The sequence below is a fragment of the Adiantum capillus-veneris genome, chromosome 26 (genome assembly GCF_014529385.1).
Source record: "Adiantum capillus-veneris isolate H3 chromosome 26, ASM1452938v2, whole genome shotgun sequence".
Taxonomy (NCBI): Eukaryota; Viridiplantae; Streptophyta; class Polypodiopsida; order Polypodiales; family Pteridaceae; genus Adiantum; species Adiantum capillus-veneris.
In genome coordinates this window covers 21,801,700-21,873,788 of record NC_140956.1, presented here as the reverse complement: position 1 = coordinate 21,873,788, position 72,089 = coordinate 21,801,700, and the positions used below count along the sequence as shown (strand labels likewise).

The 72,089-nt window shown below is 40.6% G+C and overlaps 3 protein-coding genes across 10 annotated transcripts; 2 read left to right on the top strand and 1 right to left on the bottom strand.

Moving 5' to 3' along the window:
• The first annotated feature begins 1,981 nt into the window (after positions 1–1,981).
• On the top strand, positions 1,982–15,932 carry LOC147423115 (ENTH/VHS family protein). 2 transcript variants are annotated; one of them, XM_086500998.1, is made up of 6 exons: positions 1,982–2,257; positions 2,339–2,784; positions 3,006–3,779; positions 3,887–4,042; positions 4,201–5,187; positions 15,696–15,932. In XM_086500998.1, exons 2-6 carry the CDS (start codon positions 2,578–2,580, stop codon positions 15,732–15,734), a joined length of 2,163 nt encoding a protein of 720 aa, XP_086357124.1. In that variant the 5' UTR covers positions 1,982–2,257; positions 2,339–2,577; the 3' UTR covers positions 15,735–15,932. The 2 variants fall into 2 exon arrangements, with proteins under 2 accessions (XP_086357124.1, XP_086357125.1); XM_086500999.1 differs by having other exon boundaries at positions 1,982–2,542; positions 2,645–2,784.
• Positions 15,933–23,648: 7,716 nt separating this feature from the next.
• LOC147423114 (uncharacterized) lies at positions 23,649–26,595 on the bottom strand. 5 transcript variants are annotated; one of them, XM_086502077.1, is made up of 6 exons: positions 26,199–26,591; positions 25,562–25,642; positions 25,317–25,416; positions 25,087–25,176; positions 24,899–24,997; positions 23,649–24,051 (listed from the first exon to the last, which is right to left on the bottom strand). In XM_086502077.1, exons 3-6 carry the CDS (start codon positions 25,398–25,400, stop codon positions 23,971–23,973), a joined length of 354 nt encoding a protein of 117 aa, XP_086358203.1. In that variant the 5' UTR covers positions 25,401–25,416; positions 25,562–25,642; positions 26,199–26,591; the 3' UTR covers positions 23,649–23,970. The 5 variants fall into 5 exon arrangements, with proteins under 5 accessions (XP_086358203.1, XP_086358204.1, XP_086358200.1 ...); XM_086502078.1 differs by having other exon boundaries at positions 26,334–26,591; XM_086502074.1 differs by lacking the exon at positions 25,562–25,642 and having other exon boundaries at positions 25,317–25,437; positions 26,334–26,595.
• Positions 26,596–55,292: 28,697 nt separating this feature from the next.
• Positions 55,293–61,367, top strand: LOC147423113 (uncharacterized). Of its 3 annotated transcripts, none has more exons than XR_015186627.1 (5): positions 55,293–55,486; positions 56,031–56,130; positions 56,312–56,429; positions 56,509–56,610; positions 60,910–61,367. XR_015186627.1 is itself a non-coding variant. In XM_086501814.1 (5 exons), exons 1-5 carry the CDS (start codon positions 55,419–55,421, stop codon positions 61,009–61,011), a joined length of 462 nt encoding a protein of 153 aa, XP_086357940.1. In that variant the 5' UTR covers positions 55,298–55,418; the 3' UTR covers positions 61,012–61,367. The 3 variants fall into 3 exon arrangements, 2 of the variants coding, with proteins under 2 accessions (XP_086357940.1, XP_086357941.1); XM_086501814.1 differs by having other exon boundaries at positions 55,298–55,486; positions 56,340–56,429; XM_086501815.1 differs by having other exon boundaries at positions 55,329–55,475; positions 56,340–56,429.
• The last annotated feature ends 10,722 nt before the right edge of the window (positions 61,368–72,089 follow it).

Below are 72,089 nucleotides of genomic sequence, written 5' to 3'. Positions count from 1 at the left end.
GATAGTTCAGTGGGTGGACGCATGCACGAAACACACCCCCACTTCAATAGTACTCCATGCCCTGAAAAGGTGAGGGCGCTTCTCAAGCTAATGGCGGATTGCGACTGGTGCATATGCATGCTGTAGTAGGTAGCTAGCTGGGAGAAGCTGTGAGTGAGAGCGAGAGATAACCAGAGAGATTTGGTGGCATGTCGGCACGACCTGCGGCATGGTGGTTGGGTGGTGCACAACCAACTACTGGCAGCCACAGAGAGAGAGAGAGAGAGAGAGAGAGAGAGAGAGAGAGAGAGAGAGAGAGAGAGAGAGAGAGAGAGAGAGAGAGAGAGAGAGAGAGAGAGAGAGAGAGAGAGAGAGAGAGAGAGAGAGAGAGAGAGAGAGAGAGAGAGAGAGAGAGAGAGAGAGAGAGAGAGAGAGAGAGAGAGAGAGAGAGATTTTAATGACATTTGGATCACTGGGTGTTAGTTTCCAGTGTTGCAGTGAGGTGGGGGGGGGGGGGGGGGGGGGGGGGGGGTCAAGTTTGGAGCATGGATGTATGAACCAACCGGCACTTGGGCCAGCTCTAGGATGGCATTTGCTACCCGACGGATGCTACTGCGCGTCGCACAAGGGCCGAAACTGGTGGCATCTACTACAAAACCGGCAGCATGCATGGAGCGGTTGTTGGCTAGGTAACTGAATGTCTTGCCGCATGGATATGGTCCATGCCATGCCGCAAAGGCGTAGCAAAATCTGTTGTGATATGTTCAGAGAGCTCCCCCTTTTTTTAAAAATAAAAAATAAGATCAACATGGGGTTGGTTCTCACCATGACTCAAGCCGATAGGTTATCTTTGAATGAGAAGTGCTCGTCAAACTGCTCTCGAGCATCTCCTTGGAGTGAGACCTTGTCGGATAGCTATTGAGTTCTACAACACATATATTTCAGAGACAAATCTTTCTTCTTCATCTTCTTTAGTGCCCTTTTATTTGAAAATCTACAAGGATTGCTCCCAATTCGATTCCCTTTTCTTTGCTTGCTCAATATTCTACACTCCGTTCTAATGTTGAGAATTCTTTTCTTCTAACTTCTTCTATCAGGTCTCTCCTTGATCTTATACAGCTATCGCCATTACATACTGAACTTCCTATGTGTCCAATACTCACATGATTATCCATGCGGACGATATTGTAAATGAAATCTAGTGCTAACTAATTATGTATTAATTCTATTATATTTAGCCTTTGCTAATCATAAACAATTAATTTCTTCGTGATGCAATTCATGCAACGATGCAGTAATGTAATCATTAAAACAAAAACATTTATTTTGAAAACATCATTATACAAACTTAGCTTCGATATATGGAAGTGAAGACGATAGCCATAAGTTGGTTGCTACAACTTCCTTTGTTGTTCTCCAAAGCATGCACAAGCATCTCCTTGAGCTTTGATACCACTACCAACGAAAGCGCGGAAGGCCCTGCAAATACCAACTGCAAGCCATAAAACAGACTAATCAACATACCTGGCAATCCCATAAGCGCATGATTGCATGATACACGAATAGAGAGAGACAAAGAGCGAGATAGAGCAAGAGAGTGTGTGCAAGTACACCTCTTAAAGCGGAGTGCTACACCGGCACCGCGAGAGAGAAGAGAAGAGACGAGAGAAGAAATACACAAGCACTGGGTGCAATCTCCCCCCGTGCAAGAGTGAGCATTTTCCTTTTGCATGTATTTTATTTATAAATTCTTTAATGCTCAAAATGAATACACATTGACCTGTCGGCACAAATGACCATAACTCATAATGAACACTTGAGTAATAAATGTACATATCCCCTATCCATAACATACCACCTATCCGAGTTTACTTTTTAAGTTCTAGTTTACTTTGTCGACGTGGATGGTGGAGATGATTGTGAAAATAACACCCCAGTTCTTGTTCCTTGATCCCCCGAGACTTGCTTTACTACCCTGTGGGAGCAGCGGAGAGAGCATTGGCTCTATGTTCAGATAATAGAGGGGCAATCTATTATCTGACCCCGAGGGCCACATTATAAGGTAACGCATTTAGGCATGTGTCAATTAGTCTATTGTCCTTGTGCAGGTTTGTACGATCCGACTGTGTCATCGGTGTGAGAATGGTAAGTTGGAATGGTAGGTCGTAACAATTGAGAGTTGAAACCCACGCGAAGCAGCAAGCATGGCGACAAAATAAATTGCACATCGATCTTGAGTACCTGCAGAGTGTTGAAGTTTTCTATTGCAGGCTATCAGGTTGTCGGGGACATCCGTTACGTTTAGCAGTTGTTTTGTAATGAAGAAGCTTACTTGTTAGCTTCTCCGCTCCTCTTGCAGATCTGTGTATCACTCGCGACCCTTTTGCTTTGAGTGTGTGAGGAGGGTGCTTGATCCCATTGGATCGCAAAAGCTTGACACCATTAGGGCTTCATTTTTGAAGCCCTGATCGAACATCAGTTTCTTTATCAGAAGTTTTGTGTACAACACCTGGGGATTGTGAAGTAGATTGCTGCTTGTCTCCTTCACAGTTGGCTGAGCTCGGTAATCTATCCTTTCCTGCGATATAGGACAGTGATATGGAGTCTAGCAGGAATGCTGTCGAAGCTTACAAGAGAACTCGGCTTGTGGACCTTGTGATAACAGATGACGACAAGGTGGCTCCTATCTATCGTCTCGATGAGATTTGTGAGATGCTGCGCACTTCTTCCAGTGACATGGTTCGGGAAGTAGTAGAGTACACCATGAAACGCCTCAATAGCAGGAGTGCTCGGGTCAAACAGAAGGTAGTTCTTGCACTTGATTCACATAATTTGTTGTAACTTGTCATTTGTGCTGTGACCACATCAGGGAAGACTCTCCCTCGGTGCCAACCTGTGTTGTCCATGTCTCAAGCTGCAGTTTGCAGGCTTTGGATGCTCTGTATGTGCATGCACCTTTAGATCCTTAGAATGAAGAGAATGGATAAGTTTCCAGCTGAGATCTTTTGTGCTTTGTGGATCTGTAGACTCTTAGAATGATCAAATATGCGGTAGTGAAAGGTGGACCGGAGTTCAAACGCCAAATGCAGCGCCAAGCAGCAGCTGTTCGTCAACTTTTTGAATATAAGGGGCAGCCGGATGTTTTGAGGGGTGATGCTCTTAACAAGGCTGTGCGAGACACAGCACATGAAGCAATCACGGTTATCTTCGCCTCTGATGATAAGCCACCTCAAGCAGAAGAAATTAACAAGCGCATTATGGGTTTTGGCAGTACCAATTATGATATGCATGCAGTTGCAGATATGAAGAAGCCCTCTCTTACGAATGTTGTCAATGATGTACTGGAATTTGGGAGTGCTTCTATCAAGCAGGGCTTGACAATTATAAGTGGATATTCAGGGGCGAACATCGGAAGCATGAGAAATGACATGGGGAGCTACAGGGGTCCCGGATTGACAAAGTCTTTAACATCAGAAAGAGGATCAATAAACAGATTTGATCATGATGACAGAGCAGATTCAAGACTTTCAGGCGAGAGCTTTGGTTCTAATTCGGGACCCGCTGGACACAATTCTCATGTTAGTGCACAGGATTCTACAAGTTCAAGGGCTGATACAGACACTGGTCGAGGGCGCTCATCATTAGAAGAGAGACTTCTTGACACTATCACAGCTCCCGGGGGAATGCGATTACAGCCGACACGTGAAAGTTTACAGAAATTTTTGGAAAGCGTTGTGAAATTGGATAGAAGCAACCTGTGCTACGCAATAGAAGGGAAGCTGCAGTCACCTGCTTGGCAGGTGTATATTTAATTTGGGTCGATAAATCAAGTTTCATTCAAGTGTAGCTTTTAGTTGATGGTTCTGACCTTAGCCAAGGGCTAATGCACGTAATAGATGAAATACAGGTACGATTCAAGACATTATGCATATTAGAGGCAATTGTACGGCAGCGAGATGAAGAATTTTTTGGAGTGGTTGCTGATTATTTTGAGGAGGATGCGACTTTAATTCATGATTGTTTCCAATTACCTCAGACAACCCTGAAAGATAAAGCTGCGAAGGTATCATGTGGGCTGAAGTTTTTATTACGTGTTGTATATGATACAGGGATTTAAAGGATTGTTCTTGAAATCTGGCTTCTGTTGATAGCTAGGGTTATGAAGTTTTTAATCTCTCTAACAGACCCTTCAACTGTTGTTTTTTCGGGGTGGTTCTCTAGATTCTTAACCAGCTCGGAGCTTCTTCAAACAATTCCTCTCAGACGACTAGTGAAGCGGTAACAGGTCCCGAGGATGGATCACGGCCTACCGCTGTCTATGACATGCCTGATCTTATTGACGCCGGAGGTTTTGATTCTTCAGCAAGTGAAACTACAGTGTCACAGGCACTTACGGCAGGAGATGTGGCAGGGGATGGTACATCTAATGCCTCTATTGCAGCAGGCAATTTATTAGGGGAGGTTTTATGGGCGGATGCTGAAGGTAGCACTGAGAAAATTTCTGAAGATGCTTTTGCTGGGGTATCATTTTACACACCAGACAGGGGAGATGATTCAAATGATGGTCTGTTTTCAGGCCTTTCTTTGAACAAGCCGTCCTCTGAAGATGTTCTTCTTAATGGTTTTCATGAGGATAAGGAAGCAACTGCAAATGTCAAGCAACCTGTCTCATCAGACAATTTGGTAGACCTGTTGGGCGGGGCTACATCGAAGGATTCTCAAACAGAAGCCTCTTTGGTTGGGCTTTCTCAAAATGGTGGTTCTTTTTTACAATCTACAGCTGTACAAATGCCACAGCATGGCAATGCTAACCCATATCAGATGCTTGGGAACCTTTCAAATCCTCAAATAGTACAAATGACTTCCCCATTTTTGAGTCCGCAAATAGCTCCTTCAAATTCATCTGTCTTGCAGCCGGTGGGAATGTTTCCGACCTATCACGCACCCATGTTTGTACACCCAAACTTTGGATCACAATTAGCTGGGAATGCCTTCCCCCAACATCAACAGTTTTCTGGTGGCATGGTCAGGCCTCAAGGATTTAATATGGGCACGATTGGTATGAATGGAGGGACACTACAAGGCCTTGGAGGGTCTGGTAGGATACCGGGGAATGACTTTGATTTCTCAGGAAATGCAAGCTTGCACTACACGGCGGTAGCAGAGTCTGACAAAAAGGAGAACTCGAAAGCCTTCGACTTTATATCAGTAAGGCTGTTTTTCAATTGGTTTATGTGCATATTGATATTGGGTTTTAACAATAATAGTTTTGGAAATATGAAATATAAAGTAGGCTGTTAGAAGCTATTTCTATTGAATGAGTACTTGGGGTCAGGGGTTTTTTATTTCCATAATTAGTGCATCATGATCCTAGGTATTAACAATTGCATGGAACTTTCCTAGGAATAATGAGCACCATGTTTAGAAACTTGTTTTCTCGACGTGTAAGGATACAATTTAAGTGTTGGCTTTAATCATTTGATGCTTGCTTCTATTTTGTGCATTATTCAGTTTCAGCATTCAAGAGGTATTCTTTAATTATCTTTGGTCGTCCATCAACTTAGGGTTGCTTCCATTCATCTACTTGTATGTTGGCTTGGTTCGTTCTTTTTAGCTTTGGTAATTTTCAATAGCCCCTTGTTAAGAAAGTGGCACACGAAGAGAATAATATACATGCACCACCGACAAGCCATTATCGAGCTCAATCCACTCACTGTGAGACAATGGACAAAAATAGAAAGGGAGATGGAGAGATCGCACACCGAAACATTGAGGGAGTCTCAACCAACCCTCCCAAGGTTTGCTTCCAAATTTCAAAAATGACAAAGCACAAGGCGATGTCAGATGCTTGTGCAATGCTTTAAAGCCAACAGTAACTAGCTACATCCATTGCCACAATGTGAATGTGCAATCATGTATATTATAGATGGTGATGTAATTAGCTCGCAAAGTATCCTCCCTAGGATTTTGGCTTGCCTATCTTGATATAGTGCTTGTGGCAAGTCCGCTCTCCATAATCTCTCTCTAAGGGAGGCTGGACGTTTTGTAGCTTGGTTCTTTTTGTCTTTGTCAAGCTTGGTGATGAAGTGAATTCTACCTTGTGGTGGTGTGGCTAATGTGGTGGATTGCTGAGAGAAGTCTCAAATTTGCGATTGTTGCTTGCCTCTTTGTGTAGTATAGATATCTGTGTTTTTGTATCTCTTTGTGGAATCGGTTGAATTGGCGCTAGTATCTTGACTCCACTGCAAACCTAATCCTTTTGACCCTCTTATCTTCTCCCAAGATATTCAGCATATCCTCTCTGTTCCAGGGATATGTGTTGCTCTGCGAGGTTCAACCGGTTGTGAGATGTATTTTTGCAAAGCTTTGGGCTTATTCCCCTTCGTGGATTGATCACATAGGGTCTGGCACTTCCCTATACTATAAAGGATGGCTACTAATTATGAGCTCTAGTGCATGTGGATTACACGACACATGTATGCACTCAAGGATTGGCTGCATCATGACAAGGGCTTCTATATTCTATATTTTTTTTGAATGCTTGTCACAAATGATAAGTTATTGAGGGCTTCGATGTGTCGTTTTTGCCATCTTGGTTGTATGCCACAATGGTAGTGAGGCATTTTGTTTGCGTTTTGGATAGTCCTCTCTCGTTTGACTATCATGGATCTGCATGTCTTGACTTGGAGCACTAACGGATTACAATTATCTAGAGCGAGGGGCTCTAGGGAGCTTCTACTCGGGAAGGATTTGCATAGACATGTAGTTGGGGATGTTGTAGTATTTAGTCAATACTATGCATGATGAAGTTGATGGTCATATTGTCCTATGGTTGACTGCCATGAGTCTATAGCTGCACTTTCCTTCATAGGTGAATTTGGGCTCTTCTTGGATTCATTTGGGTATATATATATGGTTGGAGATGTCCACATTTTATTGGTTTAGAAGCATAAGACGGCCATTTATGTTGCCATACATGTCAATACTACTTCGGTTGGTTTCATGCTCGTCTACGCTCCTACTCATTTGCAAGAATGAGCTACCTTTTGAACATAGCTGTCTCATGCTTTGCCTATTGTGGATACTTGGGTTGTTGATGTCAAAGTCGACGATGTGGAAGCGTAGAGACCAAGGGGAGTGAGCACGAGAGAGAGAGAGAGAGAGAGAGAGAGAGAGAGAGAGAGAGAGAGAGAGAGAGAGAGAGAGAGAGAGAGAGAGAGAGAGAGAGAGAGAGAGATTCTCCTGAACCAATCAACCTTGGCAATGAATAACTGAATGTGTATACAATGGACGCAAGGGGTTGCTTATATAGCAATCTCAGCTATTCAAGACTTTGACAAATAAGTAAAATAAATACCTAAATAATGGGATCACATTGGGCAGCTTACTTGAGATGCCAAAACTTTTAACACCCTCTCTGCAGCTCATAGTGGACATCAATATTGAGACCAAGTCGATGAAGAAGTTACCATGGACACCCCAATAGTGGCCACCAACTGGATGCACCTCGGTGTTGCTCTCCTCAACTTTGTACCTGAAAGTAATGCCATCTTGAGCATCGGTTGCCTTTGTAGAAACTTTGAACCGTAGATGTAACAAACTGTTGATGTGTCAAAGCCCTGAAGAATGTAGATGCTGGCCGAGGGGCCTAAACCCTAAGAGAACAAGTAGCAGAAGAAGAAGTCCTACCAACTTATGGGGACCCTGTCCGATGGGGCCCCAGTGACATAAAGAATTAAAATAAAGCAGGACCCACACACACACAGTAAAGGAAATTGCGTGGAACTGATGATGCGGCAGGTTTTTTTTGAAAATTACACTGATTGATGATGTGGCAGGTTGTACGGATTTCCGCATTTTGCGTTGGTTGATGACGTGGCAAGCTGTACGGATTTCTGTTGGCAGCTTTTTGGCTTTGCTTTTGAACCAGATGCTTTTGAGTTTGAAGGCTTTTTACTGTAAACTGCTTTTGGGGCCTAGGGCCTTTAAATATGAGGTTAGGGCTCATTCTTTGGCATGCTTCCTGGAGAAGGTGCAGAGTCTGTAGTACCGGCTTGTACTGTGTTGATGCAATATAAAGAAATATCGAAAGGGGCGCCAAGGTTTGGGGCCAATACTCTCTGGGGTGGGATTCTGCCACTCTGTGTCGCGTGTCGTCTCTCTCTCTCTCTCTCTCTCTCTCTCTCTCTTTCAATTCAGTTGTTAATGAAGTCCTAAAAGTCTGTTCAGTCTGTTCTTTTCTATTGGCACGTGGTGCCCGTCTTGTGACAGTGGTATCAGAGCATCAGGCATGTGCTTTTCTGAAAGCCGGTCCTACGAAAGAGGAGACAGAGCTATTGGAATTTTGATTTGAGGTATCTTCGCCCTCCAACCCGGACTTATTAGCCACTCCCATCCTTACTTCATTGCGCATCGGGCGAGCTCCCGTCTTCACCGCTCAGGTCTTACAGGACATAAGCCATAAAGATTGCTTACAAGAGAAGGTCCAAGATTTCTTTCGAGACACTGCTTTTCTCAGAGCCAATGCTATGCAGATGTTGTTAGCTACCTGTAACAGACTTGGACACTCCAAGTCAAGAATCAACCGCGACAACACCAAATAACCACTTTAAAACAATTCACAGTTCACAATAGATTTGCATTGGCCCGGCGGAGTTCCGTACCTAGAGATATTGGCCCCAAAGACTGGCGCCCCTTTCAGTATTTCTTTTTGTATTAATATGAGTTCAAAGTACAAGAGTGGTTGGGTCTCACTCTCAGACTCTACGTCCAGATGCTCTGCAGAGTGAAACCACTTATTTATCTGTTTACAAGGGATGCCAAAAGCAGAGCCCCAAAAGCTTTAAATCAAAAGGCTAAAAATAAAGCAGAGGCTCTTTCTCTCACAAGCTCTCTTGAGCTTACAAAAATAAAGCAAAGGATTCTCTCCCTCTAACAATCTGTCAACAGCCCGCAATTTCCGTCCCAAATTTTGGTGCAGATTCCGCGTCCGTACTGCTGCCACGTGTCAGTTAGGGTTTCGACAGTTTAGCATTTTTGGCAACAGAATTAGGGTTTGCAGGATTCAGGGTTAGGGTTAGGGTTTCCAGAATTAGGGTTTGCAGATTTTTAGGGTTTCTGCAGACGGGCATTCATGTCATCCAAACCCTAGCAATCGGGCAGCCACGTCATCACTTTGTGACATACCCCCTTCTTGAAAGCATTGTAATCGCCATCGATTACGTCTGCAAAACAGACAGAGGCCATAAACCGTCTTAGTTGACACTGACTGTATCGACAGTCACATCACAGGACATCACAGGACATTCAACATTCATTCGGATCTTAGACCATGATTTATCGGCAATGTAGTTAGCAATCGCATCTAGATGTCCGATTGACTAACCCCTATTGCAACCATGTCTATTCGAGATCAAGTAGACCAAAATACTACAGTCATTTCGTCTATCAGTTCTTGCACTTAAAAAGAAGTCAAGAACAAATTAGTATCATATTCAGGAATTCCATTTTATAAAGTCATACAGCAGAATACTGCCAGTTGTCAGTATCCCTGAAGCTCAAAGAGACATCAGTGACTCTAGTATCAAAATCGAGGCATCTGTTGACAAAGGAGCGGAGTGACTCCCCTCTTGTGCATCCCATTGCACCAGATCTCCGGCCAAGCTGAATTCTGGGTTCCATTCGGAGTAGACTATGCTAAACCAAAAGCCTCGAGGTAAAGTTTCACAATCTGAGGAGTATCTGCTAGGTCCTCCTCCTCCATCCACTTTGCATCCAATGCAGGATAGTTCTTGAACTTAACCAAGAACCGCCTTCGGACTTTACCTATGTGCCAAAATCTGGTCAGGAACAAGGATCTCCTTGTTTTCTTCCACTTCGGGTTGCTCATCAGGTTCCCCATCATCAGGCACATTAACTTTGAAAGGTTTCAAGAGACTCACATGAAATGCATTGTGAATCCTCCAAGTGTCAGGCAGTTTCAGTCGGAAGGAGACATCATTTATCTTTTCAGAGTGTCCAGAGACAAGTCCTTTGGCGACGAAATTGCAAAATCTCGCGTGAAAGTTGACCTTCTTGGTTGAAGTTCAGCGTTTGCAAGTTTGGGGGCAAACCCTAATCGGGCTCTGATTACCAATTGATGAGCGCGCGGCGGTGTGTGCAAGTGAAAGAGCACGTGAGGAAGTGCAAAGTGTGTGCAGAGAGAAGTGGCGAAAGCCAGTAGGAGAGTAAGCGCTAGCAGAACGTTGGGGAGAGAGAGAGGGCACACTACACGATGAGTAGGGGAATGAGTTAGTGAGTTAAAAGCTGACATTCCCTTTATTATTTTGTATAGGACTAATTTATGGTTAGTGGCCAAGTTCAATGTGAACTTCGCCAAAGGTTAGTAACCTTTAAAATATACATTAAAGGGGGCCATTTGGGCCTTTAACCCAACAACATGGCCTTCTTGCATTAAGACCGCACCCAGAGTACGACCACAAGCATCACAATATACTTTGAATGACTTGCAAATCTGGCAAAGTCAAAATTGGTCCTGTAGTCAATTTCTCTTTCAAAGTGTGAAAGGCCGTCACCTTTGTGGGTCCCCACGAGAAAGGGACTCCTTTCTGTGTCAAAATATGCAAAGGGGAAGCAACCTCTGTAAATTTTCTAATGAACAGCCGGTAGTAAGAACATAAGCCCAAGAAGCTTCTAACTTCATGGACATTCTTCAAATCGGGCCAATAACGTATAGTCTCAATCTTGGCCGGGTCCATCTATACTCCCGTTGCTGATACAATATGTCCCAAAAGTGTATCTCCGGTAAGAAAAATTCACTCTTCTTGGCATTGATCACGTGATCTTGCAATGCCTCGTAGCAGATGTTGTCTATGTTCTGCCTCATCCTTGGAGAAGACTCTAATGTCATCAAAGAAAGTACCAACAAAAGATCTGTACTCTCTGAAAATCCTGTCCATCATTCGGTTAAGGTCGATGGAGCATTGGTAAGGCAAAAAGACATCACCAAAAATTCATATAAACCGAAGCTCGTCTGAAAAGCTGTCTTGTAGACATCTCCCGGCACGATTCGGATCATATCTGCTCTTCAAATCGATCCTGCTGAAACAAGAGGATCCCTGTAGTCGGTCAAGAATATCATCGATCCTCGGAATCGAAAATCTGTTCATGATGGTGATTTTATTGAGAGCTCTATAATCGATGCACATTCTCCAAGATCCGTCTTTCTTCAAAACCAACAACACTGGAGAGGAGTAAGGTGAAGTTCTTGGTTTCCAAGAGGTCTTTCACTTGGTTCATAATCTCTTCATTCTGGGCTTGGCTCACACGGTAAGGTGGGCGGTTCGGTGGTGTGCTTCCAGGTATCAGATCAATGGTATGATCCTTAGGACGAGCTGGTGGCAACTCGCCTGGCAGGCCCTCAGAAAAGCAATCTGCATGAGTGTGGAGAAAATCTTGGCGTTCTTTATCAAGTTCAGACATATTTGTCCTATGTTCATCATTCAACTCTTTCAAAAAGATCGAGTAAGCAAACAAATTGGATTTTATTAATTTCGAAACGGCCGAGGCCGACAATAGGGACAAACATGCCCGTCAATTTCACATAAAGTACAATTTTCCGGCCCTTTTCATTAGTCAATGTCGCTTTCTTCGCCCGATAATCGACCATGGCGTTGTTCTTATGGTACCAAGGGACTCCTAGGAGGACATCACAACCTTCCAAGGGCATTATGTAGAAGTCCTCGTGCCCCAAATACCCCTGACAATGCAACTGAAGTTTGCAAATGACAGGTGTAATGGCCGCATCCCTGCCTGGGTGCCGCTAGAATTGCCTCTGCTTGTGGTCCCATCCGATCAGGTGTAATCTCGAGCCGCGCCGCCAATTCAGGTGAAATGAAGTTGGCCTTGGCTCCTCCATCAAAGAAACTCAGGGCTTCTTGATCTTTCACTTTGCCCCAAGCTCGACAAAGTTCTGTACTTTCATCAATCGTGCTTGGGTTAGTACCCATGCAATCTACTCTTCATGAGAATCTTCTTCGTGGTCTCCTCCCGCATTCCCAGATGCAGAAGAAGTCGACTAATCTCTGTTGGAATCCATAAGTGTCGCGAGAAAAGTATTGGATTTCTCGGTAGAAGAGAAATCGGTCGCGCTCTGATACCACTGTAACAAACTTGGACACCCCAAGTGAAGATCCTACCGCGACACAGCAGAGATTCACTTCAAAACAGTTCACACTTCCCAATTAGGTCGACACGGCCTGGCGTAGTTTCGTGCCTAGAGATATTGGCCCCAAAGATTGGCGCCCCTTTCAGTATTTCCTTTTGTATCAATCTGTGCTCAAAGTACGAGAGAGTGGGTAGGTGCTCACTCTCAGACTCTGTGTCCAGATGCTCTGAGAAGTGAGGCCTTGCCCACTTATTTATTGATACAAGGGATGCCCAAAATCAAAAGCTAAGCTTTTACAAAATAAAGCAATTCATCCCAGAAGCTGCTAATTCAGCCAGTGTAGAATTCAGCCTGCACAAAAGCAAGGAATTCCGTACAGTTGTCCATACGCCTGCCACGTCAGCATGTCAACGGATTTTGCGACGCAAATTCAGGGATTCGTATTAGCCTGTCACGTGTCATTTGTCCGGCAGTGTGTCCCTGGTCTACTGCCACTCTGTGAGTGTGTCCAGGAGCATGCCATGTCACCCATTTGTGACAGGAGTGTCCCCAAAAGACGACCTCAAATACGAGAAAAACAAACTTTTTGGGAATTAGCAGATTAATACAAAATTTTCAAAGCTCTGATACCAATGTTAGGTGCAAGGGAATTGAAATGGTGACAAGATCTAGAATTTACACTTCCACAAATCTTTACTTCTTTCGTTGCTTGAATGTGTGCTACTTAGCACGAATGATGGTTCCTTTAAGATGGAGAATGAGAGAGAGTAGAGGGGGAGAGAAAGAGAAAAGGAAAACGATACCCAATGGGGTCCCAACCAACCCTCTTAAGGGTGCCCCTCACCGTTGCCGCTATGGTGGAATGTACACATACGTCGCCGCGATAACTCTTCAAAATGAAACACATCCGGGCTGATTTGATGCACCTTTGGATCCATCTCAATGAGGGGTTGCTGATGGCCACCAAGGGTAGATCTGGGACTGATTTGCGGTCCTTGTGTAAGAGGAATGAAGGGCTAAAGGCTGGCTGCAAAAAACGCAACAGATCTGATGCGTTAAAGCAGATGATGGCCAGCGATGGGAGCACTCGATGCAATGAGGGAATGGCCAAGAAGAGGCTCAATGGAAAGCGGAAAGGTTCGGGCTGCAGCAGAGACTTTGCGTTAGCGAACAAGAGGCTCTTCTGGCGAGGAAACGGGCCGAAACTCCAAGACGCTGAGCTGCAGGGCTGATCCGGTGACACGCTTGCAAAAACGCCGTTGGGTTCATCTGCTGGCGCTCCACAACTGATGAAAAACCGCTAGACTAGCTGGTCCATGCAAAGTCGGGAAAATGTGTTAGGTCGGAAAAATGCACAAATGTGTGCACATGTGAGTTTCAGGCGATGACTCATTGATTTGTGAACCATTTGATGAAAGAACTGGACCGAACGTTTCTCTAGGCTAGACCTACATGCTCGTCATGTCAGATGCCCATTGAAGTGTAATAACATTTGTCAAAAAGCGTGTACAAACCATTTATGCAAGAGGGTTCCAAAACTGGAAAACCTAAGTTAATGGACTCGTTTGGACATGCAGGTCTTGCAAGTAGGTTCACAAAATTGTTGGTACTAATCTTCCTAGGATTCTAGACACTCCTATCTAGGGATACGTACAAAATTGGCTCTGGAAGTCGATGAAGCATGTCTATGTGGCACTTAGAGACATGCACGTGACAATATATTTACATATGCCTGAGTCTCTGTGTTGTGGCCTCATATCTCTTATTGCCAAGGGAGGAGACACCACTTATCTCTGGTAGTGGATGCCGATCATCATTATCCCTTATTTTGGCCAAGATGATCAGTGCTAGATTGTGCCCATTCTTACAGGATCTTGCTTGTTGCTTGCAAATAGGGTTTGTTTAGGAGATGCATATTGGACAATCTTTTTTGTTTTATCATGTAGCAAGGTCCATACATGTTCCTCTTGCACTTCTTCTCGATTTGTGAAGACATATGAGAAGAGTTGATTCGGACTTCCTGGAGGGCACATTGCTCCGGATAGGGTTTGCAGGCTTGGATTAGAGATGTTTCTGCTTTATACCACTCAACGACGAGTGTAGTGACCATTGGGCCCTCATTGGACATAATTTGTGCTTCTAGATCTGTGCGACAAGGTTGCCCGCTAGAATCATGCTCGTTTTTATTTGTGGTAAGGCTATGCCAATTTCCTTTGAGCTCAATGGCCTGCCTTGAGAGGTTTGAGCATGGAGCTAGCAAGGTTGGACCAGTACGTACGTACGGATCCTTTCCGTACCATACCTACGATCTGTATGGATCCGTACGTACGGAAAGGACGTACCTACGGATCCTTTCTGGAATCTGTACCATACCTACGATCTGTATGGATCCGTACATACGGAAAGGATCAGTACGCATTTTAAAAAAAAAAATCATGATAAAAAAAATCGTGCCCAATGTGGATCTGCAAGGTTTTTTTAGCCCTCTGATATGAATTGCAGGTTGTATAAGCCTTTGGAAAGATGACCTACGGCACTATTAAAAATGCACACTAATTTAAATCTTCTAGAAATAAATTAAAATCCTAGATAGTTTAGGTTATTTTACAATAGTATGTATTTTTATGTACACAAAAACTTTTCTTGTATGGAACAACATTCAGTACATACGTATCCGGGTCGTACAATACGTACGGTTCCACCTTGCTTGGTAGATCGAGAGCAGGCTGATGATACCCTATTGTTCTTGTAGGATAGGCCTGGCAGTTTGGATACGACTCGCAAAGCTCTTGATGTTTATTGCTTGGCTAGTGGTGTCTGCATCAATTGGCACAAGTCGTACGTCATCTTAGTGGGTTCTAATGATATGCCTACATGGGGATCTTAAGAGGGTTTCTCCTGGTTACGCCTTGGTGTGACCCTAGGGGTCCCTTTCCCAAATGTGGAGGACCAGTAGAAATCTAGCCTTCGTATGATTGTTGTGACATCTAGCCTTACATTCAGCCATCTTTCTCGTCACCCTTGTTGGCAATTTGCCTCATATTCTCACACGTCTACTGGCTGAAATTCTGGCTTTACATAGGCTATTAACAGGTCTATTCTTCTCTCTTCTCATCTTCGGCTGTGATTCTGGATTCAATCCTTGTGTACCACCTACGGCCTTCTAACCTCTTTGAGCCGCTAGTAAAAGTGTATAAAAGTATGTATGTGGTTGGTTTTTCCTGCCATAATATTTCTATGCTTCTGCTCCAGCACTCTGCTCCACACTTGCATATACGTATATGCACTGAGATCTACAGTCAGGCAAGATATAATATATAGTGTACTCTGCAAAACCTTTCAATTTTTGTTTCTGTTACACCTTATCATGGCAGACCCACTTTTTTTGTGTGGAGCCATGCAGCTTCTGTTTTTCTGTACCTAGGATAGCCGTTTGTTTAAAAGCGTTTTCTGCTGCTTCCTTGAATGTGCATGCTTGTAAAATGTTTATTCTTAACATATAGCCATCCAATTCAAAATTTGGTTTTGACCTTGGTTTTTTTGCCTCCAGGACCATGTTTTGGCTGCTAGAACTCCCAAGAAGTCTTAAATTCTTGGACATTTAAGGCTGTACACGGTGAACTTCCCTTCCTGCTTCAAGAGGTTGCGATCAGGCTATAATGTGTAACTAGAGATTTTTCAGGCAGAGCAGTGTATGTATAACCTGTGGGTGCTTTCAATCGATGTAGCATTTTTTACCTCTTGATGTATTTTGTACGAAGAAGCAGAATAAGGTTTAGCTTATATCTATGTGCGCACAAAAGTTTCTTGTTTGTAAAATTGGTTTGGAAGGCTGCTTATTCGTTGTGTAATCAGTATTAGTATGTGCATTCATGGTAGTGCTTTAATTGGGGGCAGATTAAGGACATGTTGCCAGCAATTTAGAGTGTTGTATTCAACTTCAAGATTCCTCTCTCCAGGTTGTTTAGTTAAAAATGGTTTGTATCTTTGCTCTGTCTTATTCTCATTTTGAGTCATGGAAGAAACTGGCGGCACCAACTAGACCACCAAAACCTGTCAATACCTTCAGATGAAAGGATTGGCATGCAGGCAAACCTATGGACTTCACTTCTTATTTGTAGAAATCTGGGGTGAAAAAGAGCATACAGAGTAGGCTGTGGCTTAAGATAAGATTAGTGTAAAGAAATTCTGACGGAGGTGCTTTTAGTATCAAGCAGGGAGGAATGAATGTTGGCTAATAAGTTAGATTTACAGCGTACACTTCTGATCTTATCATTCGGGTAGAAAACATGTGAGCAGCTTACTGTTGAGTCCGAGTTAAACTTTAGGGTATTACTGTTGTTCATGGTAAATGATGGATAGCCTTGTACAAGCACTTTTGCCATGATTGAAACCCACCCACTCTATTGCACTGCTAATTTTAGGGTTCTAGATTGTGTTACGTTGTCTTCAGGGATGCCAGTCTCAACCTTTGGTGTGCTCTCAGTCTGTACTTGCGCCCGGGGGGGGGGGGGGGGGGGGGGAGAGAGAGAAGAAGGGTGTACAGTTTTGTTTCCAAAAAATGCATATTGCTTCATTGTCTACCACTAATTAAGTAGTGTATAACCAATATTCAGAGTTTAGGGTCTGCTTGACTAGTGTGAACCAAGGTGCTTGTATGGCGAACAACAATTCCATGGTAAAGCGAATGCAGTTTCTTGCATTGTGTTTAATTGCTATGCATGAGGGATTTGTTGAAATTTGTCATGCTTTGGAAAAGGTTGATAAGGCTCCTTTGGAACATGTAGTCACACTTACCCAACCGGGTAATGTTCTCCAATATGAGTCATGGCGAATGCTAAAATGCCATTATTTTGTTTAATTCCCATTTGGGAGCATGTGGTATAGATACTGTATTATATTTGCCCGTGGACTTTTTGAGGTCTTGTGCTGAGAGCCATGGTTTAAGCATATGCTCTTGGAACAATCCTCATCATGTTTTGGGACAGCCGAGACATGTAGCGCCATGACAACCAATTGGGGTTCTATAAGTTTGATTTGTCATAAATGTTTGGGAGCTGCTTGCCCTAGATTGCTTCTAGCTTGGGAAAGGTTATTTGTCTACCCTGCCCTCCCCTTAAGATACCTGGACCAGTCCCTTCCAAAACAAACATGTTGCTTCTGAAGATACTTCTGAAGATAAAGGCAAATGTAAAACAATGGCTCCATCACCTCCTCCTCCTCTTGCTACTGAGGATGGTAACCCAAGCACTCTTATACTATGTGGTCATATACAATTCCCACTCGAAATTGGATTGTCTTAGTTGCTTCCATTGGGCAATCCAACTCTATTTTAGAGCTTGTTTGTAAATTGTTTGCTTTCAATTTACATGAACTTGATCTTTGGGAGATTAATCTTCCTAGTTTCACATTTCATCATAATACACAACGTGATTACTTTGTTTGCTTTGTTTCATGGTTGTTAAAATGTGCATCGATATGATGCCTAGACTTGTAGATTGATGATTCGCTGTGTCAATTTGGATCATGCTCCTCTTACTGTTATCATTACTTTTTTGTGTATCCACTCATGATCTTCCATTGCCCCATAAACAATATTTACCTACTACATTCTTTTGTTGCAATGGTTTGTTAAATTGTGCATGTCTTGCTCTTCCCAATTTGATTTCGCTTGGTGCACCTTGTTTTTTTCCTCAAATGAGCATATGTGAGTATGGTAAACGGTATTTTGGACACTTGAGAGAAATATTTCCGGCTACCAAATGTTTGGTGCAAATAAACTTGGATCCTTGACCCATGAAGACCTTTTATGGATGCTAAATTTTACACTTCTGACTCACGTAAGCTTGATAAATGGTCCATTCAGGCTTGCTAGCAAGTGGGTTTCTCATTTAAACCAGTTTTTGAGGGACTTAATGCTTCTAGACAAACGCAAGGTATTGCACATGTCAAAATGGATGATGGTACTTGGACCATCTCTAAGCAAAAGCTTGTTGATATGTGCTACTCTTACTATCCAGGTAACCTTCTCCTTCACCGTCTACCTTATAGGTTTGTCATGCACGTGATGTGTTTCTTGCAAATATTAGCCCTATTGTTTCCTTTGTTGAAGCTCAAGCTTTAGAGGCTTCATTTATTGGAACATAATTTAATGTGGTACTTCGTGGTTTGGGTAACTGAAAAATCATGGGGTTGGGATGGTCTCATTGAGGAGTTCTTTCATGCATTGTGGGATGATCCGAGGGTTCCTTTGCTTCACATCATTAATCAATGCTGCAACATGGAATGCGTCCTAGTTCTTGGAAAGAAGGTTTGTGGAAATTGCTAACATCCAAAAATCAATTGTGTGAGATGCTATGTGATCCATCTTGCTTATGCAAATTGTCTACAAAATTGGTAACCAAAATGTCAGCTAATCATCTCAAAGGTCACGATCACCTTCATTCGGGTTTGCATTTTCTCAATATAATAGATATCAAATTTTGGGTAGATATTGAAAATGTCTACATGGTAATTAAATATGCAAAATACACTAAGTAGTGTGTTTGAATCATGCAAGTTGACATTGCTAAGGCCTATGATAAGTAACATTGTGACTTTATTACAATTGTCATTTCAAGGCTTACTTTTTGGGCCTAAACTTCATGATGTTATCTTTTGGCTTTATGAGGGTTGGATACCACTATTCTCGATATATATATAGCCTCACTAGGCAAGGTAGTATACAAGGGCTTTCCATGTTGGATGGCCAGGCTTATGCAGATGATTCATTATTATTTCCACAAAATTCATCGTAGGATGTAAAAACAATTAAGGATGCATTGTCACTATTTGGTCTTGCTAGTAGTTTACATATCAATTTTTCAAACTCGTGTCTTATGACTCGGTCAAATTGTTTCTCATGGTCAATTAGTTCGGCAACGTGGTTACCCCATTGATTGGGGTGTCTCTTGAAAGAGGAGGTTTCTTGGCTTTTGACTTGTCTTGTGTGCAAGATCAGGTACTGGACGCTTTCTACATGGCCATTGCATGTACGTCTATGGATAATTGAATCTATCATTATGGATTACATGAACTTCATCATTTGGAATGCAAATCATATTGTGCACTTTATGTCCAAGGCCATAGAATGGTTTTGGTGAACCCCATTCAATTGTAAGGGTTTGCATTTTCTTAGGAGAGCTTTAAAGTGTTCATCACAAAGGCATCGTGGACTTATTATTATTGATATTAACTTCCACATGTCTACTCAAAAGGCCTCTTTGCTAGCCTACATTTCTTTGACAACAATAGTAGACTAAGATGTTATCAGCTTTGTGTGGAAACATGAGAGTTCATGCTTATGGTGTTTGGGCACCTTGTTATATAGGTGTCTTATATGGTTGTATACTTGGTTGTCCATATGCTACCTCTTTGATCTTTGCTTGGCAATACATAATGTGCTATTTCCATTTGTTCGGATGACTGCCACACATAGGCAACTCATTGCACTCTTAGAGCATGCTTTGGAGCAAAGCCTTTCTACAACCATTAGCTATGGCATATCCACAAAAAACATATAATCTCTCTATGGTTTGGTATCCTTCATGTCAATGATGTGGTTGTTATGGATGGTATGGTTATTCCTTTTCTTGTGGTGGTGAAAAATAGCATATGGGGATGCATCACCAACCAATATGGTGCCATTGTAATACACCGTTACCAGAGTACACCTGCTTTCTTGCGTGGTTGCAATTCTAGGTCCTATATGTGTTTATCATACACGCAATCAACTTCACCAGGCCATTGTAATACACCATTACCAGAGTACACCTACTTTCTTGCATGGTTGCGATTCTAGGTCCTATAATGTGTTTATCATACACGCAATCAACTTCACCGGGCCTTTTTTCATGGAAGAAGTATTTAGCTTTAACCTACCCATCTTTTTAGTACATGGTAAAACAATGGTCCCTCTACTAGTTGTGTAAAGGCGGTTTAGGATTGGTGAATATACTTTCGTACTACTCAACTAATTCGATCTCTTTGTAATTGTATCCATTTGGAAGACATTTCACTTCAATGGTTTTAGGTTTTCTATGATACTTTCTAACCTTCTGTTGGGATTTCACCCATTTTGGGTTGGCCATGTCTTGTACATTATTTGAGATATTAGGAATTTAGTTTCACATAAAGAAATATGTGGGTTTGTGTGTGTTGCACGCGCGCGCGCGCGCACACACACACACACACACACACACACACATAGAATTCTCGAGCATAGAATGCAAGAAACACACACAGAAGCATCATTTGTATGTAGAAAAGTGGTTAGTGATGATGAAGAAGAAAAGAAACACCATAGCCAAGGTTCAAGCTTCTTCTCCAAAAGGTGAGCTCGTATTTTAAAAAGTGTATTTTATAGGTAGGGTTTTATAAGCATTATTTTGGAAGGTAAATAACTAATCAAATTACCTAGATTTTGGTCCAAATACGTAGGTGACCAACGACAAACCACACAATGGAAAGAAGTACCCTTGGTATACATGCATTGGGTTCTTCTATGCTCTTGACTCGATTAGAAGTGGATATGGCAGTGATAAAGTAGACATAGAAAATATAGAATATGGTACAATAAAAGATAGGGCTTGAAATAATCGAGTGATGGTATATCAAAAGATAGACATTATTAGGCTTCAATGTATGTAGAGAAGTTGGAAGCAAATTTTGGGGAATGGGGCATGAAACTATGTGGGTACTGAGGTGGAAAAGGTAATAAGAGTCTTTGCTGCCAAGCTAAACAAACTTTCTCCAAGTTAAGACACAAACACCATATATGCTCCTACTTCTTGAGTCAGGATCTCTTCTAGTTGAGGTTATGGACATGGAAAGGGTTGTGGAGTACATGATAAAGATACGTCAAAACCCCTTGCATCAACTTCCTACAATTGCATGGGAAGCAAGAAAATAAGTTCAAAAGACCCATAAAAGCAAGATCTTGAGCACATGATGGATGCAAGACATAAATAAGTGGTTTGACAGATGGGATGCATTACACTTGCTACATGATGCTTCAATAGACTCTTAAGTGAATGAAGCTTTTCTACAACGCCAATGCATTACGGCTTGGGAGAAATCCATTGGGTCACGCTTCATACATTACACCACCCATATTGCCCCCAACTACAAAACCATGTTCTTTGTTGAAAGAGGAAACCATACTCACCCTTATATGATTGAGCCTATCCCGTTGTCAATGATTGCACTATCGCAGTCATTCACCTTAGCTCCCACTCCCTTCAATGTGAGATAGGGCATTGAGGCAATGCAAAAGAGTCAAATAGATTGTGCACATTATGCTCACTGCAAGTCCGAGAGTCTGAGCGTTTGGTCAAAACCGTACTTGTTTTCCTAACATTTTTAGCCATGAACTAGATGTACACGCTTTCCTCTCCCATCCAGAGTGTGGGCTAACGTTGGTCCCATAGGTCATATTTCACCTCCGAGGACAATAATAAAATCTATCTATCTATCTATCTCTCTAGTACCTTTCAAAAAGTAGTTTGCTCATCTATTCTTGGGCACACTTGTTCATTATCCATTTAATTTTTATGGCCCACACCATTTAAATGATGATAGGCCATCGATCGCACTTAACCCTTGGAGAGACAAATAGTCTCATGGGCTACACCCACCTCCTAAGTTAATTTTAGGGTTTTGAACCTCTCATGTGTTGCGAGCCTTCTCACTACGCAAGGCACTTTGTAACACGTCAAAACGCACATGAGAGGAGAAATGAGAAACTCAAAACGGGCTCATAAAGTTGAGACCGCCTTCAAGAAAACTAATCAAATTTCATGAGAAAATCATCAAATTCTATAATTACCAAAAGATGAGAATTAAGTGTGCCCTTTTCTATTTTTGGGCTCATAATTTAAAAATGTTTTTCATGAACAACTTCAATCTTCTAATCGTTCCCCTACTTGCAAGGCAATGATATTATGTATGTAAATATTTGTAAAATAGGATACGCCGGATTTAATCGAGAGAATTTGCAGAGTACTAAAAGAGGCCTTTTTCTCCTTCCTCTACCATAGCTCGATACCAATGTAGGGCTTGGGCTATGGCATAAGAGTCCACCCATCCATTACTTATATAGCCGTTGCCATTATGCCATAAGGACTCATTGTCCCTTGTTTACAACCCTACACAAGCCCCTTCTCCCGATAAGAACGCACCTAGTCTCTTAATCGTGCCAACAACAATGGATTGCGTGCACAACATCTTGAGCATATTATGTTGGTTTCATGCCAAATGCAATGTGCCTTAACCTCCGACACATGGATCCAAACATCGATGACTTGAACTCCGATCCAAATCGAGTATTGAGAGTTCGACTTGTCCCTCTCTGCCACTCACGTCTCTGACTGAAGCATGTTGCAACAGCCACCAACGAACTAGAAAATTAAAACTCCCGTCAGTGTCCTTTGTGCCACACAGACAAACTTCATTGAGTCCTTGGTGGAATCGGTCACTCCTGCCCTCATCGGGCCTACCTTGGCCTTTGTCCTCGGGGTGAGCTTTTGCCTTTGCCTTTGGATTCACAATCCTAAGACAGTCGATGACAATTTTCACAATTATGACAACAACCAAGACTTCTTTTTAGTTTTCGAAGCAATAAATCTCTCCCCATTGCTTCTCAAAACTTGAACCTTTACATTGGGAGACTAAAACAACCTTCTCCTTAAAGAAAAACCAGCTGAAATCATCAAACTCCAACTTTTCCTATGTGATTTGCAAGCGTAATGCCCTTCCCACCATCTCGTACTCCTAATTAAGTACTCGTCAATGCACTTTTCATTGTTGGTAATTGACCATGGTTCATGTACAAGCAGCGCGCGCCTCACTTTGGAATCGTTTCAAAACACGTCCAAGATGAGTCAGTATTTCGAGACGTGCTCACTATCCTTGGAGCCCCCTTTTCACCGAGCGTTACGTTGGCTAGGAGCCCTTCTGTCTGGCAGCCTCTCAAAACAAAAGAGTCAGAGGCAAAGCACGTCGGCAAAATTCACGAGCATTTCAGAGCGCTACAAGAATACGCAATTCCACAGGCTGGTTTGTTCAAGCATTCAAAATAACTGTTGCAAGTCGCTGCCTGCTGCCGAAAGCGGTCACCTTTCAACTACTCTTCTTGCCACGCAGTTACCCCAAGATCAAAAGGCCGAGGGCTCTGATATCATATCAAAGTTGACAATGCAAAAGTGTAGAGATAGAGAGAGTGTGCAGAGTTGCCCGAACCAACCACCAACCATGGCAATGAATTATAATATATTATACAATGGAGGCAAGAGTGCTACTCATATGCTAACTTGGGAAATTGCTCACCCTCTATCATGTCAAATAAGTGAAATATATACCTAAAGACAAAATACCACATTGGGCATTCACTTGAGATGCATAACTTTTGACCTCATGTTCCATAAACTTCAAAGCTCCATTTCACATTATATCAATCCCCTGCATAAACCTCAAAACTCTAAACAGTTGGTTGTATAGTCATGTAAATCAAATATCGGCTTTTGCAAGGTTCCTCAGAGAGGTGATGACAAGAGTGGAAATTTTAATTTGTTCATTTATCGGCGTAAGTGCAGTAATGTTTGGAGCTCATTCATTCACCTACCACCAAATTTTCAGCTTAAAAATCCAGAAATGCATTTAGAATTGACATTACTAGATGCCCAGCTTGCCTCTGACAAGAAGACATGAAGTGAGGGATGCACTCCAGTGAACGACCACTCTCCATATACCAAAAGACCAGCAGCTCCCACATCCAACAGCCTTCAAATTCACCACTTTCTCTTTGCCTTCACAGCTGCATCATTCTTCATGCCCATGAATAAAAGAAGGGTTCCAGCGATGGAAAGATTCTGCAATTAGTAAAGCTATTTCTCAGAACTAAGCTCTTACCCTTTTCACCTTCTCAGAAAACAACAGAAGCGCACGTACAAGAATCGGAGAAAACTTCTCTAAAGAATAAACAAAATAATATGCACTGGACACACACCTCAGTTACTTAGAAAACATCACCTTTAGACTCATATCAAACCAAAATCATGTGTGATTGGAGAGCTCCATTGCTCACATTTCCTGAATGTCTCCTCAAGCCCGAGGTATAGAAGACACCCCCCCCCCCCCAATTTACTACAAATCTGGGCACAAAATTTTGGGATTTCTCCCCTCCCCAGTAACAAATCCCACCCCATCACTCCATTCACAAATTTGCATCCCAGATCTGGACTCGATTCACCAATTTGGAGGAACAGTGCTGGACTTTCCAATTCCTCTGCTTGCTTTACAACAAGCATGATTAGCTCTGTATTGTAGCACCCTTCATGAATCATGCTTAACTCTGTAGTCTAGCACCCTTCATGGATCTATTCTGCGCACAAGACATGACTGCACATTTCCAACTGGATTCCTTAAATACCAGTTCTCTTACCCAAACATATCCTTTCCTCAATCAGCACCGATCGATCCGATCACATGCAATCACACAAAATAAATTCCAATCTTTCACTTCCAACTTCTTCTTCATTATGAATCATGTACAAACCTATGGCACGAAAGCATGATTCGCATATGACCAGTAACACAAGACATTCATCCCCTACTGTCTGCATTGGTGCGAAAGCATGGAAAAGACCAATTTCTGGGCATATGTGCATGCAATCTCAAAATAAGAGACAAGAGTGAGTAGGGTAAAACCACTTGTACCCGTAGGATCTCGAAAAATTGTTTGGCATACTCTGGGCTGGATGCATCGTAGTTGTAAAAGTCATACATCAAAGGTGAGCCTCCGATTACAACTGTCAGCTGGAAAGAGGTAACATTTTGTTGAATAGGCCATGTGCAAAACACCACAATGATGTAAATCTCTAAAGTGTGGTTTCAATTAAAAGTACCAGCAAACAGGCTCCCAAGCTGCTCCCACACTGAAACAAGATTCCACCTACTACTTCAAAAACGAACGCGATCCAAAGAAGGTACTTAAGCTGCAATTTGAAGGGAGGATAAATTTTCCAGTGAGACTTACTTACAAACTCAACTTCTTGAAAAAATTACCAACTGACAACAGTAAAGCATAGTTGCACATAGCAGCAGAAGTTAATGACAAGGTCAGACATTGAATTACCTGGAGCTCGGGCAAAGGAACACCATGGGATGTGACACAATCCCTCAGAAAACGGTAGTTTGGCTCCATTGCTTGCAGATACATTTCCCCATTAGTGCATCTATTTTTGCCAACCACCAAACTTTATTTTATGTTTTATGGCACAACTCCTTCAACATTTGAGGAATCATTAGATTTGGCAGACAATATCACTTAAGCTGAAGACATGAACAGCCAAAAATCACAAACAGATAGCAATGTACTACCATCATAAGATTTGGACCCATCTTATACATGCAGGGCTCCCTCTGAGTAGACTCACATTTGAGCACACGGCCACACAAAGACTGCACTCAAGCGGAACAACAATTTGAGGAAGTAGAACCAGTTAGCAATTGTGTGAAAATTCCTGGGTTTGCATGAGGTATCTTATTGACATATCATAAGCAGAACTTCCGCCAGGAATTACTCTTCAGACCTCATTATTATGCTGTTCCAGAGAGAACTACTGTAAAACAAGAGAATAGCATGCTAAATGCCGCCTGAAGGGCAACAAGCATGACCCAAAGCGTTCGATACCGATAAATTAGCCACCAGTAGCACAAGTGTGAGGCAAAAAATGAAAACAAAAAAATTGGAGACTAGAAGCATACCCAACGACCCGTATGGGATCATTTTGTTGTGCATCACTCCAGATACATGATTTTGCTGTGCACCATCATTATGCTCTTACACATACATAACGTTTACCATTACACATAAAGAGCTTTTGTCCTCACACATAAACAACTGTTCTTGCTCTTCTCACAACTACTAAAAATACACTCGTTGACGACAACCCAGTAAGTAACTACTCTGCATACATGGTTTTGTCATATGCCTCATTCGGCGTACATGTTTTACCTGTGCATCATCGGTATGCTCTTCTTACACATAAATGGCGTCTGCCCTCACACACAAATAGCTGGTGGGGGTAGCAAAAAGATGTCCTTGCTCCGCCCACAAAACACACACAATTTCTCAGACGGAAATATTTACATGATCCAAGCGTCGAAGAAGAAAACGGCAGAGAATAAGGCACGACCAACAAAAGTGGTGAAGCCCATGTCGAATGCAGCTGTTGGGTTGCAAAGTGGAGCTCTCTCTCTCTCTCTCTCTCTCTCTCTCACACACACACACGTCACACACTCGTTCGTTGGTTGCTACTGGCCTTGACCAAGAAATTTATATGTGTTGATGCACACAAACCCGCGGGCCCCGATGGTAACTTGTAAGTCTATGGTTGAAGTCCCAACACACAGACAAGAAAACTGTCATCAATTCTACGCCCTGCCAGACATTTATTACATAATACATTGTATTCAATTCTAAATTCTAATACATTGTATTCGACTCTACTATCTAGTGTGGCCACTTAGAAGTTGTAATCAATTCTGCCAGACATTTATTACATAATACATTGTATTCAATTCTAAATTCTAATACATTGTATTCGACTCTGGGGGGAGAAGGGGGCGGGGGGGGGGCACACGGAGGGAGGATAATTGTTTTGAGTTATGATGGAGTTGGATTTCAAGCCTTTTACCCCCCTCCGATTCAGCGTGAACGTGAAGCGTTGTCTTTTCAAAATGTCCAATCAACCTCTCTCTTACAATTACCCCCTCTCATGCGGGCCTCGTCATTATCTCACACCTGAGAGCCATTGGATGTTAGGGTAGAGGAGCCAGTAATTGGACAGGCCCCTCTAATAAGCAGAGTCTAGACCATACCCGGATCTCCAATATAGAAACACTTTCAACACATAAAGTGAACGACAATTTTGAGGCCAAACGGCTAGCAGATTTGAAATAGGGCATTGTAGAGGCTTCGAGCCTCTCAATTGGCGCCCTTGTTTTTAACACATGATTATGAAAATCATAACAGAACTTTTTGTTTGCGGAACTAACACCAATGTCATCAAAACGCCCTTGCCATGGCAATTCCGACAAGCTCACTAGCACCAACAAAAGTGAAATAAGAGAGATAAGCGCGTCCCAATTTCGTTGTCTCTATACTACTTTTCTACCCTAGTGAAAATAAACCTTCCATTGGTGTTGTGCACTTTTCTCTTGGTCGTAGGTAGTGATCATACGGCCACTTGGATAACCATTCCTAGCTAAGCCTCTTTCTTGCGACGAAGATCCTAGTGCAGTCATACAAATGCACAATCATTGGGGACAATTGGCACGTGCGAATCAACTACAATAATTGCTATCCACAATGAGCTAGAGAGCAACAGTCATACAAATGCACAATCATTGGGGACAATTGGCACGTGCGAATCAACTACAATAATTGCTATCCACAATGAACTATAGGGAAAGAGCGAGCTAGAGAGCAACAGAACGATGATTTCATCGATACGCCAATTGTAAAGGATGGCGAGGCTTTGAGCTTCGTACTCAACTTCAACCACGAGGCATGCAACATTACTTCATCTGTGCCCTTTCCTCTTTCTTGCTCAGTATTTTTCATGTTGGCCTCTCGTACTAGTCTCCCTCTGCTCCCTTCCCCTGTGGGGGAAGAGGCATGGCACTTCATTACACATTGTGAAACAAAATTGTCAGAAATGTTGAGCAAGCTACCCCTAGCCAAGTGAACCCTTTGCAACATCAAGGTGCTCCCTTTGGAAGATTTCCTAACCAGAGCCCCCCTCACCAAGCAGTTCAAGGATGGCAAGCGCTCTCTCAAAGGCCTCCCTCTCATACTCTGGAATCCTATGCACATGCTCTCCAAATTCGGCTAGGTCTCAATGTTAAACCCGTTTTACAATAGCTTCAACACCCAGATCCTCTCAACTCTCTGACTATGAGATATGGAGCGCTTGTCAGAATCCCAACTAGGTAAATGTTCAACCGCCTCTGCATAATGGTCAGTTTTCCCTAATCCCCAATGTTTGGAATCATATTGACATTCATTAATGAGAAGATTTGGAAATTAATGTTAAAGAGAATCACCATCTCACAGAAGATAAACTCCAATATGAACATGTGCTTAACTAGTGTGGGGAAATGGAGGAGCCGTAAGGGAATGATAAAGTGGGTAATCCTCTTGATAGTGACAATTTTGGTGAAGACCATAACCCTGGTACTGGTGGAGAGGGTGAAGTGATTTTTGGGTCTGTTGAACTAGACAACAGGTTTAAACACCTGTAGGAAAGAGTTGTTATTGGACTTTATCATATGTTGCTATTGGGCTCTGTCATGGTCTTAGGCCACTTGTAGAGGTTCTTAAACAATGGATCTCTCAGGAGTCAGAAGCCAAAAATTTATTCCCTTCTCAAGTCCATTACCTAGCAACTACTATCTATTCTTCTTTGATGATGCTGACACTGCTTTGCAAGTCATGAACAGAGGTCAATGGCTTATTAGGAACACTTGATTGCCTGTGTTCAAGTGGCATAAGGGTTTTGACCCCAAGGGTAAGAAGCCCTCAAAGTTATGTGATTGGATTGATTTTCTTGATTTTCCTATAGAGTTTTTCCCCCCGATTCAAACAAGTAGGAGGTCAAGTTGGCACTCAATATGCCATGACACAGTTTAAGAGAAAGGCTAGAGAACTTAGATCTCACAAAATGATGATGATTAGCAAGAAAATTTTATTGCTTGAGGCTACTTCACTAGTTGACTTACACTCCCCCTCCCTTGAGCTCATTTCTCAAAGGAGAATTTAAGAAAAGAGGAGCTTCTAGAAGCTCAGGGTGCCCTCTTGCTTGGACCAAACTATTTTGGGTTGGAAAGATTGATAAGCCTAATTCACATATGTTCTCTTTATTAAAAAAGAAAAAGTGCAAAGACTTCATACCTTTGTTTCTTAATAAGGATGGATGTCAAGTAAAAGAAAATGTTGACATTGTTAGGCTTTGATTTTCCAATATTTTCTCTATTCTCCCCTTGAGATCTCCTTTCTCTTTCTACTTTTGTCTCCGAGATACTACACTCTGGGTGGTTGTTTTTTTGTATATATAGGTATTTATGGACTTGTTGGATGTGTATGAGGATACGCCATGCTTGTTTCATCATGATTATCATGCTAAAATATGTGTATGGTGTGTTTATGGTCCCGTAGATGCATAAAAAGTGGTTTTTGCTTCACGTCACGTAAACAATAGTGACATTATTTTGGTTGTATGTCCTAAACCTCTATAAATCATATCAAACCCTTTGAACCAAAGATTAAACACATCATTTAGAGCATTTTTTCTCATATATATCACGTGAAAACTCCGTGCAAGCAAAGAGTTATGGTCGAAATACAGCTTGCTGCCCATTGCACATATCAATATTTTGGATCCTAGGCTCCTTGTAGAACCACTATATAGATTCACTGGATGAGGAAACCCATTCAGCCAAATTAAAACCTTGATAAGACTTGCTGATAAATGTATTTAGATCACTGATATCATTTCATAAGTGTGAGTTATCAATCATTCTTTCTACGAGATTACCAATATGTGTACATATGCTACCCAAGGGGATTATCATATGGAGTTTTGAGTTTGAGAAGTGGTTCATCTCGCCTCAAAACCATCTGTGAATAGTGCAGCAAATAAATCCCACAATCTTGTTAAGTTGTATGTTACGAGATAACCTTGAGGACTCGGAGTCAAAGTGGTGACCACTAACAAGTGCTCGCTCATAGTCAATCAAGCTAAGATTGGACTCTAGAGAATGGAGATAATAACCGATTGATATAAGGAGAGGTTGGCTATTGGACTCTAGAGATACGTTCAAACTTCAAACTCTTGTCATCTAGATTTTAATGTCTACAGCATTTTGGAATTTGGAGTCTACAATGTTTTGGAGTTTGCAATATTGAAGCGCTTAGGAGTCGGCCTCAATTAAGAGCACATCATGACCTACGTGCACATGCACGCGCATGCGCGCGCACACACAGAGAAATATATGCATATATAGGATTTGTGTGTATATGCACAAGAGGGAGTTTCATGCATGCATAAGTGCATATCAAATTCCAGGGCCCTTCAACCTCAGCAAAGGTTAGCCAATAACCCACAACTTGCAATCATGTTTTCTCTTTTCATAAATATGTGTATATCTTATTTTTTCTTGATTGATGTAAATGGTTGAAGCAACGAACTTTGTTCGATACTTATGGCAAAGGGAAATACTATACAAAAAGAAAAGGATCCAAGCAAGACCACTAGCGAAGTTGTGGAGAAGGTTTTTGGTGCCTCAAGCGCTTATGAAGAGCCAAATGAAGAGATGGATAACTTTCAATGGTTTGGCTTAGCTCAAACCAAGTATGATAACATTGTGAAATGGATTGTTGAGATAGGGTTTAATCCACAAAACTTGGTAGGCATTGTAATACAAGGTGACAATTCTATGCTTGGCTTCCATGATGGCTTGGTTGTTGAATCGAAAAGAGTGGTGCCTCATCTTATTAGTACACATTGGATTGGGTACATAGAGGCACTGGTTGTATTAAATGAAATTTGTTTCTCGTACATTGATAAGATTGCAAACATAGTTTATTATTGGCTTCATGCATCTAGTTTGTGGCACATAGGGTTTGAGAAATTATTGCAAGGCACGAATATACATGCCTTCGAGGTATTACAGATACATAAGGTGAGATGTCTCTTATGAGGTAATTGGACTGAGCATTTGGTTATTGTAATGCCTGTTGTAATTTGAACGACCTGCAAAAGTTTCATGGAGAGGGTGATTGAACATGTCATGACAAGTGTTTACTTTTTCAATGTTGCCAAAAAAAAAATCTCCACGGTTTTATCTCAAAGATAGTAAGCGCTCAAAGTATTCAAAGGAGAGAGAGAGAAAAAGGTGTTTGAATCGCAGACATCTTGTCAATTTACAAGGTTGTAAAGATAAGATCTTGTCATTTACAAATACATTGTATTATGCATGTGAGGGTATGTGGAATGGGTTGGAGCATAACACCCATTCCAGCTGCTAGATAAGATGACACAAACTTTAGATGACTAGACTTCAGATAACTGACTGGAGTGAAATGACTAGACAAGTTCAGATCAAAAGACATTGAGTGAAGGCAACTTTGAAAGTAATTCAAATTAAGATTCAGATTACAAGTACAACTTGATACAAATGGTCTAGACTATGAACATGATAGACTGGAGACCTGAAACTAGCTTCTGTATTATAAAGTACATATGATACAACTAATGAGCATTGACTATTGGTAACTCTCCTAGGCTCTAGAGTGAAAAGATACAAAAGAGTCTCAAGTGATTTAAGAGGCAAGAGAGATTAAAATGAGATTAATGGGTCCTATTTATAGTTGTCAACACTAAATTCTAATTGCACTATACAATTGTATAGTATAGAATTGAGAGATAATCATTCCCAAGAGTCTGTACGAGAATTATACAATTTTCACTAATTTCAATATACATATTAGAAATGTGGAAGTGTTTGTATGGAGGAGTTATCAATGCCCAACCTAACATGGAGTTTAAGCCATGAGCCGGACTGCATCCAGAGGTACCTAGCGGCTAGTGCTACCCCTAAATGTGTATGAATAAAAGCGTACTCAAGAAGATAACCAAGTGGAGGGTAAATATATGTGTACACTGCATTGTGGGAATAGAGAGAGAGAGAGAGAGAGAGAGAGAGATAGAGAGAAGAATGATAAGAGAGAATGTTTAAATGCCCCATCTAAATGAAATAGGTAAACCATGCATTAATGCAATAACAAAATCTGGGTATATCATATCTTCAAAAATGTAAATTACAAAGTAGAAGCACCAGACCAATGCACCCATTCACTTTCACTCCTACTACAAACTGAGAGATTTTTTATTTATTGGGAGTGAGCCAGAACACCTCCAACTTACATAAGCCAAATATAGGTCGAGGTTGCTTCAGCTCCCTCCATGAACTCGAGCTCTGAAAGGGTTCCAAATAGCATCATGTGTCAAGAAATCAACACCAACCATATCAGTTTAGGCACCACGCCTCTTTGGTGCCACACCAGGTGTTTAAGCAAAGCCAAGGCAAGATCCTCAATGCGTTAGCCGTGTAGTTCATTCGACCCCCGATGCACTAATCGTGTAGATGAGCTTAACAAAAAAAAGGACATACACAACATCCCCGATCCAAAAATGCCCCATGCCATCAATCATATCATCTATGGCTAAGCAATGTAGGTGATCTTAATCTTGTATCGACATTGTCATGAGAAAAATAACACACAAGTCCACTCAAAATGATATCTGGCATGTGCACAAACAATCCTTTCCAAAGCAATCATACTGTACACGATATCTACCCTTACTCGTCTATCATAATCCATCAAAATCACTTTATAATCCAATCCAAAGGCAATAAACCATGATTTAATCATGTCACATGGGTGAGCATTCCAAATAATCCTTTTCAAAGCAGTCAGACTGCACAGGGTCTTTATAAATCATATGAATTTACCAAATCCATCCAATCATGATGCGAAACAACTCCACCACTTTGATCAAGCATATGCTATAATTTCATATATATGTGAAAAACAACTTTTTTCTATTTCTGGGTGTGTGCATGGCATGCAAAAACAAGTTTTTGACCTCATACCATTGCATAAATCTCAGACCTATATTATAGACTAGGTGTTAATCATGATAAAACAAGCATGAGCATCCTCAGACACATCCAACAAGTCCATACATGCTTATGTATACAAAATAGCAACCATCGAGAGAGTAGTTTCTCAGGGATGAAAGTAGAGAGAAAGAGATGATGGCTATGGAGTTTAGAGCTTCTTATCATGATGAAGGAGTGATTACTAGTGGTGGAAAGGCTGCTTGCTTTACCACAAGAAAGTGGTGATGAGTGCTACATAGAGGATTTTTCCATGAAGTTGATGTAGAGCACGTACATCAGAGAAGAGAGTATAGTAAGCAAGTTGAGAGAGAGAGAGAGAGAGAGAGAGAGAGAGAGAGAGAGAGAGAGAGAGAGAGAGAGAGAGAGATATTGTTATGGAGATGGTGATGGAGAGCTTGCACCACTCTGTATAATATGTGTATATAGCTTTGCGGTATTTTATGTAATTGTTGGCTCTGAGAACAGAGCACTAGGTTCATTTTTATACAATTTTTGCGAGGTCGAAGTGTGTCCCAGGCTAGGAGGTACATCCCCTCTTTAACCAGATTTAGATCTTTCTTTTTGGAATATTTTTTAAAAACATGGCTCAACTTTTGGAAGTCAAATCTAGCCAAAACCATTCAATTTTACCTACTGCAAAATTTAATCTTGTAAACAGTATCTAGCAACTAATGAGATCTTGCTTTAGCATCCTAGGCCAGGAGATAGCGTCCCCTCTTTAATACAATTTCTGCTAGGCCGGAGTGTGTCCTAGGCTAGGAGGTAGCGTCCCCTCTTTTACTAGATTTAGATCTTGCTTTTTGGAATCCTTTCTTAAAACTTGGCTCAACTTTTGGAAGTCAACTCTAGCCATCCCATTCAATTTTACCTGTTGTTGCAGAATTTATCCCGTAAATAGTATTTGGCAACTAATGAGATTGTGAGTGAACTAGACCTCAATGTGGTGCCCTGGTGTAATCACGACACTCACCATAGCGTCTCAACGTATTTATGGTGCCTCTTTTCATAAAATTAATTCTCGTTAAAAATTTATTTTCTCCACCGAATGTTTGTTTTTCACTCATACGGTGACTAATAATTTTTTTTAAAGGTTAGACCATTTTGAAAAGCACACCACTTTTTGAAAATGCCAAGAAGCTGGAAAAGCTAAAACAGTGTTAAAAATAACAAAAGCAAAATTTGAGAAAATTGAACTATGGCTTTTCCTCGTTCACCCAAACTAGGAAATGGACTTGCTTTTCACCGAGAAAAGCATGAAAATTTAAAAATAGCGTGAAAAACACTCAAGAAGTGGATTTGTAGAAAATTGAACCATAGCTTCCCCGTCAGGACTCGTGAATTAAGGATTCGGTTTTGCTTTTCATCAAAAAGCACAGAAGGCAAGAAAGTGCTAAAAATCATAATTTTTATAAAACAGAACCATTGACCTACCAAAAGATGAAAACAATCTAGTTTTTCATTTAAAACCTTACAATATTTCACAAAAAGCATCCTAAACCAAAAAAATTAAGAAGAAACATTGAGATCCATTTTTCCTAAGAATTGGGGATCTGACATCCTTTCACACTTGGAAAATTCGAGGTATCCTCACCTCGACATGAAATTTAAGTCTTACTACATCATCACGTCCCCAAGTAGCATCCTCATTAGAATAAGATGACCATTTGAAAATGTATTTGGTAATGGTTTGTTCCTACTTCAAAAAATAGCTTCAATATGTATTTCAAAAAAACCATCGATCAAAGTAGACAAGAGGATCATCAAGAATGTGATTTGACTCAAGTGCATACTTCTTAAGCAAGCTGACATGGAAAAGATCGTGTACCTTGATATGATGTAGTAACTATGGTCGGTAAGCTTGGTCATTGATTCTTTTCGTGATGATAAAAGGTCCACAATCTCTAGCATTAAGCTTCTTGCACTTACCCCATTGACAAAGAGCTATGTTTAGTTTCACTCTTAAAAATACCATATCTTCTGCTTCAAAGAGTCAAATAGATCGTTTAGGGTCAGCATAACTCTTCTATCTATTTGGAGCAATCTTTATATCTTAGCATATGAGGTCCATTTGCAATTGCATCTCATCCAACATGTCTTTGGATACTTGAACTGTTTGTCCACTTTAATGGAGTAAGGCACTCTTGTCCATACAATGCTTGAAAAGAAGACATCCCAATTGTACGTTGGAATGAAGATTTATATGCGAATTCAACCAAGTATAAATATATGGTCCACTTACTCTGCTCATGTATATAATAAGCTCGTAGCATATCTTCGATAATTTGATTGGTTCTTTTTGTTTGACCATCTGTATGAGGATGATAAGCATCCAATTGGATTCCTATGGCTAAGAATAAAGCTTTCCAAAAATTTAAACTTTGCATCACTATCCAAAATTATATGATGAGGTACACCATGATACATAAAGACACCTTTCATGACTTGACTTGAGCTATATCCTCAGTCATAATGTTGCCTTGAGGGGAATAAATGAGTCATTTTTGTAAGCATATCAATGATCACTTAAAAATGTAGGAAGTCCTATAATGAAATCTATGGATATGTATTCCCACTTCATTTGTGGTGCATCAATTGGTTGAAGCTTTTAGGATATCAAACTTGCTCAGCTTTAATGTGTTGACATGTCAAGCATCTTGTAACATAGTTTAACACATCGTGCTTTAATCCTAGCCAAAATAAACACTTGCTCATAGTAGCATAAGTTTGATTGTAACATGGATGTCCTACAATAGGTATATCATGAGCCTCTTGTAGATAACCTGCGATAGGTATATCGTAAGACTCTTGTAGTATTTAAAGTTTGATCCTATCGTCATTTGGGATACAAAGACGGATGTTAAAGTTGTGATCATTCTTTCAACATAGAAGCCTTTAAGTTGCATTTTTGTTTCTTTATTCGATTATTTAAGTTTAACAATGAATTCTCTTGAAAAATGAATCCTAGGATGTACCCTTGTGAATAAGGTCAATCAAAGAGGCAATATAGGCTACACTTGCCGCTGTTGTATTCTTCTTGCTTAAAGCATTGGCCACTAAATTTTCTTTTCCCGATTTATATTCCATCTCAAAAGGGTCTTAAAATCATATTCGCATAATATTTTCATCCATCTCTGTTGTCACATATTAAGGTCAAGTTGAGGGTAAATCCACTCGAGGCTCCCATGATTTGTGTGTAATACAAATTGCCTTCCAAGGAGATAATGCCTTCATACTTTGGGAGAATGTACAACAACTAACAATTCGAAATCATATGTAAGGTAATTCAAATTATAAATGCATAACTCATGAGATTCATAAGCTACTAGTCTTCCTTCTTCAGATAGAACGCCACCGATCACTTGTCTACTTGCATTTGTGAGGATAGTGAACGTCTTTGTGAAATCTTCAAAAGTCGTACAATATGAGCATTCACCAAAGCTACTTTGTCTCTGAAGATAGCTTGAGCACAATCATTCCAAGTAACACCTTAGTCTTCTTAAGGGTATTGTTCAAGGGTGCAGCAATTTTAGTATAACTTTCAATAAAAGTACAAAATTATTTTCAAAACCTTACACAATTTCTTTTTATAAGTTTTCTAAACAAGAAATTTGAAAAATTAAACTAATTTTTAATATTTGTACACTATCTTCATTAAATCTATGTGGAAATTTTCCTTTTCCTCTTGCTCTCAACCAACATTTTTGAATTTCCGTTGTAAGTTGAGACACACTTTCTCCAAACACACTGATAATTCCATCTCGTTAATCCAAGAAAGCACATACTTTTTGGATAGATTTAGGCATCGGCCAGACTATAACAACTACAATCTTTCTTGGGTCAGTAGAAATGCCATCCTTGAACCAAGGAATCCTAAGTATTTCACTTTGTCAGTAAAAATGGTACATTTGCTACGTTTTAGCATAAAGTTGGTTTTGTCGTAGAAGTTAAAGTACTTATCGTACATGTTGTTTATGTTCTTCCTTATTCTTTGAATAAACCAAATTATCATCAAAGAAGACAAGACCAAAATCACCAAGGTATTTTCTAAACACGTCGATCGTAAGGTGGTTGAAACTTGTTAGATCATTTGTAGGTCCAAAAGACATAGCTATAAACTTAGAGTGTATGAATCAAGTGTTGAATCATATCTTTGTATATCTTCCTCCTTAATTTGGATTTGATAATAACCAGAGTCGAGATCAATTTTTGTGAAAATAGAAGCTCCATGTAATCGATCAAGTAACTCAGCGATCCTAGGTATTGCATACTTATTCTTGACTATCACCTGATTAAATCTACGATAGTCGATACAAAGGCATAAAGTACTGTCTTTCTTTCGACTAAAAAGAACAAGAGTACTCCATGGAAAAACACTAGGTTAATGAAGCCTTGGTCAAGAAGTTGAGTAAGTTGCTCCTTGAGTTTCTCAGACTCATGTACCAACATCTTGTATGGTCTACAAGCAACTAGTTGAGCTCCTAGAGTAAGCTCTATTGCATGTTCAACTTTACGCTTGGGTGGCAAATCTGAAAGTTCTCTGGGAGACACGTCATGTAATTTGGTAAAAAGCCACTCAGGTTCATGTGTTTCTGACTTCTTCTCTGTTGGGTTAAGCTTTATCGCATAAACCATTCCATTCTTTTGTAACTTTTTATTAGTTTAGAGAAGTTCACAAGTTGAAGTTTAGGTTGTCTCTGCTTCCCGATGATGGTAACCCTTGAGTCATGCACATTTGAAAAAATCAATTAAATTGCTTAAGCCATTCCATCCCTAAAGTTCTGTTATAGATTTCTATGGGTGAGACCCTAAAATGAAGTGATATGGCCATCCAAAGGAAAATTCAAGTCACCCACTGACCTAGAAAATTTAACTTTTTCTACATGTAGCTAGTTCCATTGTGAGGTTAGTATGAAGATGTTTAGGCAGATTGAGGTTTTTAATGCATTTAGGAGAGAACTCCTAAAATCAATCAGTAAGGTAAAATGCTTACCTTGATACTCTGTTGGGGTCTAAATTACTAAAAATTGTTTGTTAACTTCCTAATGTTCGATTATAGCATGAACAAATACATTTGCTTGATTTGCATTTCCTCTAGCACCTTGAGCTTTGCTGGCTTGAGCTCTTCCTTGAAATTGTTTGTTTTCTCCTCCTGGAAGAGGATGTCAATCTAAGTTATTTCCATTGTTGTTGTTGGGTGGTCCATTACTCACAAAAGATAGATTCCTTGGTCTGAAAAATTTCTTTGATTTTGAGGTGGTCTCTGATTCAAATTGAATTTATGCTAAGTTACAAGAGATCTGGGTCTAAAATTTTTGAAATTTTAATTTGTATTATGGTTCTTGGGCTCATAATCATCTGCTAATCTTGTAAACCTCATTGAATGGATAATCTTTGGACTGATGATCAGGATCAAGACAAGTGTAACAAAGATGATCTTGCCTAGACTTCATACGCAATAAGCTCTCCCTTTTTTGCTATGAATTTTCAAATCTTGGTTCCACTCCAAGAGGACAAGGTCTTTTGATCTAATGAATAGGAGCAAACTCTGGTTTTTGTTTTAGACTAGTAGCTACCTCAAATTCAATGGGTCTACCTGCATCAACAACATCTGAAAAATTTATAAGTCAAAGACTCTAAAGTCTAGTCTTCATAAGGTTATGTAAACCTGACATGAATCATGCCACTTTGACTTCTTGAGTCATCCTAGCTGGAGCACACTTGACAAGGGTCAAGAAATGTTGATAGTATAACTCTTAAGTCTTTGGTCACTTAAGTACAATTAAGAATTCCATTCATCCAGCTGGAGTGATATACTTTGTTCTTACAATTCTTCTTTAACTGTGCTTTAAGATAATCCCAAGTCGTTGTGTTGTGGTTGACATTATTCTCATCACAGTGGTCTTTGCATCAACGCTTGGCCAATTTTTTTCGATTTGAACTTGGCAATAATGGCCTTGTTTTTGGTAGATAAATGGGATAAATTAAAGTAATTGTCCATATGTCCAATCCAATCCTCAAGAACCTTGCCTACATCTTTGCCTTCTCCGTTGGAGTTCCCAGGTTGAGACTTGTGAAGCGTAGCATTGATGTCACAATCAATGATCGTTGTAATAGAGATACATTTGGAACATTGGCATTTGCAACCACTCCATTTCCTTTAGGAAACATATTTAATTATTGCACCATAGTAAAGTAAGATCATTCTTATCTTCAAACATTCTACTCGTTCCTTGAAAAAATTGTTCGACAAAAAAGAGAATCATAATAGTGAATAAATTAAATCAATTTCTACATCACAAAAAATTTTAGTGTTCAAAAAAGCCCTTTATTACATTGCCTTACAAGGCCATCAATACTCATTAATAGCTCTAACTTAGTGTACTTGATAATAGCCATTGTGATACCCTTTAGCCACTGGGTCGAAGTTGTCCCATTCCTCAAGTATGTCCTCTATTGTTTCCCATCCATCCTTTGGAATTGTAGTTGCAAACATGTACTCCTTTGCATGCGAGTCATACCACTCCTATGTACATATGCATGTTACTTTGAACAATAGCATTTCAAAAGTTGAAATAATCAACAAATTAAGAAAAATTCTTAGGAAATTGATTTGGTGTTGACTATTTGTCTGTGCGATGTATGCTTGGAAAGTCAGCCATGCATTGGTGTCAACTATAATCATTAAATAAAATCTTCACGTTATGTGAGTTGTGGATAGTGGCTCTCCCAAAATGTTCAAAGAATAAATCCCAAGGTAATGGGGGAATCTCAAACCCTGAGTGAAGTTTTTGAGTGATCCCTAGATCGAGCAAAGCAAGGCAAGGTATATAATAAAAAACCCAAACAAATCAAGATATTATAGTATCTTTGCATTTTATTAAAATAGCATCATCAAATTATATATCCTAGCTTTTCTAGGATTTATGCCTTTGTCTATTGAATGGCATCCACAAGGAAAATTTAATAGGATAAAGATTGCTTCAAAACTTTCTATATCCAGGAGAAATCTAATTTTTCCTTTATAATGTCCGTGCAATAAGCCATGTGGTTTCCATTAAGCATCATATGGTCCTATCTCACCATATGGTTGTTAGATTCAAACAAAAGGTCCCTGAAAAATTTCTCCCTTCTCATTGACAAGGACTTTATTGAGAGCTTATTCCAAATAACCAGAAACTTTGTTGAGAGCCCATACATACAAGATAGCTAGAACCACTATGAGTGCACACTCACACAAGTTGTACATGGACCTTTCTCTACCCCTTGGTCATGGGCTTGATAAAAAGTTATAACAAATAAAATAGAAAATTCCACTTTGAGTGAAAATTGTAGAGCTTGTGACAACATCCTCACCTCTTGCCTTGATGAGCAAGGATATCATGACATCCCTATCAATCATTGTAGTTAAAATGGCACCAAGATTCCAATGGATACCTATGCTAGTACTGCCTCCTTCCCATTGATCACCAATGTCCTTGCTAATTATGCCACTCCTAAGGTCTCACAGTTGTTAAATATTTAACATGCAACAGGCAACCTTGATAGATTCTTTTGTTTTCATATAAGGAGGGGGTGCAGTTACATGTTTATCCACTTCTAATGGCACCTCCAAACTCGTCCTGAAAATCTTTGAGGCTAATATAAAACGCTCCCATGATGTTAAAATATTCTCTCTCTCTCTCTCTCTCTCTCTCTCTCTCTCTCTCTCTCTCTCTCTCTCTCTCTCTCTCCCTCCAAATATCAATTGCCAAACATGGATAAACAACACTATCTAGGGTGACTTAACTACATTTTCACAACAATGATTTGAGAGGTGCCACTTGAAGCCCAAGGAAACTCTTAACACTATCCCAATTTTTAACACTATCTAGGGTAACTTAACTACATTTTCACAACAATGAATTGAGTGGTGTCACTCAAAGGCCAAGAACACTCTTAACACTATCCCAATTTTTAGGTCAAAGATGCTTGTAAAAGCCACAAAAGAAAATGGAACTTGTTAGGATTCCTACATGTGGAGTTACAAAAGGCTCAACGCATGCCACTTTGGGGTCTGCCCTCAACAGAGCCACAATATCATCCACAACCAACAATGCCACCATGATTGTATCATAAGGAGCCAACAAGATTGTTAAATTTTCCTTTATGTCCCCCCCCCCCCCCCCCCCCCCCCCCCCCCCCCCCCCCCCCCCCCCCTCCCTCTCTCTCTCTCTCTCTCTCTCTCTCTCTCTCTCTCTCTCTCTCTCTATGCTGACCTAAAAACATAAAATATATTATTCTCACCATGTATTTTTCACATATGATAGGGAGCTCTACAATAGACATTGCGCACCTTCATGACTACAAGAGACACATCAACATATTGATAGTATTTACACTTGCAATAAAATTGCCAACACTTGTAGACGTGGATGTAGTCTACTATGCATCTTTGATATTTGACAAGTCTGTATAATTGATTGAAGTTGCAATCCAACATGGTGTGGTTTTGGAGAGTAACTTTTATACAATGATCATCATCGACTAAGAAGACATCGCAATCGTGTGAACAATTTCATAAAAATCACTAGGAGCACTACCATTAGCACCCCCTCTGCAATAGTTTGTACATACATCTCTCTCTCTCTCTCTCTCTCTCTCTCTCTCTCTCTCTCTCTCTCTCTCTCAAGTTACTCTCCTCTAGCACTACACACCAATGCAGAGTGCCAAAAAGAGGTTAGCTTTCTTGATTCCAAACAACAAGTTAACGATAGTGGCATTTCCACATGAATCGATGACTCGACTTTCCTTCTCCAAAGTAGTGGCGTGAGTCCACAACTATACCTATATTAATAGAGTTGTGGCTTGATGCTTGATTAGTAAGAGTACAACATTCTCTCTTTCTCTCTAGTACTCAACGTCAATGCAGAGTGCCTAAGAGAGGCTAGCCTAAATATAACAAATCCCTCATGAAGGTTTTCTAACTAGTGTTGATGTGTAGTGCTTGAGAGAGGTTATTCTAAATATAACAAATCCTCACGAAGGTTTTCCAAGTGTGTTGAAAGGTATAAACCTCCACTATTTCAATGTCTCCTTGAAGGGCATGTAGCCATCTGCGTCGACACGGATGGCTATAGCTATTGAAAGTTTGAATCTTTGTCCTCTCTCTCTCTCTCTCTCTCTCTCTCTCTCTCTCTCTCCCCCCCCCCCCCCCCCAAAGATCAAGTGTGTCAATGGGTTTGAAATCCATGCTTTGAAAATGCTTCAATGCATGTTCAAAAGTTGCAGCATTAGCATGTGCAGATCAGCCCATTATAAGCAGCTTTTGTTTGATTCAATGATTCGTTGTTAGCCCCATTGCAAGGTCGATCTACAATAACCACATAGACTACAACCATTCAAAGGTCCAAAAGTGTAGACCCATGCGATTCTGATTATGATTTGGACTAGTCAAAATCGATGCGAACGAGCTTGATATCGTAAACCTCCTAGAAATTATAGAGACTCTTGCCTCTGCCTCCTCCAGGAACATGTGAAAGTTTCATGCATGATGCAACCCGCCCTATAAAAGAAACTCCACCTTTGGCTCTCCAAGATGAATATTTCCTTGATAATCCATTTGCAATATTATGGATAAATAACAAGCTACTAAGGCTACATGGCCTTCATAACTCGAGAGTTAGAGCTCTAGACAAAGCTCTAGCACCAATTTTGTTGTGATAGACCTGGTACAAATGGAAACCTCCCCTCAGGCCCGTGAGAATCCAAGCCCAAGTTAAGGCGATAGTTGGGGGGGGGGGGGGGGGGGGGGATTTTATTAATGCCACGTGGACTCGCAACTTGTGTTCTATTCTCAAGAGTTAGGCAATCTTGATCCTCTGCCCACTAAAAAGGCGTGGGTGCTACAATTCATGTTGCTGCAATATTTAGAGGCTAAGAGGACAGATTGTTGTAGCAAGCTTGTTGACGTCTAGTGGATTGATGAGGTGGCATTGATCTTAGGCTCGATTGGATGGGTATTGCTTGAGGCTTGTCGAGGTTGGAGCCCAATACACACTTACATGCAGTGCTTGACCAAAAAAAAAAAACCCCAAAACTTGGAAAACCAACAAATGAGGAAAATTTGCTTTATTTGAAGATTTTTACACAAAATTTTTAAAAATTATGTAGGTTTTCTCACCTTCAAATTTAAAACTTAGAGGTAAATCTCAAATTTTGTAGGTGGGATTTCCCTAAACCTAGTTTTTTTCAACACTTGTTACATGAGTTATATCCCATCAAAATCAATGCACAATATCCCATGAAGAGTAAGGACGAATCTCATATAAAGACCCTACATGAAATAACTATACATTTGAGATCCCATGGTTCAATGTTTGGGAAGAAGTTGCTCGATTATTATATTCACTCCCCATTGTGTAGGACTCGGGTAATGGACTACAGGAATGTGTAACATTATTAATACATTTTTGGCCCCATGCATTAAACATGACAATATCAAAACATCTCGTCACTATCCCTAAATTAAGAATAATTCTTGCCAACCAGGTTTCCTTTGTCTGTCTTAGGAGAAGTTCGTAGGCGTCAATGTATAATATCCAATTAATGACTTTGATCTCTTTTTTCATTTTTGATTGCACCCACTTGATACTCCCAACAAGTGTAGCTCTGTGTTTTGGCAGTCTGAACTTGAGGTTCATTGCAGCATAGTGGTACCACGCCCTGGAAGTATTGGGATTCCACAGTCTCTGTGAATATTATCCTCTTTCATTTGGTCATAAGTTGAAATTGCACCTTGACTCCCATCTGAAGACTCTCTCCAACTATCAATCATGAAAGTATGTTCACACATATCCCATGAGGTAAGATGTCAGTCATCTATACACACACCCTATCAAACAAGTTAGACAAAAAATGCCAAAAATTAAGTTATAACTCAAAAGTTACGACTTTAAAAAAAAAACTCAAAATCAAGTCAAAAGTCAATTATAAATGGTAAAACATTATACACTCATTTGGAAAAGGCACATAAATGCGTAAAGGTCCAATAAACCAATTCTTGGATCCTATGATCGAGATTTTGCCCTTGTATCTGCTCAAAATTTGGTTTCAAAAATAAAAAATTCTAATGGGTACTTAGGTTTATATCCTCTTCTTTATACCATTATTCTCCATGAGAAGTATCCACATCAGTGGTAATACAAGGATGGAATTTACATGAGCATGACGCTCATTTATATCTTCTCTATAGTAATTACTTGTGTTCATCACTATAGGATGTGCTTGAACAAAATCCCAAATACATCTACTCGTACTCATCAAATTGATAATGACATAATGAGGATTATATCTAATGATAGGGCCATAGACTTTGCTAAACTAGTCCTAAGATACATAGTAGAATTGTTTTCTACTGGTTGACTTCTTCCAGACTCAGAATATAACCTTCTCGCAATAGCCATATCTTTGGTTGATCATGAGAGCTTTCTAAGCAAAAATTATTTTTCGACTAGATACTTCCAAAGGTGAGTATAGGTTAACATATAGAACATATCTTTGCACCTGAATATCACCTTCTTGAAGAATTTCTTTAACCCAAAGCTGAGGATCGGCCATGTATTTAATAGGTACTTGCATTCAGTGTTCGAGTTGGGCATCAACATATAATTTCCATGCTATGTAGGAGTTTAGAACAAGATAATATCTAGTCTCTTTTGAAGTTCAAACCACTTCAACACTCTAACCACAACATTGAACGCGACAACATAGTTGAAAAAAGTATTCCTTGCAAAGTCACTTGAAAGTTCATCTAAAAGATTAAGGAGATCCATCTAAAACAAGAAAAGAGAGAAGAGACGTAGTACACATGGATACCAAATTTGAGTCTATGCATCAAAATTTGATTTTTATAGGTGCTTGTAATACTACGCATGCCAAGCAGCTATCTTTAAATATTTCCTTTACTCTCATTACTGGAAATTCTCTAAGACTTCTCATACAACACTTCGGTCTATAATTGTCTTCTAATTTTTCCTTGCCTTTGATGGTGGCAAGTACCTCAATTTTTTTGACAACTTCAACCATCCTATGCATTTGTGTATGCACATCCTAAGTTGCAGTAGCCTTACGTTAGCAAACCAATCCCTCAATTATCATCAATATAGATAACGAATTGATTAAAAGGTTTTTGATTACGAGTAAGGTAACTACGATCAATGCCTTTCCAACAAGTCCTAGCCCTCGATATTCAAAAGACTTTGTTTTTTATCTCAAGGTAGAAGAGTCCTCTTGCATCTCTTGGTAATCTGTCGCCATATTGTTGACACTATGGCCAAAACTTTGTTTCCTTTGCTAAAACATTCAAACATCATCTTAGGAGCCATTTCTAGCTACAAAACAAGCATACAAAAATACTTAATATAATTTTTTGATACTTCAATAAATTCTTTGTAGTCCACTACCACACAAATCCACATAAGAAGATAGTTTAAGCAGGTATCACCAATCAATGCTACTTGTAGTGCTCATAGATATAATATTCTTTTCCAAACAACGTACATAAATGCATGCCTAGCCCGAATAGTATTGAGCTTTAGGCTATCCCCATAAACTTAGTCTTTGATACCAGGTGAGAGATACCCCTCCTAGGGGTCTATGTGAGAATTGTACAACTTTCACTTTTACACAATTTCAATATACATCAGAGTTGCAAAAGCGTTTGTATAAGGGAGGAGTCATCAACACCTAACCTAGCATGGAGTTTAAGCCATGAACTGCACCCAAAAAGATCGGCCAAACACATCAACCTTGGCACTGTAATTGGAGTGAGATAGGATGTGTTGTTTGCATCTACATGACCTCTGCAAGCCGTGCAACCTTGATGGTCTTGGAATTTGCCTCCTCTCATACTACATGGAAAGCCCACTCTAACTACAAACGTCCCCTCTTGGCTCTTGACGATGTAGTTGTGACCGTGGTGATCACACTTCCATCTGCAAGAGAGTATACTTTGACAAATTAAAGCTTGTAACTTGACTCTCACCTCTTCATATTCTCTCTTTCTCTCTCTTACTCTCTCTATGATTTGTTTACACACAACAAATCTCAGTTTGATTTACACACAACAAACACACTCACATACTAATTGATCACCAAAGCCTCTTCTCATCTACGTGAAGCAAAAATGCCATGGGTTGACATGATTACTTGCAACACTGATGTCCTCAAGACTTGGCCACAACTTGATCACATGTGTTGCGTGTGTCAAGAACCTCAATTGTGTGTGTGTGTGTGTGTGTGTGTGTGTGTGAGAGAGAGAGAGAGAGAGAGAGAGAGAGAGAGAGAGAGAGAGAGAGAGAGAGAGAGAGAGGGAGAGAGTTTGCAAGCGATGGCAAGCTACCTATGCAACCTTTCACTTAGCCACATATTTCGGTTTGGGGTGGAAAATTTTTCCACTTAAGTATCACTAACATTGCTTGAAGCATCCAAAAGCATGCTCCACCACTATTTGAGTGGAGGAAAATTTGAAGTTGAAGTATTTTTTTGCAAGTATTGTATGGATTAGGGTACAACACCATGCACCGATAAAAAAGCTAATATCCTCCATCCCCAACAATGTACTTGTGAAAGGTGTAGTCATGTTCACAAACTATGGGCCTACTAGATATCTTCCACCTATCACACGGCCATAGAACGAAAATATTCTCAACACTCACTTGTAGTTGGTTGATCTAGGCCATCCTGCAAAAACATCTAGAAAGTGTAGGTCCATGTCGCTTGCACTGAACACACATGGAGTAATTCTTGTTCCAATCAAACTAGTCATTTGCATCCCCCTCAATCGGTATGTCCATGTTGACATGTGTCACATCTACTGCTCCTTGGCAAGCCTCTTTGTGTTTTGAATCCCTCCTTCACATGGACCATCTCAATAGCATCTGGTGACCAATGAATAAAGTGGTTCTTATATTACAACAAACCATCAACAAACCTTATAAACAATCTTGGAGACAATTGACTTACCAACGCCCAAGTGCTCACCTATCTAAATCAACCTAGCTCCACTTGCTAAGTGCAATATGGCAATCATGACCATCCTCTCCACTGAAATCACCCTGCCACTAATTGCCCTCAATGCCTCCGTGATATCACGTTGATGAAGGTGCTCATAGAGGAACAAACTAACCTTTTGAAGAAGTGAAACTGGCAACGAAATACCTCTTTGAACCGTTGGTCATCACCTCTTGTAGCCATGACATAGAAGTTCCACCAATCGATTTCTCGAGGCTTAACATAGAAGTGTATCAATCAATCAAATGAACACTGTTCCATGACCCTTTGTGCAACTCCGTGAAGCCTTTCATGGATCATGCGGAGGAGTAGTAGATTGTGGCATCCATGAGCAAATGCTTCTCGTTGTGAGTGTGGAAATGCGGTGCATGTGCGGAGAGTGAGAAGGGGAGAGAGAAATCACCGCTGCCACTAATTGCCCTCAATGCGTCCGTGATATCACGTTGATGAAGGTGCTCATAGAGGAACAAGCTAACCTGCTGAAGAAGTGGAACCGACAACTTGAACCGTTGGTCATCACCTCTTGTAGCCATGACATAAAAGTTCCACGAATCGATTGCTTGAGGCTTAACATAGAAGTGTATCAATCAACCAACAGAACACAATTCGACGACCCTTTGTGCAACTCCGTGAAGCCTTTCATTGATCATGCGAAGGAGTAGTAGATTGCGGCAGCCATGAAAAAATGCTTCTCGTTGTGAGTGCGCAAATGCGGTGCGTGTGCGGAGAGTGAGAAGGGGAGAGAGAGAGAGAGAGAGAGAGAGAGAGAGAGAGAGAGAGAGAGAGAGAGAGAGAGAGAGAGAGAGAGAGAGAGAGAGTACACAGGATGTGGGTGGAGCTCCCACATCTCACTGTATGAGCACAGTGTGAGAATGATTGAGAGCTCCTTACTCTTTGTATGTATAAAGAATAAGGAGATAAATGTGGGCGGTCAGACATTGGCCAATGGACACGGGCAAAGCAAGGTGAGGCACACTGCCTTCATCTAGCGCAAATGCGGTGCGTGTGAGAGAGAGAGAGAGAGAGAGAGAGAGAGAGAGAGAGAGAGAGAGAGAGAGAGAGAGAGAGAGAGAGAGAGAGAGAGAGAGAGAGAGAGAGAGAGAGAGAGAGAGAGAGAGAGAGAGAGAGTACACATGATGTGGGTGGAGCTCCCAAATCTCACCGTATGAGCACAATGCGAGAATGAGTGAGAGCTCCTTATTCTTTGAATGTATAAAGAATAAGGAGATAAATGTGGGCGGTCGAACACTGGCTGACAGTCACGAGCAAAGCACGGTGAGACACACCACCTTTACCTAACATTCTCCCACTAAAGGCTGTGTGCTAATAAGTGGCGAGAAGACTAGCCTACAACTAGTATATACAAGAGGTGAGAGAAGACGGCTCTCAACCTATGCCCACTGGCTCACTCTGTAACCGCTCTAGTGTAGATGCAACATGCATACCACTAGGGCTAGAGCTATGATGACACTCCTGATGCAAGTATCGAGTGACGACCTGCATGTCTCCACAATGCACAATGCTAGTGTCAGCCATCGCATGACTGACAACTCCCACTACAAATGCACCAACCACATAAGCAAGATCAGGTCTCAAGACCAAAAGGTTAGACATGAGAGACCCGAAATTCGACGAAACATGCACTTTGTGGGCCAACCTATCCCTGTCACACAGCAACCTCAATGTCATATGCATACTCATCAAGAACCACATGACTATGCATCACCATGTCAACATCGTCTGGCAAAGGCATATCTGCTGAGAATGACTGCAAAACCAAAAAATTAGCACCATTGTAATCACATACAGTTGTCTAAAGGACACTATCACCCTCAAACGTATCAGACGCATCATAGAACAATGCATCGGTCTCTGGCTCAACTGATGTCACCTCAACTGATGACTGACCAAGCTGTGCATCCCCAAAGATACCACTGTCTACGTGAATGTCACCACAAGACAAATACACAACCTGCTCTCCATGTTGCACATCCGCAAAAGAGACACGCCTCGTCTCTCACTCCAAACATGGCTGCAAATACACAGAGACTACACCGCCTCGTGCGTTAGAAATATGCAAAGGGTATACCAGACCACTCCTAGCACCATTGGCTATCACCAATGATCCCCTATGCATATGAAATGACCGCTCTCCAAGCAGTACACAATGTCCACTACTCTGCAATTGACGCACTGAAATGAGACTTTGGGTGAGTCCTGGACCATAACGTACATCTCGTAGCATAAGCAATGCACTACTAGGTAAAGACATGCATACATCTCCAGCACCCTCTATGTTGTATGCTGAACCATCAACAAACTGCACACAACGAAGTCTCCCACTAGAGAAATAGAAAAACAAATCACGACGTGGAATCATGTGAAAAACTACATGCTCGTTTAGTAGAAAACGCGTAGACAATGTGCTATCCCAAGACACAAAGTAGTCTGAAGGTAAGCTAGACTCAAAAGTGACATGCCCGTCACATGCATACTCTCTAGAATATGTCCTCACAGTAGCACCATGCATCTGCCTCATACGCCTGAAGCAACAACACCTAATATCCCCATCGTGGCCATAGTGCCAACATGTCAGTTCGCAATCGTGAGCGAGAACCGCCTCTAACCTAAAGCGTCTCCATATCCATGCCAAAACTAGGGCAAACAATGCTAGAGATCACAAGACTCTCCCACTAGAGCAAACCAATAAGCAAAGAAGGTGAGCAAATAGTCAAGCTCACTAGCCTCTGCAATAGGCATACATATCTGGTAAAATTTTTCCAGAGTCTTCTTTGTAACTGGAGCAAAAAACTCAGCAGTAAATCGCAACGGAGACAACAACAAATGTCCAAATTTCCAATCCGGGAATGTACTCGTCTGGAATCACCTCACAAAGTCATACATAGAGCCAAACCACTCTAGCCGGAGTATCTCTCAACGACGCCACAAACGACATACATATATGAGTGAAAACTACTTTTAAAATGTGTCAATGAATGAACAATGTGCCAAAAAACCGTAGCATACACAACTTCTCACTCCTGCGAGAGTGGGTATAAGAACACCAAACTGTGTCCAAACTGACAAAATGTATAAAGTGGGAATATATCGACCACTATACCATCAGAGAGTAAACTGCGAATACGCATAACCATGGCGAGAATATGGGAAAAATGCGATAGAGTTTCCCCTGGAAACTAAGCAAAAACTCAAAAAAATCTCACCAAATACGCATGACAATAAACATTGTCTCAGTAGCAAAATCCACAAATGGTCTACATGCAATGCCAAAAGCCTGGCAAACTGACTCACTCATGACTGAGTAGCTCTATGGACGTGTACCTGTCCAAAAACACTGCAAACCTGTAAGCCTACTACCTGGAAGCTATGGCTAGCTCAAACTGTATCAACACATGCAAAAACTGCAGTCTGCATCACTCTCTACACTGTAGGAATCAAATTGCAAAACCTCGATATGTCGAGATTGTTGACAGGCTACTGCATAAAATTCAGCGCTCAGAATTGTAAAATTTTGATATGACCAACGCATCTGGAACGTGGCAAAACCTCGGGGTAGACTCCTGGATCACATGTATCTGAGTCGGGGTGTGAGACATATGCCAAAAACCTCCATTTTCGGTCAATGCTGTTACACCTGCTGTAATTTAGAGTATAATTTCAAAAATGGATATCACCATCGCGTCCAAAATGTGCCAAAATCTCAACCTAGACTCCTGGATCATATCCATCCGACTCCCTGTGACGGAGATATGCAAAAAACACTATTTCGGAAGCAAAAACAACAAAAACGAGCTGCAACACTTGTTGTTCTTGCTCTTTTACTGCAAAATTCAGCAATGGCTTGCTACACAAGCTCTACACAAGCTGAATATACATGCTTAAGCTGAGATCTGACACCGTCGAGCCGTATCCACCACCCCTGAGCTCAAGCCGCCATAGCCGAGCTCCATCGCTTCAATCTCGTCGAGAAGCCATCGCACGCGTCACCAAAGATCTGATACCAATTGTGAGTACACGAATGTGGTGCGTGTGTGGAGAGTGAGAAGGGGAGAGAGAGAGAGAGAGTACACAGGATATGGGTGGACCTCCCAAATCTCACTATATGAGCACAATGTGAGAATGAGTGAGAGCTCCTTATTCTTTGTATGTATAAAGAATAAGGAGATAAATGTGGGTGGTCGGACACTGGCCGAAGGACACGGGAAAAGCACAGTGAGGCACATTGCATTTACCTAACACTCGTGAGACTGCCTATCACCATGTAGGGTCATAATTGGCTCTCCCGCTTCCCACTTTGCTTCCATCTTGTTGGTATCAACGACATGCTTTTGCTACACATGCACACTGGCTAGCACAACCAAGAGACCCATCAATTAGTATATAGCCTCCCTCACACCATTAGGCAAGACCATGCTTATTGACTTATAATGAAATGGGGAAGGGAGTGTGGAATCGAATGCAATATTTGGGGGCTTGTACTAGAATGTAGTATTCAGGGGCTTATACACAATCTATTAAATGTAGGAGAGAAGCTTTAGGTGAGCATCACACAACTGTTTAGCAAATCAGCAAATCAAGGTCGGTAGGTACAGTGGAAGAGGGGATCCATATTTGGAAGGAGGACATGGCAACAATTCAATCAACAATGAAGGAAGGAGATGTGGTGCTTGCAAGATGGCAGCATGAGTTATCCAGGCAAAAATCTATAGCAATTGTCGCTTGCATGAGAATGGATAGCAGAAGAAGTGAAGAGCATTGATGTTTGTTTTAGTTGGTCACCACAAAAAATGCATACTTTTGCTAATATCCTCCTATGATTGGGGGGAGTTAAAAAGTTGGCAAACAGGTAGGGCTCCACGTGAACCAAAATAGCCCCAAAAGGCCATGTGAGTTGGCTCTATGGTCTAGTTCACATGGACGTCTAGTTGCGAACATGTTCGCAACTAGTTGCAAATTCTTTAAGTTCACATCACAAGTTTTCACAAAATTTCTACGCACTGGTTGCGAGCCCGCTCCATGCACCGAGGGAGGAGCAACACAACACCTACAAGAAAAGGCAAGCGCAACTTCACTTTCGCAACATGATTCTTGGCGTTTGATTGCACCGGCACTCAAAACTGACGTTGTTTGAATTTTCGTGGGCATTCTGAATTTCATGCCCAGCGTGTCTTTTTTAACAGCATTTAAATGCGTAACTGCACAACACTATTTACTTGGTGAGCCAAAGGCTCTTTTGCCCCTCTCCGATCGCACAAGCCACCACGTGGCACATTCCCACTGGCAGTTTTCCACGCGAGCAAAAAGCTCAAAACCGCCGCTAATAATGACCGATTAAAATAAAAACGCCGCCATGAAACGAGTACAGCAGTTCACAGATAGAGCTCAAAAGCACTTCGAACTTCTCCACATAGGCAGTTCACAGGTTCCCCAAAAGCAGCAAGTTTGCGAGAGATATGCAGCAGATCCCAATGCTTAATTCTCAAGATTCACACCATTTCTTTTCCGCGCGGTTTGCCTGTGCAGCAGTAAGCTGGGTAGAACCGGAAAGGAGTACCAGAGACCGGTTATATTTCGTAGATCATCAAGCTGGAGTGATGAGCAGTCTCAAAGATCATATATTTCATGCTATCAACCAATGGAAGAGGTCTGTTCCAATGCTACTGAAACAGAAGATAATCAGATTGCAATCGATGGTCGAACCACCAAAACTCATTGCCTTCGCAGGCCCGTTCAGGGTGTTGGTGATGCAGACGGAAGAGGCAGAAGAAATGGAAAGAATAAACATCGAACTAGACATGAGGGCAGAAAAGCTTAGCAGGATCGATCATACCGAAGCTTATGATGGTTATCTTCAAGTAATTAAGCCAGCGGCCTCATTGCTAGCTGCTTGCGCTTTTAGCAAAGAGTGCCGCTTTTAGTAGAGAGTGTGAGGGGATTAGTGGCAGACAGCTCAATGTCGAGGGGAAGGCATTGGGGAATATTGCCACTAGTGCAAGTCATGGTCTGCTGAGCTGTTGACTTCAGTCGCACTTCTCGTCCAACTCTATTGATAGCCTATTTGAAAATTTGATGAGGCAAGCAATTTAGAACGATCTGCAAACAAACAGAAACATCTCTCATGACCAATTCAACGAAGAATATGGTGTCCATGGGAGTTGGTTAATGTGTAGCTCCAAGGAGATGCAATAGCATTGCAGCAAAAGTCAAGTAGTTAATCATATATGTAGGTGCCGGCCAAGATCAAAAGAATAGTCAAAGAGCAAAAGCAGAAGCTAATTCTTTTCTCCACACAAAGAGCTTTGATGCTGCAGAAGCCGGAGAACAAGGAATGCGGAGCAATAGTGCGCATTTCTGGAGACAGGCATACCAATATGTCAGCATATATTAGCCTCCAGCAATGAACTAATGCTCCTCCAACAGTGAACTACTATTGGCCATTCAATGGGATAACAAAAAATTTAATAGACAATATGGCCAATATTGTGTCTTGTAAAGAGATTCTCTTTCTAAACCGCGTGCAGGTGGCAGCCAATGCGATCGCAGTTGGGATTAGCAACAATAGTATACTGCAGTGTTGCTCTTCAGCATATGCATACGAAGCACGGAATGCTGGTGGCGGATTCTATGAGCAAAGGTCCATGTACCCAGCAGCTATCGGATCAAGTTCAGATGGTTGCAAATGCAGACATCAATTTGGCATCTATACATATATACATAATGCAAGTTAGTCAGCAAGGAGGCAAGAAGACATAATTGCTGACCGAAGCAGCTTACAACTGAGAGAGAGAGAGAGAGAGAGAGAGAGAGAGAGAGAGAGAGAGAGAGAGAGAGAGAGAGAGAGAGAGAGAGAGAGAAGGTAATATTGATCATAGGACATAGAGCATAAAGTTACATCTGCATGTTTTGTGTATGGCAGGGAGGACATATATTCACAACACTGCACGTTCCAATTACACAAGCGCGATTCCAGCTCGACAACATTGCAAGTTCCGTTATCTTCTCCATGCGCATGCGTTTGCTTGGTGCAACACATAAACGCTACGAGGCAGGGCACGGCTTCTGTTTCTTATAATTTTTTGGAGAGACCACAGTGCCAGCTCTCCACCAGACGTTTGTATGGCACCTCTGTATGATGTGCACAATATAATTTGCACTTTTAGTGTGTCATTTCATTGCAAGACGATATGTTTAACTATTCACATTGCTTTTTTGTAGCTTGACTCACATATCGGCTTGTAGATTGGACAATCAAAAAGCAGGAGTACACCATTGCAGGTCAGTAAATCACCTCATTTTTGCAGTTCATTCATGCTTTATCTACTTACTTGTTTTAGAATTTTCTGCATTACTTCCTTTGCTTTGGTTTATTTGGATCTCGTTTTACACTCAATGTCGATCAACATCTGCGTGAGTTACACATGTAACTTTTAGCATACGGTTGTTTGCCAAATATATGTGATGTATTACAATAGTGAATATACAAGTAGTGAATGCATGTGGTGTATAACAGTAGTGAATTCACCTTGTGCATCTTTACTTTAGCTTTAAATAATTTATACGATACTAGCTTACCGTCCATATGCTAGGTCATGGTTTGAAATCACTACATTGTATAAAGATTGGAGCATGCATTGTCGATGCCATTTTATAGAACACAGAAGGTGAACTTACATATATCATTGTCCTCATTGATTGTATTGGGAATAACTACAAAAGAAGAAAGGCAAAACACAAACAACTATAAAAGAAGAAAGGCAAAACACACTTGAAACCACCTTCAAAAATGCGAGCCAACGTGTTGCGCTACCAACCATTCGATGAAAAATAGTGAAATTTAAAATACTTTTCGTTTGCAAGAATTTACATGTAGCACGTATACTAGAAAAAACATTCATCAGTAGACAACCCCGCTTGGATATAATCTCAACTATAACCATCCCTATAATCTCGAATAATTGATGCACTTAAGTTTTTCTCCTCCCATAAACATTATAGCATTTTTCAAATGTATATCCCTTTCACTAAGTGCCGCCCTTGCCAAATTAGTCTTGCTCTTATTCCCTTGAGTGCTAGCTGCTAAAAGTCAATTTGCATATGTCTTGTTATATTCTATATTTGTTATATATCAAGGCCCACCAAGCAAGACTAGTTAGTGGTTGCCAACATGTTCGCAACCAGCTGGCCCCACATGTGAACAGGCTCAAACGGCGCAAGACCCCAAGGCCTTGGGCGTGCCACGTCACACTAGGCATTGATATCCCACAGGGGATGTATATTCTGAATGCAAACTAATAAATGCTGTTGTCGAAAACTGCAGCGACACGCAGTCAGCACGGAACGAGAGGACTCAGGAGCATTGTTGATATGAAAACGAGCTTCCTTAGCCAGAAGGGCAGCCTTTTTCTCTGCTGCCTTCATGGCCTTCGTGACCTTCGCCGGCCGCGTCCTGTTCGCTGCCGCTTTCTTCTCCGGGGTGTGGCTCAAGTAATTTATTCTGTTCATGTGTTTGCCTTGCATAAGCATTGCAATGTGGGTTGTCTTCGCTGTTGCTGCTGCAAACCCCGCAACTACCCAGCAATACCAAACGGATCTTTTTGTACCCAGTGTAGCAAGGCTAACCAATATGGATTCCATATGAACATGTGTCCATGCCAGTCAGCCTGAAAGCTTTCAATGTGCCATCTGCAGTCATCTTAGTATTCCACGACGGAGTTTGTGCTATGGATGATCTCATCCTTTTCACAATTGCATTTTCTCCCTGAACAAGACCAGCCATTCTGCAGGACCTGAGTTTCAAGGCATCAATATACTATGATAAATCCTTTTAACTCGATTACCGTGCTGAATAGAGAGGCCAAGTAATGCAAACCAAGATTATAGGACGATGTACAGGATCCTGATGCACACAGCATAGCATGCCTTAACATCTCTTTCACAGCACAAGTTTCGGTCTAAAGATTATTTGTTTCTTAAACCACCTATAAATGTCTACTCGATAATACTCATCTTTTCTAGCTTGGAGAAACAGATTCGTCGATGAGGAAATGTATTTGCGAAAATTGGAGCCAGTGATAGCTATCCTGAGGAGCTACATGACATCTATGGGAGTTCTTGGACCTGAGCTTCAGGTATTCTGTGTGTGATGGGTAAGGTGCTTTATGTAGGCTCCAACATTTACTCAATTCATGTGTGTTCTTTATGCTAGTGTTTTGTCTCTGATGATCAATGAGGCTTCTTGTTTGATTAGATTTTACTCTTTGTTCATGACCTTCATATATGTTTTGTGCATTGACGCTTGTGAGATTCCAGAGACTTTCCTCCTTGTGTGAACGTGCAGTCCAAGCATCTACTCGATGCAACGATGGTCGTCCAAGGGCTAGCTGCCAGCTTATTTCTTGCTGGGAGCAGTTTTGGAGCCTATCTGATGGTACATATCATTTCTCAAAATAGCTGCATGAGACAAGGATTTAGCCTGCACTGATTTTCTCAATGTTGTTTCTTTGTAGTTGATCCTTATGGTTGCAGCGATAGTATGTGACTTATTTGACTTATCTAATCATGACGCATCCAGCCTTGATTACACCAAACAATTTATGCAAGTTTTGAAGGTAAGCAAAATCAAACTCCTAATCATGCGTCTTTTGTCTTTACCATGTACTTCAATACACACATACCCATGTAGATGCTGGTCTGTGTATGCATATGAGTGTATTTCTAAAGTAGTCAAGTGTTCAAGAGTGTGTGGTGTTAAATAGTCTATAGTTGCAACCTGGGAAACAAACTAGAACTCTTGCTAGTAGGTGATGGTAGGGAGATACCATAAATTAGCAAATCAAGCCTCACACTGCTCCTATAGCTTAACAAGAGGGCTGCAAAGTGAGGGCCTAAGGTTTTTGCATATAGCTTAACCAGATGGATAGGATAGAGTCCTTCGTGGTTCATTAAAGAGAGAGCTATTGAGTTTCGCATGACCTAGTGATGGAGAGGGAGGTGAAGTGGTATCTCCCTTGAAATCGTATGTTTTCTCCTCACATGTTGGTGCTAGACTTTGGATACAAGAAACAGTGTTTTGAAAAGATGTTTTGTTTTTCAAAAGTAGAGACCTACTGATTGATTTGTAATTGAGATTTTTGGTGGAGAAAACATAAAGGAGAATGGCCTTCAGAAAATAAAGTTGATGTGAATCTCCAAGCCGTTCTTGCTCTTTATTGAGCCCAAGCAGATATATCATTGGAGTCCTTATTTGGAAGCCAATTAGTATGCCGATAGTCCGTTGAGCTTTACTATCTATCCCACAAGTGGATCCATGCAGCAGATAGGTAAGCAGAGACAAAGGCAGAGATAGAAAGTGACAATCACATAATGTTTCCTGGTATACAATCGAACAGAGAGACCAGTAATATATAGATGAGGAGAGTAGCCTTTTTTGATAGGGCGCCTGATGGGGGGATTCGGGTAGAGTCTTACGAGGTTCCTGCCTCGGATATACAATAGCCAGTTTGGGATGCTTCTTAAGGGGAGGGAGTCTTTAGCTAAGACTGCTTCAGAGGTTGTAAGTGGTACTTCAGCGAAATAGGAGTGGGTACCTCAACCTCAATGCACTTGTTCCTTTTCACATCCTCCTTCGTCCATGTGGTTGTCTCTTTACATTTTTGCCCATGTTCATGGAGATATCTAGAGGTTCAGGGCTTCATAGACGGTCTTCTACAGATATATCTTTTCTTTTCTACAGATAGATGTATAATTTGAATGCAGCCCTGATGTACAGTTTATGCAATATTCACAAGAAATTGAGAGTACCCAGCTGGATTTGAGCTCACCTTGAAGAAAACCAGAAAAAATTGAAAAGTTTTAGTGTAGATAAATGCAAATGCTTCAATTTTTAACCTAAAAACTGGGAAAGTTGTGCCCTTTTTATCTCTAGTTAGAACAAATGTTTTTGGCAAGCCCTGGGTTTGTGTTTGCGATAAGTTATAACAGATGACCACCGTGACCCTTCAGAGTCTTCCAGATTAGGAAGGCCTTGTGGCATTAGATTTGGATATATGGTGCTAGTAGTTTGCTTTGCCATTCTCACAACCAGGTCGTAGACTTTAATTTTCCACAAAAACTTTGCTCTCCACCGTCTTCTCCATACACCTGTGCGAGCTCACCTACACTCACACCTCCAGCTCGCACACCTACACTCGCACCTCTCTCTTGCAAGCATGGAGAATTTATTTCTCTTCTGTAGTAATGTAATGGAGGTGGGAGGAGAGTTGCGTATTTTCAAGAGGGAGTTGGAGGAGAACATCTTGTGGAAGGAGAGCAATCGTCCCCATTGCAGCGCTATAGAAGCAAGTCTTTGACACTCCTTTCATGACATTTTGGAAGCCCCCAAAATGAAACAAATTTGGTGCCATCTTGTTCATGCTCTGGTGATGGTAGTGCACCAGCCAACTTCATCATGCTGCAAGTCCAAGCCCTCTACAAGAAACTGGACATCTACTCCTTAAGAGTAGCAACCTTGATCATGGAACGTATTTTAAGAGGAAAATCAAAGAGAGTGCCTTTTTCTTGGAAGATCATAGAGAACTAGACATTGAATTAGTTGCAAGAGGCAACTAAGCCTCTTGCACATTGAATTTCACAATTGTGTGATGTGTACTTTATGCGTGTGTTACCTTCTTGCACTTGATCCTGTTGGAGATATGAGGATGGACCGGATTGGAGATCCTTGTTCTTAAAAGGTTGCGTCTCTACCTCCAATGACTACAACTCTTTATTGAATGGTTGCACCCTACACTAAATGGTCATGTCTCTACAGCGACTGGTCAAAGGATGTAACTTTTGGTCTAGAGTAATTTCTCTACGTCAATAGACATGCCTCTTGAGTCTTGATATGTGTCTTCATCTCCTATATAAAGGAGGCTATGTATTGAACTCAATCAATTCAATAGTCTCTCAATCTCTTGAGTCTCAATTTAATCTCAAGTATGAAGTTTTTATCTTAATCTAGGATTAGAACCCCTAATCCTTTGTCACAAGCTATTGAGGTGTCAACCATCGATGAAGAGGCCTAGCAAACGTGTAGATCTCGGTCGAGGGGCTTAAATCCTAGCAGAAGAAGAAGTCCTCACCAACTTAGAGATTCTTGCCGAGCGGCCTAAAGTTAAAAAGGGGTTAGGATTAAAAATCGTAACCCAACCAACTTAGAGATTCTTACCGAGTGGTCTAAAGATAAGAAGGGGTTAGCGTAACCCGACCAACTTATAGAGCAGTGATTGAGGGGCTTAAACCCTAAATAAAGTAGACACTCACACACACACCCACAATTGTGCAAGAGCTGATGACGTGGCATGTTGCACGACTTTTCGCGTTTTGTGGATTTGCATGTTGACATGGCTGGCTGTACGGACAACCCTTTGGGCGCTAGCTTTTGGACCTTTTGAACTTGATGCTCTTCATGTACTGTTTTGAGGTGAGGCCAGGTTAAAATACGTAGGCTGGGTTTTCTCTCTGGCATTCTACTGCGTGGAGGAGCAAAGTAGAGTTCCCAGAGCTTGTACTTCGTGAAAGCAATATAAAGAAATACGCAAAGGGGGGCCATCGTTTGGGGCCATTACAATTGCAGACTAGGAGCGGAACTCTGCCACTGCGTGTCTTGTCAAGATTTTCTCTCTTTCGTTGAAAGTGCTAAATGTTTGTTTTTTCAGCTGACACGCGGTGCCTATTCCGTTACATCATCACATTGGAGGATGGTAACTAAGCCATAGTTCCCTACCCCCAATCGTTCCTAGCTAGGTATGCGGTGCCTCTCGAGCAGAAGCTCATGATGTTATGCATTGTATAAAAAACACTGAAAAAGGCTCCGTTTTCTTACATGAGAAAATTTCCAAATCTTCTTGTGTATAGTTTTATGGAGGATTATTACCTTTGCTAATGGGTAGATTGGAGAGTGAACGCTCTTTCTTTGAGAGGAGCTCGCATTAAATCTGTTACAAACCCCACCTAGTGCAACAAGGCCAAAATCGGCATAGTTAAAAGAGGGGCTGCATAGTTTTAGTGTGCCTTCTACATATTGCTGGCATGACCATGGATGAGCCTCGTTTATAAGTGACACGGGGTCACGCTCATGGGATCTACGACAGGGGCGCGCAATCGGCATCACATGGATTTTAGACCGTCGAATATCCGCAGCGGGGGGGGGGGGGCAGGCTTTATGTACGCGCGCGGACTCGCAACATGTGCAAGGATGCATGTTAGGTGAGTTGGATAGAGCGTGGGAGTCTGAGGGTGAGGTCCGGGGCTCGAGCAGCGAGCGTTGCGAAGGGGCACTAAATCTTTTAGGTCAGGCTCGTCGAGATCAACGGTGGATCCAACTAGTACTGTTGATCCCTCGAGGGTGAGGTCCGGGGCTCGAGCAACGAGCTAAATCTTTTAGGTCACGCTCGTCGAGATCAACGGTGGATCCAACTGGTGCCGTTGATCCCTCGAGGCGACCCCGTGTTTATTATCAACGAGGATGGATGAGGCACAATTTTCACAAAAGTAACTGATAACTGTGCTTTGCGTGACCACTGCCTCAGCCCACAAAGGGATCTCTGACATTAAAGCACCCCTCTTGGTCATGATGATGGGATGGGGGAATTGGTGTGCTCATAGAATTTACATTTTGCTCTAGCCCGTTGATTCCATTTTTAAGAATGAACAGTGTTCCTTCATACCTTATTTGAGTTGTGGAAACCGAGGATAGCTGCATCTTTGATGTTGAGCAGAGAGTTTGTATGTAGTATATGATGATGTCAGAAGCATCGGGTTTCGATGTTTCTTGTGAAGTATGTGAGCTCATGTGTGTGTGTGTGTGTGTATGAGAGAGAGAGAGAGAGAGAGAGAGAGAGAGAGAGAGAGAGAGAGGATTTGTGCAGCATCTTTCTATTGTCGGCGCTCTGCTTTTCTTCCTGGGTATGAAGAATCAAGCAGCTGTGAAGTCCCAAAAGAAGGGTATAATGAAGGTGAAGGCTGTTTGAAGTGGGAGCCACCTTTTGGTGAAGTCTATGGATTTGGCAAAGCCTCCAACCGACGTTCCAAAGGAGGGTGTCTTGTTTTGTTGTCTGAACTTAAATCTGGAAGACTAAAATGTATGCTTTCTGCAAATTATGTTTTTTCTTTTGTGGAGAGCTAGAGGTCCGATGGTAACATATTTGTCCATGGATTTTGTAATTTTAGAAATTAAAGTTTATTCTCCAGCTTAATCCACTGCCACATGAGGTAATATTGCCATTGAAGAGAATTACCTTGTGTATAGGTTGTGCTCTAACATGTAATCATGGATTAAACAAGTCATTATGAATGCCAACTCTTCGTTGTGGCGAGGGCTTTCACATGCATGGTAATCAGCCATTACAAGTCAAGTAGAATAAAGAATTGGCATTTTCTTTGTGTTGATAGATGGGATTCATCATCATATGTGGGCAACAAATTGGTTCATAGGTCAGTTTTTGTTTCAGTTTTCTCTTGGAGAAAAAATAAGGAAGAATGTAGTAGAGGGTTCTAGTTTTTACTTCTGTAACAACCCCACCTAGGTGAGGTTTGCCTAAAGGGTAGTCACTTTTATGACTTTTACCCTAGAGGTTTGGCTACCCCTCGCATGAGTCTTTATGGCCAACGAGGTTTGAACATATAGCTTTTTGTTCTTAGTTCTAGTTCTGTTTCTGCATTTATGCCATCAAATTGATTTAAATAAAATAGGAACAAGACTTCAAAGAAAAAGAAGAATGCCTTGATTGTGATCAATAAATTTAAAACAATGTGGTATAACTACTCTTCAGACTCAAATTAGAATAGATTGTGTAATCAAACCTTAAATATGTTACACATAAGCTTCCATTGCCCAATAGGGCATTGCCATAGTGTTAGCTACCTTGTTTGGGTGTGGCTAAAAGTATTTTCTTGAGCAAAACGTCACAAATAGTCGAATGTGATAATGGTCTCTTGTTAATAAAAAGTGTAGGAAGCATTGATGATTTTTTAGGAGGAATGTTGCTCCATAGCACTAATGACAAAGATATTTGTCATGATTGATTGGGAACATAAAGGTAGTGGAATTGAGAAAGTGCGATTCTATTATTAAAATGTTATAAGTTGGCCTTAAAAAAGCCATGTTGGCTTGAAATTGATCACAAATATATGTAATCACACAAATATTGGTTTTCAACTAAACGTAGCGATAGATTATGGGTCTTCTTTCAACTTTCTTGTGTCCAATCTCAAAATTTCACTTGGTCTTAGAGCATTAAAGTGTGCATTTCACTCATGTTAATTTCAAAGGCCTCATGAAATTTTACTTACTATGTGTTGAATCTTCCTTCGAAAGATTTTCATAATACTTTGGATCCTTACTTACATTATTTGACTTTATTGTTGTGACCTTTGAGTTGTCAAGCCAATAAATCCACTAGTAGAGGTGCCCTTTTTTTAGCCTTATGTAATGGGATGCAAGGTTGGTGATTTTCTATAGTTTGCTCCATGGATTGAGAGGTAGTGGGTCAGTTGTGGTAGAGAGATGGCCTCCCATTAGCTCAATCAACTCTTGCTTTGATCCCTTATCTTGTTTGCTAAAAGAATTTAACAAGCCCTTTAAATCTCTTCCTGTTTGCTAGCTTGAAGCATAGCCATGTTGTTTTTCTTTGATTATTCATAGCATCTACTAACTTACATAGTAGTCAAAGAGTGGGGAGGTATACCTTATGGATAGCAAGATGTAGATGACCTCTTAAAGGATCTCCATGAAAGAATGTCTCGGAAGACTCAGGAGGTAGAGGATAGTTGGCCCTTCAATTCAATAAACATTGGCTTTGGCCCATTGATATTGGATACCTTGAGGCAAAGAGTTGTTCAAGAAAAGAATGTGCTCTATGATTGTCTTGGAAATATATGGCAATACTAGCTCTTTTGGATGTCTAGAAGCATCTAAAGAAAATAAGATCCTTGATACATCAATGTGTCCAATCAATGATTGTGAAGCTAAACTTTCCCTTTTACCTTTGCTTTGCAATTTACCTCTTGTTTCGGATGTCTAGAAGCATCTAAAGAAAATAAAATCCTTGATACATCAATGTTTCCAATCAGTGATGACACTAAATTTTCCCTTCTCCCTTTGCTTTGCACTCTGCCTCTTGGCAATAATGTTAGGATGAATGGTTGGAATCTAACTTCTCTATTAGTCCACCAATAGTTGTTTAGTTTTGTCCATGATGTTGGGGAACCTCATCTAGTGTTTCCTAATTTGAAACATACTTTGTTGAAGTCACCACAAAAGGTACTCTCTTTCTCCTTGAATGTGTGGGGAGATTCAATCTTTACATAGAAGTGAGTTATCAATATATGGTGTAGTGCAATCAATGTGGTTGCTTAACTTGGTTGGAGTGGGCCCTTCTTGAGCTTTAAGATGGGTGGGTGTTTTTGTGCAACCAATGTACCATTTTCATGTGTCTCAAGCTAGGCCACTAGACATTTTCAGTACTTGATTACATTCCTAGAATGGCCATTAATTTGTGGTTGAAAAACTCAATTTAAGTATCCATTGTGAAGGAATGTGAATACTTGCACTTCTTAACTTTTCTTACAACAAAGGTTCTAACCACACACACTTGTTCTTAGTGAAGTTATACCCATTAGTAAGCTTGGTTTTAATTTGGAACACTTTTGAAGTGCCACGAAGTTTAAACTTGATTTTGCAATTTAATCTTGATGAAAATTGACAAGCACACTTATATAGCATGCACAAACGCAATATGCCAAAGATCGTACAAAAATGCTCTTTTTTGGTTCGTTTTTGTGAAGATTTGTATCCAAGGTTTCCTAAGACTTTGCAAATGCAACGCATCCTCAAACTTGGATTTGGTTATAAGTTTGGTCAATTTTCAAGCAATAAATATAATTGTGTAGTTTTCATATTAGAAAGTGGGTTTGTAAAATTTTCTTTCATGTCCAAACACATGCAAATTGCTCTAATGACCTATAGATAACATGTACAAGCTATTTGTTAAGTATGCCTTTAAAGCAACGTCGTCTAATGTGTTCGTCTGACCACAATGCCAATATCTCAAGTGTTGACATGAATAAGATCGCTATCTCACATAAGTTATCATCATGGATTCAGAACTATTACACATATTGATTGCCATAAGTGAAGCTATGGCTCTACAATATGTACAAGGGCAATTTGTATAGACCAATGCCAAAGAGAAGTGCACCAAACCTGGAACGAAAGGATCTCTTTGCGGGGAGAAAACACTCTCAAAAGAGCTCACCAACATTTTAGTGCTCAAGCGTATCAACGCATAAAATCCCCCGCAGTAGTGTAACCACATTGTACCCTATAATTGTCACACTGAGGCAAGTCTTAACTCTCAAAAGTACATGGAACCTGCAGCCAATGACTAGCTATAAATTGTATACAGTAGACTCATGTCGGATTGTTCATCAATAAAATAAAGTGCATACCATAAGTCTACTTATAGCCACTACGAGCATACACAAGTCTCACTCTTGTGAGAGTGGATACAAAAACACTAATCCATGTCCCAAAACAATCATATGCTCGTCAATGTGTGAGAAAAGTTGACCACAATAAGAGAATCATTATCTCAATCCAATGACCACAAATACATAAAAAAGAGTGTATGGCAATCAAGCCAAAACTATGGCAAAAATCGAGGGAAAATCGAACAGAGTTCCCCTTGCAAAATGAGCGGTCTCAAACCATAAACCGCATCTAAGATGCCCAAGTGGAAGATAATCTCAACCACTAAAATATGAGCAAAAGGTCTCTCAACCAAAAGTATGGCAAAGTGGGAGTAAACCTCAAGCACTCTAGTGTCCAAAAGAGGAATCAAACTTATAAACCATAACATTGCTTAATGTCGATGAGTAGAAATGCCAAAATGACTCCACAATGTGATATACAATGGCAATTAACACTTAGCATACATGAATTGAGTGTTTGTACATAAACAAGCGCCAAAAGATGTGCAATTCCAAAAATTGATCAATGCAAAAACAATACTCTCAAGAGAGCTCGCCGGTACTCAAAAGTGCTCGCCAAAATGCATGTAGAATGGGCATCAACTATGCACCATAACTATATGAAAATCCATCTGCAAAGATCATAGACCGAAGCACAAAATCGGCAAAGTGTCTTATGAAAACCTATGAAAGAAGCTCTACTTGTGTGCTCGAAAAATCATGTCTTTCAAGAGACCTCTTCGATGGTGTGCAAATGCCTCGGTGATTCTTTACCCAAATTTACCAATAAATCTCAAACTTTAACTCTCCACAAGTTGAAATTGCATCTTCAACCTCAAAATTTATGCACCCAACTTTGAGCACCTGTCCTGCTTTCAAAAGTGTATCAACTCACACACTACATGAAATGGAAAACTTGAATTTTTTTGTATACAATCTATCTGAGCTAAATATCAACACATCGGTGAGGAATTTGTAGAAATTTTCTTGTGCAAAGTTGTAGACCATCTCAAAATCGAGGAACGTAGTGGGAGAAATTTTTAGATACGCAATCTATAACGAGAAAAACAAATTTGAAGACAATGCTAATTCATGAATAGTTTGTAGGACAACACCTTCACCTACACACTATCTTCCACACTCTCTTTTGAGCTTCCACAAGAGGATACATCACTCTTAGCTGAGCTCAAAAAGTCCCATTGTGTTCTCACAAAGATTCCAAGCTTTCTTGATCTGAGCGAGCAAGCTTTCACCTCCCCATGCTCCCTACGATTGCCATGCACTCTAATACCAAATTGAAGGGTACACAAGTGCAGTGGGCGTGTGGAGAGAGAGAGAGAGAGAGAGAGAGAGAGAGAGAGAGCATAGGATGTGGATGGAGCAACTTACCACAATGTGTGAGAGAGCCCCTTATTTTTCTATCTAGTAAAGAATTAGATGTGTACAAGTGATGGACGGTCAGACACCTTTGGCATGCTCGACCTAGGTAAGAGAGACATAACCTTTATCCCAATGATGAAGAGTGCACGAATGCGATGCATGTGTGTGTGTGTGTGTGTGTGTGTGTGAGAGAGAGAGATAGAGAGAGAGAGAGAGAGAGAGAGAGAGAGAGAGATGTGGGTGGAGCAACTCACCACAATGTGTAACAAAGCTTCTTATTCTTTATCTAGTAGAGAATAAGGTGTGTAAAAGTGATGGGCGATCGAAAACCTTTCGTGTGTTCGATTGGGGTAAGAGGGGCACAATACCACTTTACCCCAACAAGCTCATGGTGAAGTTTGAGTAGGCTAGTTGAGGATGGTTGCCAAACAAGGTGCAAGTTGTGTATTTTGCGACATAATGAGAGATATTGAGGGTGGATTCTAGAGAGGTCGATGTGAAGATATTTCATGTGCAAAGGTTTAAGGTGAACATGGAAGGTTATGCTACAACCATGTGTAAAGGGGAATCAGGATTTCTTGAGGTGTAATTGGAGAAAGAATGGAGCGATCTTCGAGACATGCAAGTGTCCTTTACAAACATTGCAACCAAGTACGTACGCATCATTGATCAAAAGTAATGTGGTGAAATTTGGCAACAAGTAGTCTCATAAGTAGCCAACGTCTGTAGGCGATTTTCTATCCCAAGACTTTGGATCCAAGATGGTAATATGTCACTGAGGTTGCCCTCCAAAGTGCAAAACTCTACAAGGATACATTATTTTGATCATGGTCCTAGAGGAGAACACAAACATCGTGGAAGAAACACAAGAAATGAGGGTGAAAATGAAAGCTATCAAGAAAGCCACGTGTACAATTGTGGGTGAAAATGCGGATGGATGCAATGTGAATCAACTGGGGTGGATGTCTCTTTGGGGAGAGAGCTCTTCATTGATTAGGGTCTTATGTTGAATTGTGCTAAGATGAGATGGAGGCCTCTTCAAGCCAATTCACTATATGTAGACATATTAGGGTGGAATGAAAGCATGTATTAGTTTATGTTGTGCTTGTTTCTTATAAGTATTAAGTTCAATTTAAAAGATTTTGTCATTGATTAAGTTGAGATTTACGTGGAATTTAGTTGGTTGTTTACTCAAAGTTTCCTTGTTGACCATGTAGGCTAGGGTTCTCTTTCCTGTTTGTCTCTTGCACTCTCTTTCCACATGGGTGCACATGCGCATGCACGTGTGTGCATGCGCGTGCACACAGACACACACTATTGGTTTACCTTTGCTAATTATGACTCACTTGCTGGATGAAGCAAAACTCTTCACACAACCTATTGAATTAAGGCCTATCTACACATAGCTGCTCATAATTCTTGAGAGAAAGGCTTCTCTGTGCTTTCTCTCATGAGTAACTCTTAAAAATGTGGGATTGCCATCAAATTTAGCCCTGACTTAAGGCTTGCCTACACATAGCTGCTCATAATTCGTAAGAGGAAGGCTTGTTTGTAATTTCTCTTGTGAGGAACCCTTAAAAATTTTGGGATTGCCATCAAATTTAGCCCTCACTTTTTTATCTCCCCTTGCAAGATGTCTGTGCATGGTGGGATTCTTGAATTTCCAACATCCTAGGGATCTGTTACTAGAATTCTTCGCATCTCAAGGCTATGCTACCCCTAAATTTTAACTTTACCTTTTATTTGAAAGGTTTCCTCCCTATGATTTTGCATGCCTTGAGGTACTTTTATTTTGATATAGCATATCTTGAGGCACTCCTTTGTGAATGGTATCACCATGCTTGTAGTGGATATCAAATTGCCTTGTTGAAGATGTCGAGCTTCTCCTCTTTGTATATGCCTACAAAGCACCCTTGTATTGGTATTTGGCTTTGTGTATGCACAATTAGACCTATGAGGTAGGCAGGATAGTGCTTTGAATTCTCTTGTGTTTCCCACTTGTGGGACCCCACGAGAATGGCCTCCTCCCCAAAATTTGTTTACCTCCTCCGTAATTGGTTTGCCAAATGAGGTGGGATGCTCCCCTAAATCTTCATGCACTAACTATTCTTGATCCGTGAGTCATTAAGTGCATTAAAAAGGTCATGTGGAGAATTGTACATTGTATACCTCTCTCTCTCTCTCTCTCTCTCTCTCTCTCTCTCTCTCTCTCGCATGTTCTCCACCCTACCTCCTTTGTAGGCCTCATTTGCACTGTTCCACCCTACTTTCCTACTTGGCCTGCTTGGTTTCTCCTCCCCCTTTGTCTATTGACATAACATTACAATGAAGCTTTTATCTCCATTTCCCTTTGATGCACCGTTTGACATGATTTTCGATATGCCGATTGACTCACAGTCCTAGCAACTTGTTAGATTAAACTACTGTCATCATTTGGATCTTTAATGGGTTGAACACTTCTTCCCTTGTATTGATTGAAGGTAAGCCTCAAGTTTCTTTTAATGGCAGCTAAGATTGTTTCTTTGATTGGATTCTTGCTTTTAACGATATTAAACCACCTCTGTAAGGATGTTGGGCATCCACTTTCTCTTCTCAACACGTGAGCAAAGAACTCATAAAATTTGATTGCCTTTCATCATACACAACTAGACCTTTGACACTTATGATGCTTGGAGCTTGATTGCCTTTGATCTCTCTCTCTCTCTCTCTCTCTCTCTCTCACACACACACACACACACACACACACACACACACACACACACACACACACACACACACACACACAAACACACAACAGGATTGTTAAACATCCCCTCTCTTAACATTGCATGTGGATGACCCCCAAAGCACTGCCATCATGTACTTTTTCATTCATGGATTTTCTGTGATTACTGGCTATGCATAAGAAGCATAGGCATTACCTATTATGGTTTGACATGCCTCGACACATTGAATGGATTGGTGCTATTATTGCTGCAATTTGGGTTGGTGAGGATGAGGATTCCTTCACACATAAAATTTTGTGCACATGGATACCTCCAATTGCTATAAAGATGAGGGAGCTTTGTGCCTCACTGAGCCTGTGGTTAGTTAGTCTTTCAGTCTTGCTTAGCTTTGTGATTTTTGATTTTTTTTTTTGGCTATCACGTGAAGAAAATGTGAGAGTTTGAGGAGATGATACTTTGGTGATAAGTAAAAGAGAATGGCTGAAGGGTTAACTTGAGGCTACTTATTTGCTTGTGTTGAGAAGTATGGACTCTACTCATCTTATCATGGAATTAATGGACTCATATGTCTTTACTTGTTTCACTAAAATTCTAGCTACTTTTGAACAAAAAATGGTAGGCCGTACATAATGGCTATTGTTTGCTATGGCCTTTTGACATATTGGAATACTTACTTTGTGTTGTCATTTGTTAAATCCCTTTGATGTTATTCTACTTAGACTAAGTATTGATAAGGGATGCTTATCTTAAGCATGGTTTACACTTGATCTTGATCTAGTTATTGCTAACTAATCTTCTTCTAATACCTTGGACTCTTCCTGTTTGATAGATACATGGCATTACCTACCTGATTTGCTGTCTATAAAAGATGTCATATCAATTGTATAGGTTATGCCCATTGCATTGGGCTCAAGGATTTATTCTAACAATGGTATTTTTTAAAAGAAATGTAGTATTTAATCTCTTAAAAACCTTTTTAGATGCTTCGTCTCATAAATTATGCATTGTGGTCAAATTCAGATCTTAACATGGGATTATTGGGCGGTATACCTTGTGGTTGTTGATAAAATGTGCTGAAATCTTACTCTTTATGTGAAGGTGGAAACTATGGGATGCTCACCATCTAGGAGATTATGCAAAAAGCTTACTCCTCACTTACAAAAGAGTATCAAATAAACCTTAACTTTTAAGGTTTTATTTCTAATACTTATATGTTGATGTTGCTCTGGTTTGAAAATTCTACTAGTTGTACTTCTAAATTGATGATACTTTTGCTTTATGCATGATTGTGAAATCTAACGGTCTTACTTGGATGGTTTTTTCCTGCCACTCTAATGAGTTAGTTTTGAGCCCTAGGCTTTGGTGGTATGCTATTGTCTTTGAACGTTGAGGCTTTTCCAAATTAAAAGAAGCTTTATTGGCTTTTCTTATTTAACTCTTGTTGAGATAGTGAATACTAGTTTGGGAGATTTCTAAGCTCATAGCATGTGCTATACTTGTTGTCTAACCTTGTTAAAAAAATATATGATGTTTTTGCTAATAATAGTGGTCTTTGAGGGTTGAAATAATTTTGACCTTTTCTCTTAGCTTGGAACAAATGGCTTGCTGACCACGTTGCCACTCTAATTTTTCAATGTGGTTGCTACTCCGGTTTACAATCTGGTTGCTACTTTGGTTTTACAAACCAGTTCTGACTATGGTGTACAATCTCATTGCTATTCAAGTTTTACTATCAACTCTCCCTTTTGGGAGTGGTGGCACTTATTGGGCATGATTCCTCTAGTTGTTACTACTGATTTCTCTAGTTGTTAATACTCTAATTTTACAAGGTGGTTGCTACTCAAGTTTTACAAATTGGTTCTTACTATGGTTTAAAATCTTGTTGCTACTCAGGTTTTACTATCAACTCTCCCTTTTGGGATTGGTGACACTTATTGGGTAAAATTCCTCTAGTTGTTACTACTGATTTTGATGGTTGGTGCTATGGTTTGGAGCAAATGGTTTGTTGATTTGGTTGATAATCTTGTTCTACAACCTGGTTGATACTTTGGTTTTGCAATCCGATTCTTTTTGTAGTTCACAATCTCGTTGCTACTTAGATTTTACTTTGTCAACGCTTCTTGTTAAAGGTAGTTTATACAATGGTTCACAATCTGGTTGCTACTCAAGTTTTACTTTGTCAAAATTTGTCAACACTCCTTGTTAAAAGTAGTATTTACTATGGCATAAAGTAGAGATGATATAGCTTTGGCTTTTGGTAAGGTTATGATGGTATGCTTCACTTCGTACTCTCAATTTTCACTAAAATTCTTATTGGTTTTGGGGCCTACACTTTTAGCAACAGGCACTATGTGTTTTTTCTTGTTCATGAATGAGGATACCAACTAATCTCATTCGATTCGGGGATGTTGCTACCTCATACACTATAAGCCTACTCTTCACACTTGTGACACTCATATTGACACAGATGACCTTGTTTTTTCATGCTCGTAGCATCAATATGGTGTACTTATTTGCATTGCAAAGAAAATGTATATATTTGCATCGCTATGTCATAATATTGACACAAATATAGATGCAAATAAAGACTTTAATAAAGATACAAATATAGATGCAAATATACACGGATAAAGATGCTACATTACCATATAGATTGATGCTTGCAGGTGAACATGTTTAAGGATGGAAAGACCAAAAGGCCTTGCCACCTAATTAGCCATTATAGTCAATATGAACTACAAATGACAATGACAACACAAAACTTGAAAGGAATTTAATTTTCATTATAAAAGAATTGAATACGTTGATTTGGCAATAATAAATGTAAAATATTTGCATATAGTGTCAAATGTTGAATTATAAAATGGGCAAATGTTTCAAAGTGAAATGGCATAAAGATAATATTATGAATGTTGAAGTACAAAAAGTGGAAGAACTATGTCATCCCAATAGATACATATATGTGTAAATGTACTAAGAAAGAAACACATGGAAGCACATAAGTGTGCTACTCTTGTGAAGAGGTCTCCTTATGCTACAACATCATCCCGCTTGGATCTTACAAATAAAAAAGAGACAATAAACAATGTTTTGTTTACATAACAACACTAAGTACAAACACATAGTGTAACATAAATGAAATACTCTTGTAAAGAGATCTCCTTATGCTACAACATCATCCCGCTTGGACCTTACAAATAAAAAAGAGACAATAAACAATGTTTTGTTTAGATAACAAAACTAAGTACAAACACATAGTGTAACATATATGAAATTATTCAAAGTTTATATATCTTACCTTGTCGAGTCAAGATCTCACAAATTCCTTGAGCACAATAAGACCGTGGCTTTGCATTGTTACTCCGCTCGAATGGGGTAGGCTCTTAATTGGTCATCATCCACTATTCAAAAGCATTTGAATGGAATGAGGATACTAGATGAAGAAATTACAAATTGAAAAAACAACTATAAAA

Bases quoted from the DNA above. Each gene is read 5' to 3' on its own strand.
- LOC147423115 (XM_086500998.1), top strand. From the start codon at position 2,578: ATGGAGTCTAGCAGGAATGCTGTCGAAGCTTACAAGAGAACTCGGCTT. The intron at 3,780-3,886 runs GTGTATATTTAA...GATGAAATACAG, and splicing joins TGCAGTCACCTGCTTGGCAG to GTACGATTCAAGACATTATG. The intron at 5,188-15,695 runs GTAAGGCTGTTT...TTTTGCCTCCAG, and splicing joins AAGCCTTCGACTTTATATCA to GACCATGTTTTGGCTGCTAG.
- LOC147423114 (XM_086502074.1), bottom strand. From the start codon at position 26,401: ATGGGCTTCACCACTTTTGTTGGTCGTGCCTTATTCTCTGCCGTTTTC. The intron at 24,998-25,086 runs GTACTTTTAATT...ACCTCTTTCCAG, and splicing joins GCTTGGGAGCCTGTTTGCTG to CTGACAGTTGTAATCGGAGG. The intron at 24,052-24,898 runs GTACAAGTGGTT...TACTAATTGCAG, and splicing joins AATTTTTCGAGATCCTACGG to AATCTTTCCATCGCTGGAAC.
- LOC147423113 (XM_086501814.1), top strand. From the start codon at position 55,419: ATGGCCTTCGTGACCTTCGCCGGCCGCGTCCTGTTCGCTGCCGCTTTC. The intron at 56,131-56,339 runs GTATTCTGTGTG...GTGAACGTGCAG, and splicing joins TTCTTGGACCTGAGCTTCAG to TCCAAGCATCTACTCGATGC. The intron at 56,430-56,508 runs GTACATATCATT...GTTTCTTTGTAG, and splicing joins GTTTTGGAGCCTATCTGATG to TTGATCCTTATGGTTGCAGC.